Source organism: Podarcis muralis, chromosome 3 (genome assembly GCF_964188315.1).
Source record: "Podarcis muralis chromosome 3, rPodMur119.hap1.1, whole genome shotgun sequence".
In the NCBI taxonomy this organism is placed as follows: domain Eukaryota; kingdom Metazoa; phylum Chordata; class Lepidosauria; order Squamata; family Lacertidae; genus Podarcis; species Podarcis muralis.
The window spans coordinates 48,885,513-48,957,601 of NC_135657.1; the positions used below are offsets into that span (position 1 = coordinate 48,885,513).

The window sequence follows — 72,089 nt, forward strand, 5'->3', positions numbered from 1 at the left end:
GGAATGCCCTGTTGCACTAGTGAAAGTCCTTGCAAGTGGGACCTGATAGTTGCTGCCAGCTCTATATATGGAACAATAAAACAGAAAAAACAACAATAGAATGCAATACAAAACCATAAAATTTCCCCCAAGAAAAAAAAAATAGCAGTACATTTTGAAAACCATCAAGAGTAAGGGATCCCTTCTGTCTGACCTTCTTCTTCTTCTTTCTGCTTTCTTCTTCTTTCTCCTTTGGTGATCACATGTAGCCGAGTAAGATTGTCTTCCATAAACACAGTTTTAACAATGAGTCCGTAAGTGACTGTGGAGGTCAATTCTGGATCATCCTGACTCAGTTGCTCAGATTAGCACATTTAAGAGATATTGGGTAGCCATTGCGCTCTTCTAGTTGTTTGCACGAGCATTGCAGCTTGCCCGATGGAAAGATCTCCCTCCATACATTCTGTTCTAGGGGTTCTGCAGCTGCTCCCCCCCCCATGAGACGCCTGTGAATAGGGCATGATGGAAATGGACAGATAATCTAGAACGGTTCTTCCCAGTGGGCCTCCTAAAGTGAAGAAAAACCTTCTGAGAGGGAACCTGGTACTATTCCCTCCTGCCATCTCCCCCCGCTCTCTTCCTGGCTCTCTCGTCTTGTTCACACAGCCAGTCTAGGGAAGGTTTTTTCCTTATAATGACTCATTGGGTCTGGCAGGCCAGAGCTGAACTCAGATGTCAAAAAGTGGACTTTGGAGGAATATTTTTTCTTGCTCCCTCAGCTCTACCTACCTGTGAACCATAATAACTAATGGCTATTGTGAAAGCATCTTCCACGATCTAAAAGTCAAGGTCCTAAGTCTGACCCCCTAGAAGCTTGACTCAGACTTTCAGGAAAATTTCTATCAGCATCCTAGAAAGATCTTTATTAAGCCAGTCTGTCAACTATGGACCTAAAACTTTCTTCATTACATTATGCACAAGCAGGGGAAGGACTTCTGGAATCTTTTCCTTTTTTTAGGCAGGGAGAATAGCAGTAAAAATCCAGCCTGGTGCCTTGGCAAGTCACTGTTAGCTAGAACAAGCAGCACTGGGATTGGCTGGGCTCAGGGTGAAGCATTACTGTTTTGCTGTATCTCTCAGTGGTTTCCCCCCATCCTCACTGTAGTGTGTGATGTGCGCTTCAACAGGGTTGTGGAATGAGATAACCAAGTCTTTTTAAACAAATTAGGCAGGGGAAGGTAGAGTGTCTGCTGAGGAAGTGGTCCGGACAACGAGAAAATCTCAGTGATGCAGATTATATACACTAACACCGAAAAGATGCTTTTTGCTGCAGTCAGTATTGGTATGAATGTCAATGGAAAGAACAGAATGGAGGGTTTCCAAGTCTGCACAAGTGAAATAGACAGCCCTGATATATTGCACAAGATTGCTCCAAAACTTTGAGAGGTATTTGTTGGGATTATACTACATACCGATTGGGCTGAGGTAGAAAAGCAGATCCATCCAAAAATGATGTTGCTTTTTCCATGAGCCAGAGAATTATCTTCCATGAATAGTGCATCACAAAAGAAAACCTGGCCAACGGCATTTCTGTTCTTAGAACGAGCTATTTATTCTTTCTGCTTTCCATGCTTCTCTTTCTTGTAACAGATTCAATTTATAATCTGCCCAGTGCCTTGGTCTCCATTAAGAATTGCTGGTTTGGACTTCTGCTCTCAAAATTAATTTTCAAGCTACTGAAAGGCTAGAACTTCCAGAAGGTTTTGTAACGTGGATGGCATGTCAGATGGAGAGTCTTCTGAATCAGAAAAGAAAAGTAATGAACCATGAACATAAAGAATTAATTTAAATTAGTATAAATATCAAGAAACAGAATTCTGTACTCTCTGAAATAGGGCTTTGCCCCCAAAGTGGTGTGGGTGTATGTATACATACATACAGTTGTGTAGGAAAGTAGGGAAAATATTATCTCTATACCTACGGGACCGCCTCTCCTGGTATGCCCCACAGAGAAACCTACGGTCTGTAAATAAAAACATCCTCAAGGTCCCAGGCCTCAGAGAGGTTAGGCTGGCCTCAACTAGAGCCAGGGCCTTCTCGGCTGCGGCTCCAATCTGGTGGAATGCTCTGTCACAAGAGACTAGGGCCCTGCGGGACCTGACATCTTTCCGCAGGGCCTGCAAGACAGAGTTGTTCCACCAGGCCTTTGGTCAGGGCGCAGCCTGACTCCCTCCTCTGGCAACCTGCACAGTATTTTGGTTGCCATCAATTTGATTTTAATTAATTTTTATAATGAAATATTTTAGAATGTGTGATTATTCAACTATTTGGTTATTTGATTGTTGTTAGCCGCCCTGAGCCCAGCTTCGGCTGGGGAGGGCGGGATATAAATAAAATTTTTTATTATTATTATTATTATTATTATTATTATTATTATTATTATTATTATATATCTATACAACTTCTGTTCATTTCACATTATTCTCTGCCTTGGAAAGTTTGTTTAAAAACTATGAACTAGACTGGTGGGCTAGTGCTGGCAGAGGAGCCCAAAGCTTCTGCTCCACTAGAGCATAAGCAAAACTAAAATGTTTTGTTTCTCCTTGAAGAAAGCACATAGCAGTCCAGTCCTAACCATACCTTATCAGAAGTAAGTCCTTTTGAATTCAGTGAAGCTTACTCCCAGGTAAATGGGAGGATGATTTCAGTCGAAACTAGGAAAATAAACAATGTGCAATGCAAGCCTTACAATGTAGATATGATTGCAATGTATATACTTTGCTGCATAAATGCCTGCTTAACGTTATAAACAGGGCAGATCTAGTGAAATATAGTATGTATTGAACTTGTGTGTGTTGTAAACTGCGTTGTGATCCTTGGATGAAGAGCAGTATGGAAATTTAATAAACAGACAAGCTTGTAACCTTGCCACCGGTCGTGTCCCAATATCTAATATTTTTAGTCAGGAAGTGGTCAGGTTGTAATATAAATGAATGAATGAATGAATGAATGAATGAATGAATGAATGATAGCTACACACTTATATCCCAAATAAAGGTTGCCTACTGTTATATCCCAGAATGAAGTTCCTGAGATGTAAGTTCTTGCACCTTCAGTATGTGCCGTGCAGTCAGTGCTCAGAGAGTGCCGGCTCCTAGGTAACATTATCTGCAAGGAGCCAACTGTGGCTGTTACCAACATGGAGCCTCCTAAAGCCCAGGGCAGAGGTTGTTGCACTGATTCTCCCACCCCCGAGGGCTGCCTGCAGGGTGGAGCTGGGGTCAGGGCCAGTGAGGGACCTTTCTGAGCTCTTGGGCCCTTGTCCAGCGCCCTGGCTATCCCACTGCAGGAGCCGGCCCTGCAGACAGATGAAAACGCAACAGAAACCTCTGGCAGGCCTTTGTGTTGTGGAAATTCTGGAAAGCGTTTTTGGCTGTCACTGCACACTTACACACACTTCCGTAATGCAGAAGCTGGATGAGACACCGAAATCAAATTCCTCAGCAAACTGGTCTTCCAAGCAGACCAGAGGGTTGACCTTCTCCCATTAATGCCACAAATCATCAGCTGAGATATATTCCCGGCCTTGTGACTCACACATCATTCCATGACAGGGATTTCTACACGCCAAACACTTTTTCATCAAAACAATGACTTCAGATGGCATTTTGGTTGCTATATTCATTGGCAGGATTTGTCTTCCACAGTTGATAGATTGTGGACAGGGGTGGGCGGGCGGGAGGTGCTAATCCATAACAGATTGGGTAGCACCATTACTGAGGGACGAATGTTCCTAGGTTCTGTGCATGTATTTTGATTTGCTGTGCATCTGTTTATTTCACTCCCAGATTTGACTTTATTTGTGCCCAAATGGAAATATAAGCTTCGTTATACAAACAGCCAACCCAGCTCCAGTCCTAACAACTGGGGATGCCAGGATAAAGAACCCCACACATATAAGCAAGGAAAGGGAAACACACTTTCTGTAAAGGATAACTGCTGTCTTGCTCCCCTTTGTTATATGTGATTATTGGATCTATCCAGAATTTATTGTGGCATGCCACTCTAATCTCATAGCAATGTGGTTCCAGGGATTCGACGTACTTGCGTGTTGAGTCCCACAGTGCCACCCCCCAAAAATTCACACATCACACTTCAATTTTTGTTTAAGGTTTTTGGCATAATTTTTGGCCACAACTTTATTTAAATACAAAAAATGTGAGTGGTTGCTTAGGCATTGGTTTGACTATCTGTCCTTGCCCCCAAGGACAGAGCTGGCACTTCCGGACACCGGCGGAAGCCAGCGTGGGAAACAAGTATTGGGGAGAAGTGAGGCTGGGAATCAGTCCAACACTTCTCACCCTCATGTTCCGGTGGGGCTTGCACGGCCCAAGTCCGACTCCGGGGACAAGGACGAAAGAATGGCAAGCCCCTGGATTCCTTTAACGGAATTCCCTTTCCGCATCATTTGGAGGGATAGGCACTTACCCCTCCAAGAACCAATTTAACCAATGCCTAACCGCCAACCTTACAAGTTGTGACGATTTGCTACGCAGTAGGCAAAAACCAAATGGCACCAGCCAATCAGCCAAATGGCAAAATTCCTACCAGGCCCCCGCTCAAAGGCGGACGACCCCATGACAGGCATAGCAAGGTCAAGTAACCATGGAACCACCCTATAAAAGGGAGGGGGGCGGGTGATCCGATGCAAAACGGCCAAGAGATCGTCCCATCGTCTGGCTCCTGAATTTATAGTCTCTGACCCCTCCTCCGAATTGGCAACACTCAAAAATCCCCAGCAACCCAATTAACCCTTTACAGGTTTGGGTTCCATCAAATTTGCCTAGTCATGACACAGTGGCCTGTTCCCCCAACCGCAACACGTGCTCTCTGTTAGGGAGAACACACTTTATCAAGGGTTTGTGTTGCCTTTGGAATGAGGTACGGTAGAGACTGTGGTGCTGGCCTTTTGGCTAAGATCAAGTGTAGTATCTGTTCTTATCAGTTTATAAGATATGGTTTATTTACACATATATACAACCTGAGCCTACAATGGAGGGGTTTACAGCATTAACACCCCAAGAGGGTCTTGCTTCTGCCATAACAGCGGAATCCATGCTATGGATACCATATTTTTCCATCTATAAGATGCCCCCATGTATAAGAGGCTCCCTATTTTTGGGGACTCAGATTTAAGAAAATGGGGGAAGACACTACACGTGTATAAGACGCCCCCTAATTTTTGACATTATTTTTTAGGAAAAAACCCTAGTCTTATACATGGAAAAATATGGTAATTGTTGATTTATGGTTCTAACTTGCTGGACTTCATATCTATCTGTCTGTCTGTCTATCTATCATCTCTCTCTCTCTCTTTCTTGTGTTCATGCACAACTTTATTACTGTAATTTCACAGCCTGTTTAAAACACATTTGCATGTTATCAGTCGCTTTCTTGGGACAGGGAATGAATCCAATATAGGAAAGTTTATTGGAGTTTCTGGTTCCCTGAGGGAGGGTCACAATGTGAATATTTGCAGAAATTGAACAGAGGTGAACTTCTTGCCTGCCGGAGTCTCCAGCCCTTATTCCATGGCATCATCAAACCTCTGTGTTACTTTCTTTTCATTTTTTTGTAACTTTATTATCATTTATTGGACTGAATTTACAGATTACAACCTGGCACATGTCACTACTGATCTGGTTGTTTCATATATTTTGCCCTGCCAGCTAGTAAAGTAAGTGTGCGTGCGCGCGCGCACATTTTAGCATATCAGTGTTGGCTCTTGTCTTAAAAAGAAAGAGGCTGGGACAGAGGTGATGTCATCAAGGGAGTGTATCATTGGTTTCTCTCGAATGTATAGTCACAGTAGAATATTGAATAAATGGACAAGCATTGTAGTATCACCAAAATGGGTGGGTGGAATTATGTCACACATCATAAGCTTAATTTCCTTGGCATATAGTATGTGGGTAGTAACAGAAGCAATAAATTTGCTAAAAGATTTATTTTTATTTTTTGGAAGAAAGAAACCTTTGATAGACTCTTGATTGATCTGAAGCCAGTAAGAGAGTGAGTGGGGATACCATGTGAAGTCAATTTTCAGAAACCAAGAATAGACAGCAATTTGCTAGAGCTGCCATGTATGTCCTGCTCAAAGCATAGTAAAGCATAGTAAAGACCCTACAAAACAGAGATCTCATACCTGAGATCTCTGGTACTAAAATTTAGCAGGAAATGGCTGCTGTTTGGTCATGGCAACCCTGAGTGGCAGCATGGAAGCTGGACCTGTGACGTGTGAGTGAAAGTTTTTGCTTTTTTGTAAGGTCCTTGGTGAGTGAGGAAAAGCAGCAAGCAGGGGGGCCTTTTGGCAACCCAGTTCCTTTCATATGTTGTGGGTTACAATTCTCATTGGCTGAAGGCTGAAGTAGGCACCTATGGCAATTTTATCATGATAAGAGTTCCAGCACCTCATGAAGGCCTTGTGTGTCCTGCTCAAAGCACACAAGCTCAGAGCATTACATCAACAGATCAACAACAGTGAAGGAAAGCACTGGAGAGTTGGATTTCCAAAATAAAGCCAGAGACAGAACATCCCAAAATCCACAGCTTGGGCCCTTATTTTTATATACATGATGGATAGGACAAAATTTGAACCCCCCTCAGGTTTGAAAATGATGGTGCTTTAAAAAATCTGAAGCAGCTTTCCACGAAATGGGAGCAGTTATCAATTATTCTAATTGAACACAGCCTGTTGTCTTCTTAGCAGGGGGAAGAATCATGCAGCAAAGGCACCATAAGTGTATGGCCTTGGATGATGAAAGGGCCTCCAGATGAAACTTAAAATACGGCTTGGAACCCACAGCAAGAAAACAATATAGGTTCCATCCAGGATTCTCCATGCTCAAATGCAAAGCGAGCTCTCTTAGCAGGAGGCCGTTCTTCACGATTTTCTAAATGTTTTGGAATTGTTGACCTCTTCAGCAGAGCATATATGGGGATAAAATATGACAAATCCCCAAATACACTGAACAGGTGCTGAAGAAAATGTTCTAGGATTTATAATGCAAAGCGTCTTTCGTTTTTACTCCTGAGGCAAATCCAGTTCTCTCACAGAATTCTATTTAGGATTCAAAATGAGGCTTTCTCCCGGAGGGGTGAGCTCGCACTTGCAGTAATGGTCACCAACTGGTATGCTTTTAAACAAGTTTTATCAGATGCACAGAGGATAAGACTAGAAATGGCTACTGTACTCTGAATACCAGTTGCTGGAAAATGCAAGTGGAGACTGTGCTGGTGCACTCAGGAAGCTGCCGGTGCCGTGGTCTAAACCACTGAGCCTCTTGGAATTGCCAATCAGAAGGTTGGCGGTTCGAATCCCCGCAACGGGGTGAGCACCCATTGCTCTGTCTCAGTTCCTGCCAACCTAGCAGTTCAAAAGCATGCCAGTGCAAGTAGATAAATAGGTACCGCTCCGGCGGGAAGGTAAACGGCGATTCTGTGCGCTCTAGTTTCCGTCACGGTGTTCCATTGCGCCAGAAGCAGTTTAGTCATGCTGGCCACAACCCAGAAAGCTGTCTGTGGACAAACGCCATCTCCCTTGGTCTGAAAGCAAGATGAGCACTGCAACCCCATAGTTGCCCTTGACTGGGTCCTTTACCTTTTTAATATATCTTTTCTTGGGGGCTTCCTATTCATGGAGCATTAGGCTAGCAAAAGCTACTAGTCACAGTGACTATAGAGCAGGATTTCTTAAACTGTGGGTCATGATTCATCTGTGGTAGGTCATAGCTTTTATAAGTAAACCCCAAATAATTATTGCCTGCAATCTTTAAGTGGTATGATGAATGCCTCTTAACAACTTTTTGTTCTGTTGGCATGTTATAGTGCAGTGTTGTTGCTTGTAACCAAAACCCAAAAGCCCGGGGTCTTACATTTTAAATACTTAGGAATTGCTCGCTGGTGGCAAAGAAGGCCTTCAGTCCAGAATTCATGTGACGATTAATTGATGGGTCACCAAACCAAGTAAACTGGACTTGTGGGTTGCCACACCAAAACGGCGCTGGGAACCCCTCCAGCATCAGATCAGGGTCAGTGTGCCTCTGAATGCCAGTGGCTGGGAATCACATCACGGGCAGGAGAGTGCTATTATGTTCATGCTATGCATGTGTCTTGACCTCTGTGAGGAGAGACTGCTTTGTCTGATGCAGCAGGACTCTTCCTAGGCTGCAAGTTCAGGAATAATGCTACCACCATCTGCTATCCGTAAGAATTAGGAGCAGAAGACCTGAACTAGGAAACGGCAAAAAGGAACCTTGAATTCTCCAGCCGCTTTTTAAGTGTGACCCCACTTCATAAAACCAGTCTACACATCTAGAGGTGAGGCAGAGCAAGGTGGAGAATTTCCTGTCTGGAGCTCGGAGGCTGCCTGTGTAGCGTAGCGTCATGCGCTGAAGAGATTTCCCCTCTGGCTCTTGCCTTACAGCTGGATCCTGCCTGAGCGCTCTGTCAGTCTCCCTCCCTCTGGACTCCTGCTGCTCTGCAGCTTCTCCCCCTCCCCAGCATGCCAGCATCTCCAGAAGTGAAATATGCAGCTCTTCCATTCCCTCTCCATGCCTTTCCCCCAGCTCTATCCTGACACTGGAGCTGGGGAGGCAGGGGCGGGGACTGCTGCTGCTATCTGGCCTCAAGCCTTGCACCAACCCAGCTAATGAGGGCCAGGTTTATTCCACACGCTAGTGCGCCTGCCAAGGAGACAGTGTTGCTAGAAAAGGGGAGAAGGAATCCACGTCAGGCACGGCTTCCCACAACTTTTGAAGTTCAGCAATTGGAACAGTCAGTAAGTGTGGTAGGCATGTTTCTGAATCCCGCACAATTGCATTGCGCCCATCTCTTTTTTGACAGGCTTCTCCTTGAGAGAAAATGAATCCTGTGCTTTCATCTTGGTTTGTAGCAAAACATACTTTTAGGCTGCAGTCCTGTACACCAGTGGCTCCCAATAGCTAAGCACTGATAACCCCCTGTTTTTCAAAAGCCGAGCCATGGACCCCCCCCCATTTTTGAAAATGTTGATGTCTCTGTGGAAGTTTTTGATATGTGAATAGTGCCACCACACCCTTCGCGGTGTCCCAGCACAAAACTGGGGTGCACATCTTCCAGGTCACATTCCTGCATGAGTCAGGTGACCTACACAAGAGAGTACGGCACCATTTTGGGGCGCCACGAACTGGCGCAAGATGTGCACTTGGCTCACATGTTTTTGGCCACTGTGCTCTCACACAAAAGCACAGCCCCCCCCCAAAAAAAAAACAGGATGTCCCTGAAGTTGACGGGTATGTGCCATGAAGACCCTGGGTGGGTTACATAGAACCCCTGGGGTCTGTGGACCACCAATTGGGAAACACTGCTATATGCAATTGCTTGGGAGGAAGTCCCATCAAAGCATATGAGGCTGACTTCTGAGTAGGCATGCATAAAAAGATTGCACTGTCAATAACCGAAATCCTGCTCTATAGGCACAATGCACCCAGTGTTTAATGTCTAAAAAGAGGGATACTACAGTACAAGTTTATCAGGACACTTGCCTAGAAGCCTTCCCATATTACTGATAATACGTGCAAGCTGGTTGGAAAAGAAGCATCCTCTGAAGGTTCTCAAAAGAGAGTCTTCCTTTTTATCTTACATCAGACCATGCATACCACCGCGAGCCATCCTGTTCTTCAGAGTTAGAGACAAGTAGCACTCTTAGGTCTTAACAAGAAGGTCCTTGTTCCAAGAGTATGGAATGTCCCGTCAATCACATCCACCTGCCAGCATGGCGGTCTCTGCACATCTCTCTGCCGGAACAGTAGCTTTGCCAGACTTGTGTGTGTTGCTAAGAGCTTTCTGGAGGGAGAAGACTGATATTGATTGGGAATCATAGAATTGTAGAGTTGGAAGGGACCCCAAGAGCCATCTAGTCCAGCCCCCCTCTCTCTTTCCCTGCAATGGATATATAATACCTACCTCTGCACTTGCTTCTGAATCTCTCCTCCTCATGTTCAGTTGTAAATAAAAAGGTGGCTGGCTACATCATCCTGTCCAAAGGCTCCTTCGTACTTGTATGGGTGACTGGGGAAGGACCGTAGCTCAGTGATGGAACATTTGCATGGAGGTCACAGGTTCAATCCCTGGCATCTCCAGGCAATGCTAGGAATGTCTCTTGTGTCTGAAATATTGGAGAGCTGCTGCCAGTCAGTGTGGACAATTTTGTAAACAGCGTGTGGAAATGCCTGTCCATCCTGGGAACTTTATTATTATTATTATTATTATTATTATTATTATTATTATTATTATTATTTTAAAAAACATTTTTATTATTAACAAACACTACATAAAATGAGCATCAAAAGCAGAGAACAGAGAGGTAGAAGTCACTGGGCTGTATCCAGCAAAATGGTCCTGGACCTTAAACTTGGTTCAGGAGTAGATGGGCAGCCAGTACAAGTGGAAGGTCCTTGTGTGAACAGGATGAACTCACTGAATCCTACAGTAATGTCTAGCATCAATCTGATGTTCTTCCCCCATCCTGCACTCCCCCATCCTGCACCCACCAGCATCACCTTTGTACAGTTGATGAGTGCAGGGCTCAGGTAGGCAGCTGTTCTTCAAGAACAAGTACTGACCTAACTTAGTCTTTCCTATATGCAAAGAAAGGACTTAGAAAGATGACCAGTCTGTCTTGCCAGAATGGCACATGCATTGGTTTTCTCCCGCTTGGACAACTGCAATGCACTCCACGTGGGGCTACCTTTGAAGGTGACTTGGAAACTACAACTAATCCAGAATGCGGCAGCTAGACTGGTGACTGGGAGCAGACACGGGACCATATAACACCGGTCCTCAAGGATCTTCACTGGTTCCCAGTACATTTCCGAGCACAATTCAAAGTGTTGGTGCTGACCTTTTAAACCAGGCATAGGCAAACTTGGCCCTCCAGATGTTTTGGGACTATAGCTCCCTTCATCCCTGACCACTGGTCCTGTTAGCTAGGGATGATGGGAGCTGTAGTCCCAAAACATCTGGAGGACCGAGTTTGCCTATGCCTGTTTTAAGCCCTAAACGGCTTTGGCCCAGTATACCTCAAGGAGCATCTCCACCTCCATCATTCAACCCAGACACTGAGGTCCTCCTCCCTCACTGTGAGAAGTGAGGTTACAGGGAATCAGGCAGAGGGCCTTCTTGGTAGTGGCACCTGCCCTGTGGAACACCCTCCCTTCAGATGTTAAGGAGATAAAGAATTACACAACTTTTAGAAGACATCTGAAGACAGCCCTGTATTGGGAGGTTATTGTCTGATATTTTTATTATGTTTTAAAAATATGCTATAAGCTGCCCAGAGTGACTGGGGAAACCCAGCCAGATGTGCGGGCTACAAATATAACAACAACAACAACAACAATATCCTGAGACTCTCTCTCTCCTCCTGGGGTGGGAGTGGAGGTAAGGAAGCTGTGCTTGGTCATGTGCCATACCCTTGGAGGATTTCTTCCCACTTCCTGTGTGCAGCTGTGTGGCAGAAGAATGTAAAGCTCTTCCTCGCTGGAGATCTTCCAGCAAAGGCTGGGCAGCCATCTGTAAGGATTGGGGAATGCTCAATCCATCTGTGCCAACCTGGTGCCCTCCAGAGTTTTTAGACTACAACTCCCACTAGCCCCATCTTGAGGGCACTACGTTGGCACAAGCTGCTGTAGTTTCTGTGTGGAGAGCCAGTAAATTGCAGTGGTTAGTGTGCTGGAATGAGACCTGGAAGACTAGGGTTCAAATCCCCACCCAGCCATGAAACTCGCTGACCTATCTCACAGGTTTAACTGAGGAGAACCACGTATGCCAACTGGAGCAACGTGAAGGGGAAAAAGGTGGGATTAAAAATGCAATAAATGCACAAAATTTTCTACACCAAGAAGTAGGGATGGGGAGTTGGCCTGCAATGCACTTCTTCAGCTTTGGGTGAAGAGTAGCTGGGGAAACCCAGCCAAATGGGCGGAGTATAAATAATAAAATTATTATTATTATTACTTTGTAACGCTCTGTTCCTCAGCATTCATCCTTTGCTTCTTCTCCAAGCGGCCATCCAGAATCTGGACCCGTTTTGTCCCACCAGGAAATCCAACGGGATCATCAAATCGCTGGGTGAAAACAAAGGCAAAAAACCCCAAACACCCAAATTCCTCCCAAGTGTTTAGGAATGGGGAGGAGGTGTGACCATGCCTCATTCCTTTCTCCCTCTCGCTCCTCCCCTTCCCCAGACGAAGAGCTGCCAAATTGGGGGGGGGGGAGGGAGGGGGGATTCTTGTGGTTCAGGATGTGGCTGGATGTGGGATCGCCTTCCAGGTAGGCGAGCGAGCAAATTGTCCGCTCGGAATGGGGAATTATGTCATTGCCGCGGAGGGACGCCTTCCAAGAGCGTTTCCTCCGCTGGCTGATTGACAGGCCTCGCATGCGAGAGGAGCCTATATAAAGCAGGCGAGCCGAGCGCCGCTTTGAAAGGCAGCCCGGCTAAGAGGCGAAGCGGGTTTTTTTGCGCGCCCCTCCCCGGCCGAGGACTTGCCCTTGCAGGGAGCTGAGTTGGCTTCGCGCTCTCGCCACGGGACTTTGGGAACTCGCCGCCTGCTTGGAGTTGCATTGGGAAGCGGCAGCTCTCAAGAGCATCGCGGGGGACTTGCATGCCAGGTAACGACCCAAGGACCAGTGGGGACAGGTTGGAGCCGGATTGTGGGTGGATGGGTGGGGGTCAACACAGGGACGCCCCCGAAAGACCCCGGCAGCACCACCTCCAAGGAGTGAAAGGAGACTTGCTCCCTAGGGTCGTCTTAATAATGAAGAAAAGGGGCTGGAGCCAAATCAAGGGGGCGCGATCGCAGGATCTAAGTCCCGTTGATTTCAAAGGAGATTAAGTGCAAGCATCCTATGTATGCAGTTTTCCAACCTAAAAGGGTGCCTAGGACCGAAGCCTAAGGTTGCAATCCTAACTCCGTTTACCTGGGAGTAAGGGCCATTGAATTCAGCGGGTGGTATGCAACTAAATTTTACTCAGCGTAGGCTCGTTGAAATGAATGGACCTAACTCAAACATGTGAATTTCAGTGCGTCTGTTCTGAGTAAATCGTATGGGAATGCCATTCAATAGAATGGGACGATTAAGATTGCACTGGACCCAATTCCTGTCTTTTCAACCGCTTTCCTTGGGCAGTTTCTCCGATTTTTTCCCCATTCATTCCCTAATTCTTCCTTGTAAAGAAAGCTTTTTTTTTTTACTGGGCTCAAAAAGGGACTAGATCTTTAGGATGAAGAAAGGGCACCATCCACCACTGGGAAGTTTTCCTGTGCAAGCCCCGTTGTCAGGAATGGCAGCTGGGAACACACACACAAAAGTAAATGCTCACAGCAGCTTGACAGGACAGGGTTCAATGCATAGTCTGATCAATATCTAGTGCATTGTATGGTGCAACCCTAGATAGCTTCCAGAAAAAATGTTCAAGGCTAAGATGCAGCAACTCCTTTGGGGCAGTTCTCATGTACAAACCCCTGTGAGAGTGATGGGAACTCTTTCTTTTCACTGGAGTTCAAGCAGGACAGCAGAGCTTCCTAAGGGGAAACTGGCCTTTGTCACTCTATATAGCATCATTGTAGACTTTCTGTGTCTAGGGATGGCACTGATTTTCTTATGATAAGGGCATGGGTTGATAAGGTGACTTCAAAGTATGGTGCGATCCTTGTAGCCTGTAGCCCATACAATCCAACCATAATTAAGCAGAGGAATTAATTATGTGCACAACCCCACTTCTAGAAATATTCACCTTGCACAAAAATACCCAGTTTTGGTGTCTTCTTTGGGAAAGTGCAACAAATACCGGTAATGATGCAAGCTGTGGATGGGGAAGATTTACCCAGAAACAAATTCCACCTAGTTCAATGGGACACCTAGTGAATCTACTCTGGATTGCAGCTGCAAACCTATAATTTTGGCTAGGGCAGGTCGTGAGATTTAAATTTGCATCTCTTCAAGAAGTTTGGGTTATAGAAATCGTCAAGAAATGTATCTGGCAGAGGGCTAGGTCTACTCTCCTGAGTCCATTCAGACACAGGACAGATGTGTAGCCCATTCCTGTGCTTGTTTACTCAGAAGTAAATCCCACTGACTTTTCTAAGACCTGGGCTGCAGTTCTAATAGTGTCTACTCAGAAGTAAATGCTGCCAAATACAATGAGGTTTACTCCCAGGTAACTGGAGTTTGGAGTGCAGATTGGATTGGAGATGCACCATCGTTTCATCCTGATGTAACACAATTGGTATAGAGAAGCAGGCTGTCTCTGTCTTTCCAGCAGTAAGAGAGTATGTATGTGTGAATGAGTGTGACTGAGACAGGGAGAGACTGGAATTTGCTATTGTAGCTTAATATATAAGTTAAATTACATGTGAAATGCTGCTGGAAATGCCATTATCTTTCAAGAATGTAGCTCTACGGCTTGCCAAAAGTGGATTTAAGAGATGCAATAACTAGTAGACTATCTGAGAGCCCAGACGTCTCATGGAAAACTTTTGAAGACAATTCTGGTTGTATCATATATATTTCCTTGAATTTATTAGGAAGGATATTAAACACTTGAGCCTCCCCCCTTCCCCTCCCTGTGCATTTAAAGCGTGTGCTTTCACTAATGTTATCATAATCAAGTCAGGATCAAGCATCTGGGTTCTCACACATGTAGAGGCATTGTCAGAAGTAATAAATGTCCTGTTTGCAGGGTATACCAGGATTCATAAAAAATGCCCCAATGATGGGTTGATTTTTAATCTTTGTCTGCCACACAACAGTGAAAGCTTTCTGAGTGGTTTGCAAGTAAAAAAATACAACAGCGAAACATAAATATGGAATGGCAATTAATTGATGAAGGACGATTTAGAAATAGGTGACATAAACAATACAATAGCATCTGACAGAACCAACATTTGCTTTCAAAATAGTTGTTTCTGTTGTAAGCTTGTGGGAGACATGGGGAAATTTAAAAACAGACAAAAGTATCAACAATGTGCACATCTTGCTTTGTTCATAGGCATTATGGAGGACAGGAGCTGGCTGTTGTGGCTGACGATCTTGCTAGCTTTGTGGATTTCCTCAGAGGCTCAAGGTAGGTCTTTAAATATCTGTAGCATTGAGGCCAAGTATTTCCAGAGTGGACTAAAGCTCTGGCAACCGTAGCCTGATGCTTAAAAGGAGCTTGGCTTCTGCTCGCTCACTTGGCTTGGTCTTGAGAATAATTGCTCAATTATTTCTTTCCATGGCATGCCTGAAATATGAAACTAGCCTGCATAGATAATATACCTTACTATAAATGCATCAAGGAAAGTGGAGGGATATGTATGTAGATCAAATTGAGGGTTGGCAGCAATTGGTCGAATTAATTTGTGGTGTAAAGACCTCTCCCTTTTAGAGCACCAACTACTCAGTTGGCTAAAACGTATTTATATTTTGGTTCTCCTTGTTGGAAATTAGGATTCAGCTAGCAAGCTGAAAAACTACAAAAAAATGCTTTGTTATTATTGTTTGTTGCATTGATACCCTACTATTCCCTAATAAAATTCAGAGCAGCTTATATATGGCATCCAGGTTCTCACTTTGGATATTTGCAGACAGTTTGATTTGAAATTTTGTTGGACTGGATCCAGAGAAGAATTCTACACAGCCAGTGGGGTTTCCTGGCTCCCTTCCACCTACAGTAGGGGTTCCTGCACCCCTCTCGCCCACTCTATTGTATCACCTCTGCCCCCCATAATCAATCCTGAGAGTTGAGGCACACGATGGGGTCTGGGAGTGTGCAACAACACATCGAAATTAGGAGAATTTGTTGGGGCAGTCATGCACAAGTAGAAATGTATATTTCAACTTGAGCAAGGCATCTCTGGATCTAAGCCATTCAGTTTCATGAAGGATATTTCCCACACATTTTCCAAGAAGCAGTACCAAGTAGATGGAGTCACTGAATTTGGTGTTTTGTGCCAAATGAACAGCCATTATTCACATCCCATTAGAAGAAGTAATAGGCAAAGACACATAAGAGCCACCATTTTCAGATTGCCAGCATCCCAATTGGATGGGGGCTTCAATGGTAGGACTCGTAAGATTGCCTATATGTGGTCCATGGTTCAATCTCCTAGGAGAGAATCTTCTACAAGTCCCTTAAGAGGACTGTCAGGCTAGGTGGACTGCCAAGTTTGACTGATCACTCAATTGCATGGACTGCTACTACTGTTTCTCTATAATGTTTGATGGTTCCCTGAGCATGCACCCACCCTAAGCGTCAGATCATTTTCTTCATCATTTAAGTCAGTGTGGCTCATTGGAAGTGTGTTGGATTTTGATCAGGGAGACTCGAGTGTCCATTTCCATTTAGCTGGCTGGCCTTGAACAAATTAAATTTACTCCATCTGTGAAAACTGGAGTATCTGTGGCGTGCCTCATAAAGTGAAGGTGAATGAGATAACCCCATGCCTTACATTTCTTTGTTAATCACGTTCCTTCATGTTGTTGCCTTTGCAGATGACGGCCAAGAGGACGAGTCCACTTTTGACTTGCTGCAAATAAGCAACATAAACAGGAAGACAATTGGAGCAAAAGTATTTCGGGGCAACCATTCCAGTCTCCCAGCATACCGCTTCATCCGGTTTGATCACATACCTCCGGTTAACTCGGAGAAATTAAAGCAGATTATTAAACTGATCCAGCGAAATGAGGGCTTCCTTCTTGTAGCCACCTTCAGGCAGGACAGGCTGGCCAGGGGCACCCTCTTGGCACTGGAAGGCCCTGGCACCACTCAGCGGCAGTTTGAGATTGTTTCCAATGGCCGAGAAAATTCACTCGAACTTTCCTATTGGGTAGATGGCTTTCGGAAGAAGTATCTTTTGGAAGACGTGGACCTAGCCGATTCACTATGGAAGAACATCACAGTACAAGTAGCCGGGGAAAACTACAGTCTCTATGTTGGTTGCGACCTCATTGACAGTGTGAGCCTGGAGGAGCCTTTCTATGAAAACCTGAAAGCAGAGAAAAGTAGAATGTATGTGACAAAAGGATCTGCCAGAGAAACTCACTTTCGGGTAGGTAACCTACAACACCCGTGAGGTCAATGACGTGCAGTTCAATCCCTATGCATATCTACCCAGGGGTTGTAATGAAGTTAGTGAGGCTTCCTCCGAGGTTGGTGTGAATAAGACTGCAGCCTTATAATGAGATCCTGACAGAAGGCAGCCCACATAGTAGCCCCACTGAGACTTTTGTCTTGGACTGTGCAATGGGAAGGGTGGCAAATTTGCGCAGCAGAGGGATAAATCTGTGGGCACGGGAAGAATGTGGTGAAATGGTGGCTGCTCTGCCTCAGACAGCAGAATGTCTTGTGCTGGTCCTGGATCCTGTTTAGTTTGCCTTATGTATGCTTAACAATGTAAACTCTTAGGCCAGAATTAGAGGGGATTCAATTGGCACTTTTGGAGAACCAGCTTCTCCCTTGACTTTGGTGCAATGACAGTTCTGTTCTCTTTCTGACAACTCTTCACACATACTTAGTCTAATTGTAAATGGATGCAGGAATATTTGCCCCAAGTGAGGAAGGGGTATCTCTGTTTGATTCATCTTCGCTCTGTGCCAAGGTCACAGAAGTGAAAATGGAGATGTTTTCCATAAAGGTGGGTGAGCACTATGCAACAAGTCTCTTCAGCTGTTTGTCCAGAAGCCACTCCAAGATGGGAGAAGGAGCTGTCTAAAACCCTGATGCCTTTTGGCCCACTTGCTATATCCAAACCTCTGAATGTCTACCAAGAGTTGTAGATTGGCAGCATGGAGGCCATATAGGCTTCAGTCCTCTACACACTTACCAGGGAATAAGCTCCATTAAAGTCAGTGAGGCTTGCTGCTGAGGAGAAACGTATAGAATTGCACTGGCAGCTTCTGTCAAGATTTGCTGCTCTAACATCTACACCACACTGGCTGTCATGTCTGGGGTAGGATGGGGGAATGACTCAACAATATCAGCCACACATTTTGTTTGCTACACTTATGAGGAGAGGAGGGAGACATGGGGTTGCTGTTTTTGGTAGGAAACCATTGTTCTGCACTGCATCTTGTTCTGGCCTCAATGGCAAATGTCATGGTCAGGTAAAAATAAACCTGACCATGGGCACTCTATCTCTTGGCTATTAGAATGCTACCTTTGCTTTTCCTTCAACTGGATGATTCCTCAGAGAATGAGCCAAGAGCTCCACTTTCTGATGGCTAAAGAATTAACTTAATCACATGCAGTAGAGGCTAGTGTTCATTGGGATGGCAAGGTGGAACCAATGACAGATGGAGCCAGCAAATTCTGGTTGTGTTCCTCTCCTTTGCTTTTTCCCTGAAGAAATTTTCCAAGGCCAACACTGAGGGGCAGTGGGAGGAGGCTGACAGGCAGTGCCATCCCATGGCCTGGATGTAAGGAAGGAAGCAAACAGGTGAGGGCTGGCTGAAGTTGATGGGGCAGTGGCTACTTTGTCCTAACATGCCAACCTCCACTGCTCACCTGAATTAACCAGAGTTCAGCTGGATGGTTTGGAGTGCTTTTACTGAAAGCTCTGTGGTGGCTCATTGGCTGCTGAACGCTGGGATTTGGTTTGCATGTGACACTAAGCCAATCCATATGGATTCCCACAGCAAAAGTCATGACTGTTGCACTCCTCCAGTTCTACTGCTGCTGTGTTACTCAGGACTAAGTCAAAGTTTGGCATAGCATTGCATTCAAATCTGGGCTCATGGTTTGTCTCACTTCAGGCAAATCATGAGTTGTAAACAAGGTTTGTTCTTCATTTATTGCCTTTGGTTTGACTGGAGCAAAGGTGTCATCTTCTTAAGAGGATTGAGGAGGCCCATGTCTGGTGTTTTTCAATTTTTTATGTGTTGTAAGCTGCCCAGAGTGGCTGTGGAAACTGACAATTAGAACTTCTGGCAGTGCATTAGCAAGAGAGCTGGTGGAATATTTTCTCCCATGCTGAGAAATTACTGCCCTGAACCAACATATTAGCTACAAACAATAGTATTTATTCTTGCAATTCGGATATGTGGTCACTGTGCCCCTATGGAGAGATGGAGGGCCTATTTGGATTGTCTGTGCTTGAAGACTGGAGGAATCTGATGGAATCCGGAATGCTCTGGGGGATTGTGCCCTCGAGTACTGTCCAGCAGAGCTTTTCTGGGTGGTGGAGCTTTTGGAGCCCTTGTAAACCTACCTTGAAAAGTTGCAAAGCACTTTGAGGGCAAAGTCACACATATTTGGTCTGACCTTGACACCACTGCTAATGCAATCTGGTGGAGGCATCTAGAGCACTGTCTTGGCTGGTTTGGGATCAGGTTCAGTTATTGAGACATGGGAATATGGATAAGGAATTTGAGTGCTTGGCCAATACATCCCCTTTCCAAAAGACCCCCCTTGGATCCTAAAGACACAACTGTCACCTAGTAGCAACTATCCTGATTTTGGACAAGTTGCTGGAGAGGGTGGAGGCTTAGCAACTGCAGGTGTGCTTGGAGGAAGCCGCTTATCTTAACCCAATTCCATTATGCTTCAGGCTTTGTTTTAGCAGTGAAGTAGCTTTTGGCCACCTTGATTGATGACGTGTCAGGACAAGGGGAGTACAACCATATTGATGCTCCTCAAATCTCACAATGGCTTGTGACCATAGTATCCTCCTGAACTGACTCTGTGAGTTGGGAGTAGGAGGTAGGGTTTTTTAGTGGTTTCTCTGGTTTCAGATATTACTATTAGCATTAGGGATCTATACAAAACTTTTCAAAGCAGTCATTAGAAGATTTGAGGGAAAGTGTCATCACTATGCAGATGACAGGTTTCTCCTTGACATTGGTCTCAGAAGAAGCTGTGAAGATGCTTGACCAGTGTCTGAAGACAGCACTAGGTTGGATGAGGGCCAACAAACTAAAGCTGAATTCTGACAAGACAGAAAACTCCCAGGTTCAGCAATTAGGAAGGTGGCCTGTTCTGTAGGGGGTTGCATTCACTCTGAAGGACCAGGTGCAAAGTCTGAGGGAACTATTGGATTCAACTCTGAAACTTGAGTTCCAGGTGATCACAGTGACAAGGAATGCTTTTTTCCAGCTACGACTACTTCACCAGCTATGGCTCTTCCTGGACAGGGATTTCCTGGCCATAGGGACCCATGCTCTAGTAACCTCCTGTTTGGATTCCTGTAATTCACTGTATGGTGGGACGCGGGTGGCGCTGTGGGTTAAAGCCTCAGCACCTAGGACTTGCCGATCGAAAGGTTGGCGGTTCGAATCCCCGCGGCGGGGTGCGCTCCCATCGTTCGGTCCGAGCGCCTGCCAACCTAGCAGTTCGAAAGCACCTTCGGGTGCAAGTAGATAAATAGGGACCGCTTACCAGTGGGAAGGTAAACGGCGTTTCCGTGTGCGGCTCTGGCTCGCCAGATGCAGCTTGTCACGCTGGCCATGTGACCCGGAAGTGTCTGCGGACAGCGCTGGCTCCCGGCCTATAGAGTGAGATGAGCGCACAACCCTAGAGTCTGGCAAGACTGGCCCGTATGGGCAGGGGTACCTTTACCTTTACCTTTTAATTCACTGTATGTTGGGCTGCCCTTGAAGATGTTCCAAATACTGAAACTAGTTGAAAACGCTGCAGCCAGATTGTTGAGATGTCTGTGTGAGTTCATGTTACAGTTGTTCTTAAACACTTGCACTGGTTGCTGATTAGACACTGGGACAAATTCATGGTTTTAGACTTGATGTAAAAATCCCTAACTGACTTTGGACACATCTACCTGAAAAAAAATGCAAGGTTTAAGGTTGTCTGTGGCAGCCCTGTTCGTAGAATTATATTTAAGGGAGGTTCATAGTCTTTTCAGCAAAGAGGGTCTTTTCGGCAAAGGCATCCTGACTTTGGAACGTGTGGCTGGCACCATGGTTTTCATTGCCAGCTAGAATCCTTTTTCTTCTGCCAGGCCTGTGGGTAATATGATATCTGACCTGTTTTGATGACAGCATTTGATTGGTTGTTGTGCAGGACTTTTTCTTCTTCATTTCTCTATTTAATTATGTGGTGATAAGCCCTGAGGTCTGTTGAAGAAAGGTGAAATATATGGTATTTAAATGAATAAAATAAACGAACAATTTATGCAGGATTCAATTCAGTCAAGGTTGAAGAAGTTCTGAAGGAGGCAGGAAGTAGACTAATGATCTGCTGTTACCTTAAATGATACAAACATTTTTTTTGTGTGTGTCTTCTTTGCAGGGTCTCCTCCAAAATATTCATCTAGTTTTTGGAACATCAATAGAGGATGTCTTGCGCAGTAAAGGATGCCAGAAGAGCCAGTCAGGTAAGAAGGGGGAAAAAAAAAGTCTCGTTCTTATTGCTCACAGTAATTTGAGGGAGTGGCCACACATACCATCAGTTTTTATTGGCTCCTTCCAATATTAGGCGGAATGAAGAAACCAATTAAAATCTGTATTGACAGAGAGTTCTGCAAAGGCTCAGTTTCATGCTGCTGTCAGATGAGCTTCACCAACTGGGGGGACAACCAGTCACGTCTACAGATGACCTCCATGATGGAGTTTAGGATGGGTTTAGGCCAGGCCCCAGACACCCCCAAACTTGGCCCTCCAGATGTTTTGGGACTACAGTTCCCATCATCCCTGACCACTGGTCCTGTTAGCTAGGAATGATGGGAGTTGTAGTCCGCAAACATCTGGAGGGCCGAGTTTGGGGGTGTCTGGTTTAGGCTGTCCCTAAGGTACCCTGGACCTAAATTGTTCAGGGCTTTGTATCTCCTTGGTAAGTACTCTTTTGTATGAATGGTGATCTTTAAAGAAGCATCATTTATCCTTGACACACATATACAAGAGAGGATTTGAGGTCCAAACATCTCTCCAAGACATGTTATTTATTACTTATTTTAAAAGGCTAAAGCTCCCCCCCTTTTTTGCCTCTCTCTTAAGACACAAAGGCTGAGACAAGTGAATGCCAACATTTGTGATCAAATGTGAAGTATTTGGTGAGCTGCATTGAAAGGCCGGGTTCTACTTTTCAAGATGAATAAATAAAATTGCCCATTAGTAGTAGCATTTCCACTTGAAACCATTTTGACTTTCAGAGTAAATCGTGTTTACTACCAGGGGAAAAAAACCAGAAAGTGGAAAGATGCAAGACTCCCATCATAGGCTGGTCCCAGATGTTGCCTTTCACTTCCATAGGCTGTCTACCCTTATTGCTTCTGCCATAGCTTGTGCCAACAAAGCTACTGCACTGACTTTAGTAATCTTAAAAACATGCAGTTCAAAACCTGAAATTAATGATCTCAAAAGTGTCACATGTGGGACTTACCGTACATAAATTTTCATGGCAAGAATACATCTTTTCATTGAGTCAAGATGACACTCAAACAAGTGACATTTCATGATAAATTACTTTATTGTGCTGTGTTGCATTTTTAGGGTTTCCGGTCTACAGCCAAGATATTTAAAGTTCTTAGCTCTGGAAACAATTCATTATAAACTTTTGGAAAATGTTTACTTAACTGTTGTCACCATGTTTAGATTGATTAGCTCCATTAGCAGCAATTAATCATTTCCCTGCCCCAAGTTTTTTGTTGATTCTTTAGCTGTATTTCTATGTCTTTGTTTATTTTCAGACCTAATATGCAGTTCTGCCCTTAGAATGCTTTATAATATTATTTGCTGTCCTGGAATCATTCCTGATTTACATTAATACATCTAAGTCAGATCATGACCTGCTTCGATTATTTTTGTTACCGTGCCATTGATAGTACAAGCAAAGGAATAGAGTGACAGATTTATGAGCAAATTTTAAGGGCCACCCTCGAGTGGGTTCCTCCCTTTGTTGTCATACTGAAAAACAGAATGGTTTGCATGAATGGTTTGCATCTTATTGAGGCCACATGAATGTGTAGGCTCCTCAAGACGAGCTCTCGGCTGCTTTGCTCCTTCCTGGTCTTTTTTGTTCCTCATCCCACACTGTGATGAACTAAGCCGTGGTATGGCATCCTGTGTTGTCTGAACCAGGACTTATGGTTAAGCTCTCTCCTCACTAAGCCTAAGGTACCGTCAAGGTTTATTCTTAGCTGCAGCTCATGGGTCGCAAGGAGAGAGCTAAACTATGAGCCTGGGTTTGCCCAACATGCGAAGCCAAACCTTGTTTTAGCTCAGCAAAGTACAGGAGTAAAAAAGACCAGGGATCAGCAAGGTAGCTATGAGCTTTTCTCTGGGAGACCACATGTTTGTGTGGTCCTGGTAATCCTTACTGCGAACGAGGCCTTTATCATGCAATGGCGTTTGGTAAATAAGTTTATATTCTGTTCACCACCACTAAACATGGGGCTGCTTTAGTGTTTCTTGAGGGTACCTAAGGAACATCAGTTTTAGTGAAAATATGTGAGGTATGATGTGCAGATCAAGCCTACATGCTTACTCAGAAGTAGGTCCCAGTGGGTGGAAGCCAATGTAGTGCTAAGTCTCTCTTTCTGTCAGTGCAAAGATTTCTCCTGGAAAAGTGGGATGTTTCCTGCTTTCCTCCCCTGTTTCCCCCTAAATCTGTCCTAGGGGTTCCCCTCTGGAGCAGATTTGGGGAAAGCATGGGAAGCACTGGGGAGAGAATGGGGAAAGTCCTGTTACACAAATGGAGATTCTTGCACTGCTGGGACACAGCAGTTATATACCACACACCAATTTCAGTAGGACGTCCTCCCTGGCATAGCATCTACCTGACATCATAGAATGGGGATGGCCATGCTTGCCTGTGGCCTATGAAGTGTTCAATGCCCTCAACCTGATGAGTGGTAGGAGCGCAGCTTGCTCCAATAGCATAGCAGGGGTGGCTTGCCAGATGTGGTTGGACTCCAGGTCCCATAATCTCTGATCATTGGTCATGTTGCCTGGAGCTGATGGAAGTTGGAGTCCAGCAACACCTGGAAGTCCAGCAACATCTGGAGGTCCACAAGTTTCCGATCCCTGATGTACAGGAATACAGCATTTATTTCTGCTTGTGATTTAGTATATAGTATGCTGTACCTGATGATGTGCACTCCATTTACAGCCAAATTGTGCCAGTTTTATTGTAGGGTCTCTCCACTCATGAGGGGGGGAGTTTGTGCAGCAAAATAAACTTTTAGCCCCCCAACTGCTCTCTGAATATTGCAGTGGCTCCCAAGAATGTGGGAAGTGACCACCTCAGCAATAAAAGATGAGTTCCTATAGGTCATACTGATAGTTGCCCCAAATCATAATGATGTAAAGGTATCAGAGTATCCTCTTGCATATCTACAATGAGATGCATGTCATCTGAATTTGCACTATTTTTAAATACGTGGCTGAGACTCCAAGAGGATGACAGTAACACAGCTCCGTGCGTGCAAGGGAAATGCTTGCTACTCTTTCCCCGTTCAGTGATCTGGTTTTGGCCAAGAAACATAACAACTAGGGGAGGAAGTGTCCCTGAGTTTACAGTCTGGTTATGTTGTCAGTACATGCTCTTTTGGCATAAGCACTGTGCCAGCAGCAAGTATGCTTTGATTGACGTATATTGCTGCCTGCAAAAGCATCTGCTGCAAATGCGTCTGCTTTGAAGAAGCTATGCTGCTTGTGCTTCTTCATTCCCTTCAGACACACATTTAAAATAAATTGTGCTGGGTAGGGCTACGCTGAACCTTTACTTCCTTAATTTTGGAAGCCAGAAAGTAGTGCTCGGAGAGAATAACATCCCCTGAAAAAAGAACCTTGCAAGTAAAAGCCTATGCACATTTACTCAGAATTAAGTTGCACTTTGTTTAATGGGCCCTACTCCCAACTAAAGGTGCATAGGGTTGCAGTCTTAATTCATCCTTTTTTGTGGCTTCTTGCCACTGCTTATACCTATAGCTATTGCTTTCAATTACCGGTAATCAAGCCAAAATGTTCATCTTATCAGCACTGTGTTCTTATAATTCTTTGGGACTAAAATGTCAACAAGCATTAAACCCATTCTTGCCCCCCTGCCAGAGTGATCATGAAACCCTGGGAACATGTGATACTTCATCATCATCATCATCACCACCACCACCACCACCATATTTGTACCACCCTTTATCCGTAGATCTCAGGGTGGTTCACAGCATAAAATTACAATATAAAAACCACAAAATACGTAATAAAAATCAAAAGCAAACCAATAACCCCCCTTCCCACAACGCATTTAAAAGGGCATCAGATGTCAATCAGCCATACTTAAGCTTTTAAGTGGATAGTATTTAACATTGCATATGTTCAATTGCCCTGTCCTGTGTTCCTAAAAGACTTCTCCATTGCCTCTAAACCTGCAGACCTCTTTGAGAGCTGGAATCTAAACTGTGAAAAGGAATGACTATAATTGGAAGGGACTGACATCCAATCCTTCTGTTATACCCTTGAGTATAATTTGGCATCAAACTTGCTCCAAGAGAGATACAGTTACAATCCACCTTTAGTACCAATGTATAATTTGAGCCAAAAGTTGTAATCAGGGAAAAGCTGTTGCATATACGTAATGGGTTTTATTTTACTTCCTCCCTTCCAGCTGAAGTGAACACAATCAACGAGAGCACTGAGATCCTTCACCTTCCTTCTGTCATGACAGAGTATGTTGGTGAAAACACAGAGAAAAAGGCAGAATTCTGTGATCGCTCTTGTGAAGAGCTAGGGTCTATGTTTACGGAACTCACTGGACTGCGTATTGTTGTCAACAGCTTAACAGAAAAGTTAGAAAAAGTGGTAGGTATCACCAGTGTGTTCTGCTCTAGATGTCTGGTCACTCATTTGCAGCGATTGCTCCTCAAGATTAGCAGCAACAAATTGAACAGTCAAGTTACTGGCACTACAATAAACCCTTTGTTTGGGTATCTACCAGACACTGATAAAGAGAACACTTATACATGTTGGAAACATACCAAAGTATGAAAATTGTCTGAGAATAGTGGGATGGTGCATTAGTTCTGATGTCACCTCAGGAGCTTCCCATGTTATGGGAGGACACACTAGGTAGAACATTCTGAGTGCTGTGAAAGGGTGGGGTGGCTTCTGTTCTAGGTTCCAGCCATCCAGCCATGCCCTTCTTCAGGATGTTCCATTCCATTCTCCCCCCACCCAACAATCAGTTAGCAATCTTCAGCCAGATAGCCTGTTGGGGCTTTGAATGTGTTTGTGTGCTGCCCAACACACAAGTTGAAAGACATTGCAAGGTGCTATATGTGTGCACATGAGTACTGTAGATCTCAGCCATGCAAGGAGGGGGACCTTCATTGGGCAGGGTCCCTGCTCACGAAAAAGAGCTATACCAGCTTACATCTGTAGGTGGGGAGAACTCCTGTCATCTGTTGAACAAGCAGACATCCGTAGAGCATGACAATGATGGGCTAGACTGCCGGGCTCTGCACCCGGCTTCCATATGCTTTTTCAGTACATGGAATGATTCGTGTGAACCACATTAAGGGCAGCATTGATGCTGCTAAGACAATACTTTGTCGTGGGAGACAGCTGGGTGATATTTTTTTCCAGTTGTCTGAGAAAGGATGAACACACAGGCCCCAGGGTTTGGGGGAAAGGGAGAGAAAGGGTGGAGAGAGACGGTGACAATTGATAGGACTAGATTTGCCTCCATGCTCAAATGGTGTGGTTAGGTTAGTGCCAGGTGATTTGGCACCATCTAGATACCTGTGTGACACTGGCAAAACTGCCCTCTCCACCACATGTGGGGTACTATTGCACTTGCTGGTGCAAATATTGCATTCCAGCAACTGCATTTAGGAGTCTACTGGGACGCAGGGGCTTGCTGGTAGGTAGCTGTGCCTTCTGGGACAACGTCACAGGGGCAGATGAGGGAAGGATAAATGACCCCCTACCCAGTTCCATGCCTACCCATCTCCTGGAAAACCGTAGTCCCTGGAAAGGCTCTTGGTGGCTAATCCTTAAAGTATTTGTGTGCTGCACATACTACCACTGCCAGGGGTGGCATGTCCCAGTTTGCCACTTGAGGTGACATGGAAAGTGCCTGCTGCACTGTGCCACTGCAGAGAAGCAGCATTGACATCAGCATCAATATCCAGCGAGATCTCATGAGAGTTCACTGAAAATCACCAAATCTCTTGTACTCTGTGAGATCTCGCAAGATTTTGGCTCCCACCTTCTGAGGTGGCTGCTTCACCCCACCTCATGAAGTCATCAGGCCAGCCCTGATCATTGCACAGTGTTAATGCATATGCAGGCACCTTGATAAATCATATAGAAAATACATGAATGTGCCTTGTTTGTCATTGCCTGGCTTTTGTTCCATTGTCTGCTTCAGTCTGTGTTATGAATCAACTTCACATATTTGAAATAGACCTGAAGTAGTCTAGCACATGTCTCAAGAGTGAAATCATCTTCCATTTTAAGGAAGATGAGTGATACTGGAAGACAATCTCTTCAGTAGAATTTATGGAGATCTGTGTAAGCACTGCAAGCCCAGATTGTAACATTAGCTGGGACGTTTGCGCCCAGAGGAATAGTGCACTCACTGAATTGTTTGCTTCTTTTCTGGCTCAGTTTAGCTGGGTGAAAGAAGGAATCTGTTCTGAGCAGCCTAGCTTTCTATGCTGAGGGTTAGTGAGAGTTTCACGCTTCTCTGACTATGGTGCATTGCAAAACGGCCAATTCATCACTACCTGTTTCATTGTACAGTCTGAGGTGAATGAGAAAATTGTGTCGGAACTGCTTGGCCCCAACAAAACACTCAAGAACCAGTCGGCTTGCTGGCAAGATGGCCGTGAGTTTATGAATAATTCGCATTGGGTTGTGGACAGCTGCACGAAATGTCACTGCCAGGTAAGGCATCAATGAATCATTTACTCTTCCCCACCCAATCACAAGGAGTTTCTTTTCAGCTCTGCATCCAATCAGGAGTACATTGGTACCTTGGTTCTCAAAATCAATCCATTCTGGAAGTCTGTTTGACTTCCAAAACGTTCGCAAACCAAGGCACGGCTTCTGATTGGCTGATTGGCCCCGGAAACAATGTCGACAGCTGAAACGGACATTTGGCTTCCAAAAAACTTTTGCAAGCTGGAACACTTACTTCTGGGTTTGCGACATTCGGGAGCCAATTTGTTCAGGAGCCAAGCCATTCGGGAACCAAGGTACCACTGTAATGGGCTATTTTAATAGGCACCAATCTCTTTCTGTTGGGCTTTGCACTGCCCTGTAATTTCAATTTATTATTATTATGTATTTGGCAGGGTGCCTTTGATAAACTGTTATGATGGATGGCCACATATTCTTGGGGTTGAATCAATACATCAGTGGAGCAGACTGCCACTCATGCAATGGGATTTCCCCTTCCTCTTCCATAACCCTCCAGAGCAGATTTTGGAGGAATGTAAGGAGCTGCAGAGTGGCGAAGAAAGGCAATCTGCTCACCTCACCCCATGTTGAATTCCTTGGCCTTTAGTAGCCAGAACCCTTGTCCCTCCCTCATGCTGCACCACTAACTAAATCTGGCGTCATCAGCCCTAATGGGGATGCAGCTGTACAGTTTGGCCCACCTGCTGTCACTGATGCAAAACTACAAGCTTTATTACTGATCGACTAGAGGGTGTTATAGCCCGTTCTTCTGTGTGGCATCTCATATTGCCAGTTGCATAAGTCTCTGATGGAAAATAGCATGGTGCCAGTTGCACTTTTTGATGTGCATCTTTTGTCAATAAGGCAAACTTAGGTACTCAAGCATAATCCCTGCAATGAACATTTTGCATTTCAGAGGGTTGGCCTGGAGGACCCTTGGATCCTGCCCAACTCTGCAATTCTATGATTATATTACTTTTTCCTTCATTTGAAGAATGTCCTGCCAAGAGATAGGGTATTTAGATTGACTGATATTGGAGTAATGGTTCCATGTGTTTTCCCCCCCTTTGCACATACAGAACTCTAAAACGATATGCAATAAAATCACATGCCCAGCTGTTCACTGTGTCAGCCCCACTTTTATTGATGGCGAGTGCTGCCCTGTCTGCTCTCACTGTAAGTATGGCATGCAAGGATAGCTTCTTGTTAAAAGCTTGCATAGTAGAGAAGTCTCAGCTTGAATACCTCTTGCTGGGTCTTCAAAGAGCAAGGCTGCAGATGATTCCAGCTAGACTTCCTATGTCAGTGTTGCACACTTAACTAGCTATACACTATGTGCTGTTACTGCTTGGCTGATCCCTGAATGTCTTGCCACCTGCATCATTTTCTTCATTTGATGAAAGTACCGCAGGGAATAACATATGACAGAAGGAGGAGCAGGAGAGGTGCAAGGTTTCTGACTTCTGGGATGATTGCCATTATGCTAAGGCAGGGATAGGGAACCTGTGACCCTCCAGTTATTGCTGAACTGTAACTCCCACCAGCCTCAGCCAGCATGGCCAGGAGTCAGGGCTGATGGGAGCTGTAGTCCATATTGAAGTGATCATCTTCATACAGGGATTTCCCACTTCAGTTTTTACAAGGGGAAGAGGTTGCCGGTTTACTCCTGTGTGATACTCACGTTCCATGTGAACAAACCAAGTATATCAGTGAGAAGCCTTGAGAAACTACCTTTCTCTCAGAGAGGAGAGATATTTGCATGTGGAGAGCAAATTCTCAAATGGGACACTTAAAAAGAAGATGTTATTGAAGTAAATCAAACAAAAATAACAGAGGAACAAAAAAGCAACACAGTATATCTGGGAGAGACTTAATATTAAGTTGGTACAGTACTTAAGACCATTAGGAAATCTACATATCACATTGCACTGTGCAGAGGGAGTCCTTTGTGTCATAAGATAAATTCCCACCAAACCGCATAGAATTTTTCCAGGGTCCATCAAGCTTTGGCAACATGTAATTTATGAGTTCTTTTTTTCAGTTAAAATCCACATATTATTATACTAAAGTGAATGTCACAAGTCCTGTAAGGTTTTCCATTTGGGGGCAACTGAGGTTTTGGCAGCCACTAGTAGCCACGTCAAGAGGTCCTGAGAGCTGAAACCTTTCAAATTGTTTGTCCCATAGATTTTGTAAACAAAGTGGCAGTGAGGTTGGAATGTGATGTTTGAGTATTTTGGTCATTTCTTGACAATTGTCCAGAATTTGAATACTTGTGAGCAGCCCCAGCACAGAACACTATTGGAGCACATAGCTTTACAGACCAAATGGACAATATGCTTTGAGAGTGATGTGTAAGACAAACAATGCCAACAATAATAATGTGTAGCTGGTTGGGCTGTGTCTATTCAGTGCTTCAGGCTGTATATGGGCTTAAGCTTTGAAGAGCTAACCCAACAGATGCATTGGTTCACCTGTTTATTTTGGCTTATTTTTTGGCTCCCTAATGTATCTGCAAATTCCAGCAGGCTTTTACATGTGAACAAGACAGTTCAGGGCACCTCTATGATTCTTCTGATTTGCAGCTGACGACAGTGAAGAAGGCTGGTCACCCTGGTCTGAATGGACAGAATGCTCTGTCACTTGTGGATCTGGAACCCAGCAACGAGGAAGGTCATGCGATGTCACCAGCAATACTTGCCGAGGGCCCTCCATTCAAACAAGAACATGTTCCCTCGGGAAATGCGACAATCGCAGTGAGTGTTTGTAATGTCAAGCTTTTATCTTTGTAACTTCTCCTTTGCTTCTCAAATGCTACTAACCTGGAATCAATCCTGTATGCAAAAGAAACACATCCACGCATGAAAAAGCTCATGTGACATTTTTTTTTAGATTCATCAGATGTTAAGATGTGACCTGAACTACTCCCCTTACCCACAAGGCAAAGAGGTAGATAATAGATAATTGATAGGTGAGAGCACTGCTCTTTGTGGCCCACATAGGACTATCCAGCTAAGGTTAACACATGGGGGCGGTAAACATATGGCCACTTTGACACTGATAGACATGGCTGAAAGTTGGTGTGGACTGTCAGTTAATCACAGCTGCCATTGGTATTTGTACTGCAGATACAGTTTTCCTTATGTTGCTAGCCATTAAAGGGGAATTTCCATTAGAGCCTTTGAGGATTTAGGGACAGGGCCTTGAACTGTGATTCTTTTTCTCTCCTTGATCAGTACGGCAAGATGGCGGCTGGAGCCACTGGTCCCCTTGGTCTTCCTGTTCTGTGACCTGCGGGGTAGGCAACATAACTCGCATACGTCTCTGCAATTCCCCCATCCCACAGATGGGTGGGAAAGGCTGCAAAGGAAGCGGAAGGGAAACAAAAGAATGTGAAGGAGTCCCATGTCCGAGTAAGTGTTTTGGTTTGAATTCTCAGCCTCTGATAAGGCTGTAGTCTAGATGTCAACATTACTCAAGCTGAAAGAACCTATCCTATACATTTGGGATCAGCAACTGGGGCTCTATTAGACTGAATCCACATCTACTCGGTCCAGTATACCTGAAGGAGCGTCTCCACCCCCATCATTCTGCCCGGATGCTGAGGTCCAGCGCCGAGGGCCTTCTGGCGGTTCCCTCATTGCGAGAAGCAAAGCTACAGGGAACCAGGCAGAGGGCCTTCTCGGTAGTGGCGCCCGCCCTGTGGAACGCCCTTCCAGCAGATGTCAAAGCGATAAACAACTACCTGACATTCAGAAGACATCTTAAGGCAGCCCTGTTCAGGGAAGTTTTTAACGTGTGATATTTTACTGTATTTGTGGTTTTTATGGAAGCCGCCCAGAGTGGCTGGGGAGGCCCAGCCAGATGGGCGGGGTATAAATAATAAATTATTATTATTATTATTATACTTGGCCCTTCAGATAAAGTGATAAAAAGTATGCATGCCATAAAGGAATCTATGGCAGTAGAACTTTCCGGCACACTATTTTAGAGGGTCTGCCTTGAATGGGCAACTTTTTACTCACTTTTCAAAGTACCCCTTCTGGAAAGCTAGTTACTGTGCAAGGCAATAAATAGATTATGTAACAGGTGGTGTGGTGGCATCATTCATCTGACCTCTGGTCTATCAGGAGGTAGAGGGGGGAAGCATGAGTTGGCATGGTGGAAATGCACCAGTGAGAACACCAGACCAACTCACTCTACTGCCTCCCATTCCTGGTAAGAGGTAGCGATGCAGAAGTCAGGTGACTGATGGTGCCCCACCACATGGTCCACTACTGAATAGAATATCATAACATTCTACTAGACTTAGGCTGCATTTCTGTGCACATTTACGAGACAGTAAGACCCACTGAAATTAATGGAACTCACCTATGTAGGTGTCCACTATTTGCTCAGAGGTTTCCTAGGTTTATATTGGATAGTGTAGATGTTCTACAATTGATGTTCTATAGTGAAAGCCTAACATTATTCTCATTATTTGAGTTTAACAACATCTACATGAAAAGCATGTTCTAGCAGGAGAGTGAAATCTACAGTTCCATATTTAACCAGTAATGAAATTCAAATAGAAGAACCTCAGTCTCTGTCATGAAATTTGCATCTTTCTATTATCTTTACTTCAATGAAAATGGGCTGAAACTGCTATAGCCTGAGGATGTGCAATATTTTGAAAAACTGATATCTACTTTTCAACTACTAATTGCTTCTTCACAACCTATTTGTTGATCATTCTTCCTGATTTGTTCGCCTACAGTTTGCAGGGAGGTTAGACAATGTCAGCTTTATAGTGAGCATTCATTCTGATTTATAACTTTATAACAACATCTTCCAGATCTTTCCTCCATCAATTTCTGTACTGCAAAATGTATTGGGTTTTTTGGGGTGGTGGTGGTGGAGGGTGTGAGGGTAAAGCAGATTTGTTGTGCAAGAGCACCAAATCTACTTTGATTGTGCAATTTGAATTTGCCAGGGTGCATCTGAATCCCACTTGCAAAATCACACCCAGGGTCTTTTCTATGAAAACGACATAATTCGGATTTGTTGCATGTATTTGTATATATGCATGGGCAAAGTCATGTGGAGAGAAAGCTGGGATAGATTACTATGTGAGCAAAAATATGCATTCCTTCCAGACTGCCACTTGTCTTATTGGATCCAGGGGACTGAAGAGGCTGCCATCTATAACCCTTTTGTTTTAGTTGCCCCATTGAAGTGAATGGGGTACTTCTGAGTAGGAGGATTGTGGATAATGGCCAAAACAGAGTTTGCAATTTGAGCAGATTTTCAATTTGAGCAGATTCTTTTCAGGTTCTTTGACTAGACCAGAAAGACAATTTGTATTCATTGTACTAGTGAAGTGGCCAGGTGAAATAACTTCTTGAATCACTGAATGACACCACTCTGTGTGGTCAGTGTTTTGTTTTCTTTTCTTGACTGTACTGTGTTTGCCCATGCTAATTTTTTCTGTTGTCTGTCCTACTCCAGTCAATGGTCGATGGAGCCCTTGGTCTCCTTGGTCTGCATGCACTGTTACCTGTGGCGGAGGCATTCGGGAAAGATCTCGTCTCTGCAACAGCCCAGAGCCTCAGTATGGTGGAAAGGCATGTATGGGAGATGTCATTCAGCATGATATGTGCAACAAACAGGATTGTCCAATAGGTGAGTGTGGAATGTGCTGGATTAAACAAAGATACCCAAGTATACTTCATGCCTCACATGGGATCTGGTTCTCCAAACCATTCTGCTAGATCAGCCTAAGATTTTTGGAGCAGCAACTGCACAGTGGCAGAACATAGGATTTGTATGCAGCAGACTTTGGGCTGGGTTCAACTAATGGGTCTTGCTTGTGGAAGCTCACACAAGGACTTTTGCCAGCACAATGGGGCTTTCTCCCCACTCCCGCTGATTGGCTTGGGATGTGTGTGTCAGAAGAACACCAAGAACAGTGCATGGGGGAAGGAGAGGAGAGATTGCTACTCTAGCACAAGCCTGACAGAACAATTTCCTTAATGCTATATTGAATTCCTTCTCTGAGATTCAGTCACTGCCATCTCCAGTTAAAAGGATCTTGGCTGAGAGTGCTAAGAAAGGCACCTGCCTGAAACTGGAGAGTAGCTTCTGGTCTGGAGTAGACATTTTGAGCTAGGCAGTTTCAGACATACTCCATCCTTACTGCTGTGCCTTCATATACAACTTGTCCTTTTGGCATCGTCTATCTGGGACTGGTATAAAATATATTTGTAGTAAATTTTAATACAGTTGCTTTGAAGTGTGTGGGGAGATTTCATATAGAAATGATGTAAAGCTGTTTTTCTTCCTCTGTATTCAGATAAGGAGATTGGCTTAGTACGGACACAATTAATGCTCTTTCCCTTTGCTTTGGCAGATGGATGTTTGTCAAACCCTTGCTTTCCCGGAGCAGAATGCAACAGCTTCCCGGATGGTTCTTGGTCATGTGGTGCATGCCCTGCTGGTTACCTTGGAAACGGAACAGTCTGTGAAGACCTTGATGAGGTAGACACAGTTTTGGTTCATACAGAAATGCCGCTTTGACCCCACCCAATGGAAACACTTAGCCAACTTCGTTGGAGGTTCCTCAGTGATATAACTCAATACTTCTTTCTGGTTGTGTGTGTGTCTTTGTTTTTTGCAGTGTGCAGTAGTGCCAGACGTTTGCTTTAAGTTAAATCAGAACCACCGTTGTGTAAACACCAATCCTGGATTCCATTGCTTGCCATGCCCTCCTCGCTACAAAGGAAGTCAGCCTTATGGGGTGGGCCTAGAGGCTGCCAAGAAAGAAAAACAAGTAAGTGCTGTTGAAAGAAGGCCAGTAACGGGGTGGAAAATGTGATACATCTGCTATGAAAGTATGGCACAAAGAGGGTGATGAAGTATCAGTCCTAAAGACTTCATTGTCTTGGAGCATCTCGAAATGAGCAAGAGTGCAGCTTGCATGTTTATAATGTACCCCTTAGATTGGAAACCTGGCATTCAAAACCACTCCAAACTTTTTAATAAATAGATCTCAAAAGTCATTTCTTTATATTAAAAAAAGGGGAAAAGATTAGGGCCAATTGAAAAGGGCCAAGAAGGTGTAACAGTACATAAGCGGAGAGGGATTAATTCTTCATATAGCACAGGATGTAATGATGGCCGCTAACTTGGATTAATTTTAAATGGGATTAGAGAAATCTATGGAAAGGCTACTAGTTGTGATAGCTATATATTACCCTCAGTAACAAAGGCAATATGCCTCTCTGACTGAACACAAACAGGGAGAGTGCTCTCGCGCTCATGTTCTGTTTCTGGGCTTCCCATGCTCATCTTGTGAGAACAAAATGCTGGAGCAGATGGGTCTGATCCAGAAAGCCTGTTCTTATGTTAGCCCTTCAGCCACAGGTTCTTCACTAACATATTCTTAATGCATTGCACTTGAGAACCAGCACAATTAATATAAGGGATTGTTTGACACACTCTGTATGAAATAGGTCACTTTGGGGAGATCTTTATTCAGTGAACACGAAAAAATGCAACTAAATTAGATTTGATAAAAAGACATTCCCCACCCTCATTTTAAAATAGTTTCATTGTGTTTTACTCAGTCCCTTCATAGTTCTCCGTGTTCTGGCTGACACGGTTTGTGAAGTCTAAATGTGAAACATCCGTTAATGTTAAACTACTCTAGCAAAGCTGTCAATCAAGACAATAGCAATACAGAAGTACCAGTCAGGACTTGTGGAAAAGAAATCACAGTCCATTAGGCTGTCTCTCTATGTAAAAACAAAAACAAAAACCCAAAGGCAGCTAAATAGCTGGTTTGGTGCTACATCCTGAAACTGCTGCAAAGGAAATGGGTGGGGTTGATTTACGTTAGTTAATGACATCCAGAATCAGCAGATGTAAGAGAATTTTGTGAAGTAATGTAAAATTCTGCTTAAGGCGACCCTTTAGTTAAATAAAGCATTATTCATAATTACTGCATTGACAAACGTGTGCAGCTAATTAGCTCAGTCAGCAAGGAAATGTTCCTTGAGGCTCTGCCCAGGATTTTAATAAAAGGTTGTTAAATCTGAGCCCAGCTAAAGGATGTGTGGCTCAAAGCTCAACAATATTATGGGAAACTAAAACCGCTGTTTATCTACTCTTCTGAATAATCAGATATTTTGGATGCTTCATGTGTCATTTGAGTGTGTTGCCTGCTTGACTATCGGTACTGAAAACTGTTTAAAATGAGGCATTTGAAAAACAGACATTTATGGCCAACTTAGTTGAATTCAAATTTGGCTTTGAATGGCTTTTCCAGCACTATGTGGAACTGAGTAGGTCTTGCCAGCCAAAGCATCTCTTCTCTTGTGTTGTTATCACAATTCTCACCCACAGATACTGTTGTGGTCCCAGCCATTCCAGGCAGGTTTTCCTGGTCCCAGCCACCATATATTGTTCTGTTCCTAAAGTCACCTGTACTGCAAAAAGCATCCTGCAAATTCTTTTCAAGTATTGTAACTTGCTACGATGAGGATGACACCAAAGCAAATATATAATAAACAAGCGCATGTCCCTGTAGCTCATAATACATTTATTTAGAGAAAATAAAATGGGATACCTTGCATCAAAGCATCACTGTCTCCTCCTCCAATTTAGCTGGGGTCTGGTGCTGCAGTTGACTTAGCTTAATTTAGCCCCAGACCTGCAGTACCCTTATGCCCCTACAGAAGCATGGTCTGAATGATTATGATTTGCTTTTTCAGGTATGTGAACCTGCCAATCCTTGCAAAGACAAGACACACAACTGTCACAGGTCAGCTGAGTGCATCTACCTTGGGCATTTCAGTGACCCCATGTACAAGTGTGAATGTAGGACAGGCTATGCTGGTGATGGATTCATTTGTGGTGAAGATTCTGATCTGGATGGATGGCCCAATCATAACTTGGTCTGTGCTGCCAATGCAACTTATCACTGCATAAAAGTAAGTAAGAAGCAATGGAAATGCCATAAATGTCTCACTGAAGGGCAGTGAATGAAGGGCAAGTCTAGTGATAGCCTCCAGTGACCATCATTTTCTGAACCATTTGTTAGGCCACTGTTGAAATAAATATTTTTCCAAGGTTGGTAGGTCTCTCAGTTTAGAGAATCTGTCCATTTTGGGCTCCTAGTCTACCAAAATTATATTCCTCTTATGATCCACCAAAAAGATATGACTGGATAGACATTCCACTGAAATAGTTGAATGCACAATGTGTTGTTGTTAAAATTTATATACTGCCCTATACCTGGAGGTCTCGGGGCAGCTCATTGCTTCATGCAAGGGCAGTGCTTCTGTCACCTTGCTACAACATCCTTTCATCACAAAATATGGCTTAGTCAGGTTACTGATAACATACCCTCTCAACAGGTTAACCAAATAAACCAGTGAAAAGCAGATGAGTAAGTGCTGAAGACACCCTTTATCAAACCAATACAGTCAAAAACAATACAGCACCAAAGTATATCACACCCCAACAGCAACTGAATTGAAACAAACCAGAATTTTGTGCCTTAATTTAAACTTACTTTAAACTGCAAGAAATGCTTGTAACTTGAATCTGAATGTGACTTTATAAGACTGGGGGATGGATCTAGGAATGGATTTCTCTTTTCCTGCTTTTCCATGAACAGGGAGGGAGTATTAAATGTTCCTTGAGCATACAATTGAGATGTCAAATTCTTTCAGCCCTGGCTAATGTCTGCTCATTTGTTAATGTGACCAACTCAGCATATATGGTTCATTCTTTCTTTCTTTTTGGTTCCTGTCACCAGGACGTACTTCATTTGATTCAAGAAGAATCAAGAACTGCTTTCATTAAAAGACAAAAAGCAAAACTCAAACATGCGGAATTCATTTAGGGGAGGTTCTTCCCAAAAGCCAAACCCATTATTTTTGTAGTACATATGTTGATTTAATAAAGGTTAAATGCTTTCCTTTAAAGCAATCTAGCAAAAATATAAGGTGGTAACCATCATCGGATATCATTCCACTTTAGCAATATAATCCAACACAAACCAAAGGCTGCCTAAAAGTGTGTGAAAATTAATTGGATACATATGCATGTTGACTTTAGAAAAGACTTCAAAATTCCCATTTTGAATTCGCCCAGTGCTGTATTTTGGTCTCCGGAGGGGCATACAAACATTTAGTCAGAGTTTGGCATTATTATCAATTTGTGAAATAGAAGCATGTGCCAATCTGGGGTTGTCTGTTTTTACAGGATAACTGTCCTCTTCTGCCTAATTCTGGACAAGAAGACTTCGATAAAGATGGAAAGGGAGACGCCTGTGACGAGGATGATGATAACGATGGTGTTGAGGATGATAAAGTAAGCTTGTTTTCATTAACCCATCTTCTCCTTTCAGAAGAAATAAATATGGACACCATTAAGAAGTTGTTGGTATATTTGCTGCATTCTCATTTCTCTACGTCTGTTGTCAGCTATCAGAATTTAAACTGTACCATTTGGGATACCACTATTGCTTACAGATGTCGCTGATCATTACATGTTCCACATTTCAGACCAACAGAAATTCTCAAAGAATGGTGCACTCTATGGGATTTTTACAGCTGTTTTGTTGGCTTGTCGTATTCATATGGGGAAAGGTTGAAAGACATTGACTCAAGCAGAGTGTGTGAGAGAGTGATAGTCTTACATATGCCTCATTTGATGCTAATTTACTATTATTAGCTGTATTTACATGAAACCCTTGGGAACCCCAGTAGGTATATGCTATTGGATTTACAGAAAGGGAAAAGGTTGATTGGAAATATAATGGTCTCTGAGCTATGCTTACACCTCTTTTCTTTAATCTTTTTTCCTTTTTTAGGACAACTGCCCCCTGATTTTTAACCCTCGTCAATTTGATTATGACAAGGATGAAGTTGGTGACCGCTGCGATAATTGCCCCTACGTGCACAATCCTGCTCAAATTGACACCGATAATAATGGAGAGGGCGATGCATGTGCAGTGGATATTGATGGCGATGGTAAATTCTTATTCATTCTCATATATTTTTTTTCTGTTCAACATTGGAGAAACTGGTTCAAAATAAGCTATTGCTCTCACCCTTGTGAACAACTCTATCAAATCAATCCATGCATTGAAGGCAAAGGATAGGGTTGCCTCATTTTGAAGAGCAAAAAAGAGGACACTATGACGATTCTCATTTTAAATGCCCCTCCTATATGTAGGCTATAGAAGCTGTGATATATTGCTGAGGGGGGCAGGAGAAGAGAAGAGGAAAGCAAGCATTTTCAACCACCAGTTATGTCTATTATTATTATTATTATTATTATTATTATTATTATTATTATTATTACTACTACTACTACTACTATGTCTCATCCAGAAAGTATAGCCGGAGACATTTTGGCAAATTAAAAAAATCTACCCCTGAAAGAGGACGTGTCCTGGAAAAAAAGGACACATTGTAACCCTAGCAGAAGTTAGATACATTTATATGCCATTGATTTCCATATGATACAACCAACCCAGGTATGTTATTTATGCCCACTGTTTCCAAACTCATTTGCAACCTTAAGAGTTGCTGTCACAATAATAAGTGAATGCTTGGGATGGAACTGACATCATAACTAATGACATTGGCTTCCATGAACAGAAGGGGGGGGGCAATTTTTGCCAACTTCCCTTTCCCCCTGCATGGAACATAACTATTTTTAATTTTTTTGTGTGGGGAGGGGCACATAATCCTCTTCCCACTTCAGTCCATGGGAGACTCCACTAAATCAAAGAGCCTTTTATGAATGGAAGGACTCCTTTCATGAAGAGAAGGGCACCATTAGATGACAACGTATTGTATACTTTTGCAAGTATAATGTGCTTTTTCAGGATGCAGGTGATAAAGGGCATTTATGTGCTCCTTGGGCCACATGGATATCAGCTCTGATCCAGCTGTAGTCACATGCAAACAAGCGGTTAATGTGTGACTAATGACACAAGAATGTGAATTCGGATTTGGACTTGCATCCTCATCCAATGCTGATTTGGATGCATGGCTGGGTGGGCAATGATTTCTGAGGGCCACGTTCCCTTAGGGGTAATCTATCAGGGGTCTTATGCCAGTGGTTGATGTCACTAGAGCCAAAACGGGGAGAGAACATGCCTTTCCTTCTCTCTTTCTGCCACCTGCTCTCCTTTCTGACACTTGTTCTCTTTCTGTAATCCTCCTTACTCAGTGGGTTGTTGGGGACAGATCATTCTCATAAGAGGTCTGAACTGATTGCTTGCAGAAGACTGGTGTCACAGGTTGCCCACTCCCGAGGCATTTGATTTATGTTCATAGTTTTTAGTCCAGAAGTGCTACATGCACATAAACCTCATAAGTGAGATTAGATCAATAGCTTGCAACTGGAAAGGATGGCCTGTTCATTTCCGGGTCTTTGCAAAGAGCACTGATAAGTGCCGCCCATTGCTATGTCTGAATATTTCATCACATGTATGGAAGTCTCCTAAGACACAATTGCCAAATTTATACACCTTGAAGATGCAAGAAACTCAATGGGAGATTTAAGCATGTGCTTAAATAATGTTCATAACAATAAATGGGATGTAAAAGTGGGGCTATGCCCTTCTTTTTGTTTCATTTATTTGTATTAAATCAGGTATCTAGAGACTATTTCTTTCTTTAAAACTGTTCCAACAGATTTTTATATTGCTTTTTATACTATAAATATTATACATATCTATATAATTATGTATATATATAAACACACACACACACACACACACACACACACACGGTAAAGTGGAACTCCAAAATGCAAACATCATTAAAATGATAACATCTTATTGGCAAATAGTCCTTAGAATATACTAAACTCAAACCCTTTTAACCATAAAACCAGCCGGCTGACCATATAACCTCAAAAGGAAAAAATGTGAAGGGAACATTTTACATAATCATATAAAAGCATGCAGATTAATTTGTTTATTTAAGAAATTTTATAAACTTCTTAATCAAAAGAAATCTTAGTGGTGTACCTAAAAACTTATGGTTTGGTGGGGTTTACTGGGCAAATAATTTCATGGTAAAGGTTTTGCCATTTCCTCAAACCAGTTCTGGAACAGAATGGACTATTTGCATAGTCTCTCTGACAAGTCTTTAATGATCTTATAATGGGAGAGGTACTCTTTAAGAACCCATGTCCCATTTTAAAGAAAATAACATTCACTTGATATAATAATTTCAGAAGTAATGAAAATTATGGCCCAGCAATACCCATATTTTTTCTAATTATTTATGCTGTCAAATATGCTCGCATGAAGAGCCACACTTGAAGTGCCAGCCAAATCAAATGTCTTCACCCAATGTGTTTGCCAAAACGCCTTGGGAGAAAAAAGGAAATTTCTTTTGGATGCTAGAATAATAAGGATCCCAAGTTACATTTTTGGCTCAGGAAGGAGGAAAAAACCAACAGTGACATTTCAGGTTATTAAACTGGCAAACCTGACCTGAACAGTAGCCCAGTACTGAAAAAACCTACCAACCTAAATATCTTTGGTGTTTTTGGAATGCCTCTAGGCTTGTGGTTTTTGGCATGACTTGGAAGCAGAAGCTTCAGTGTCCTTAGAGGGACGTTGCTGCTGCATTTCCTGGCAGATGAATCCCGGCACTGGAGAAAAACCCCCTGTTAAGCCTCAGATTTGATTCAATAAATGTGTAAAGTGTTGGATGTGTGTATCAGTAGATATCTAAAACCCTTGAAGGCTTTCCATAGTTTGGAGTTTCCATTAACACTCATGGTTATTTATTTAGACATATCTAAATATCCAAGGCAGCTTACAATCAAAATATATATCATTGCAAAAAGAATTAAAAATACATAAACCAGTATTCCTGGAAAGGGTTTTCTTCTCGTCTCCTGCAAATATTGTAAGAATCAGCAAAAACTTTTATTACTAAAAAATAAATGAAATCTGCACAAACCTCAGGTCAGCTCAGGGGATACATTTCATAGTAAATTTTATAGTATTCATTTAGGACATTTGTTGACCGCCTAATCAACAGATTCCTCTGGACTGTTTACACAGAGTTCAAACAATAAAAATATACTAGGGGACTGCACAAACCACAAGATTTGGATCAGACCTCATTTTGCTGCTTCAGGAAACTGTTTGTCTTGGTCCAAGTTATTTCATAAGCTGCCCATCAGAGTCTTACTCTCTCCCATTCACTATTGTCTATATAGCTGTTTTCCCCTCTTTTTCATATAGGTGAATGGAATTTGCAGGCATACTAGCTCCTCTAGGAGGTAATGCTTCCTAAATTACAGGAAAATGGGTCTAGAGGCTTTCGTGTTAGACACTTTATAAAGGTTTTTTTTACTCATGGAACTATAACTTTTTTAAAACTTTGGGGCAGAATTGGATAAAATCTGAAAAGTTGGACTGCCCTATCTTGAAAGGTCTGGATGAATTGACTACCTTCAATTGAGAATGGAAGGTGATAGGTCATCAATTCATTTGTCACAAAACAGGATGGTTTTGTTCTTACCTTCTCACCAGAAAATGTGTCAGGCAAAGCTTTTATGTGACCAAGAGTTGGGCAGAGAGGGGTCAGCACAGAGCTGAATTAGGGAAAGATCCATCCTAAAAGTATTTCACCAACCATGGGACCAGCTAGTACAACCCTACAGACTTTATAGTATTTGTAGCCTTGTATAAAAGGGGTTGTAATTTAGGGAAGGCACAGCAAGACACCCCAGGTAACAAGCAAAGGACAAAGCAGTGGTGCTATCAGTTCAATATATAATGTGTGCCACCTAGCATGGAGAGACCAGGCTTAAATACAAAAGCTCACTGGGTGACCATGGTCCCATCATTGTCTCTTGGACACACTTAGTTTTCAATGAGAAAAAAATGGGGGAAATTCTCATTCATGGTTGTGCTAGTTTCTTGGAAACCAATGCATGTTGCTTTATGCAAGTGGAATCTGAACATAACCCTTTTGTTTGAATTGCTTTTCCCCCATCCTGGCAGATGTTTTCAATGAACGCGATAACTGCCCATATGTCTACAACACAGACCAGAGAGATACAGATGGAGACGGAGTTGGTGATCACTGCGATAACTGCCCACTGGTGCACAATCCTGATCAGGTAAGTAGCACATACATGGGGGGACTGAATGGATGTGAAGAACCCCTGCCTTCACCCTTGTAGAGGTACCACTACACTGTACTGTGTACTATTAACGCAGGCTGCCTTTTGCCTGCTTTGAAGGATATTTCAGCAAGGCTGGTTGTTCCTTTCTCCCCTTTTCAAGATCTAAATTCGTACCTGGTTGGATTTAGGGGTAAAGAAGGTTTTTGTTATTGCAGAGATACTCAGTGTTCCAATTATATGCTTTTGGGGGTAGATTGTTTCAAGATGCAGGAAAGCAAGAATAAAGGAGAGCTTTTGTTCATGAATAGTCTTTCATCCCTCTTCCTAACAGGGAGTCTTCTAGTTTGAGTGCAGGTTCATACATGCATCCAGCAACAACCCTGTGAGGTGATGGCTTGTATGTGTGACACCATACATCCAACACCACTCCCAGCCTGCAATATTTTCAGTGGAGGCAGCTCACACATTCAGTTCCAAGTCATGCACCACCAGAATCCTGTGCATGTCAACTCAGAAAATCTGACTCCCAGTTTCACCCCAGGAACATCTCCTGCTATTTTCTCAATTAAAGGTAAAAAAAAAGGTAAAGGACCCCTGGACGGTTAAGTCCAGTCAAACTTGACTATGGGCTATGGTGCTCATCTCGCTTCAGGCTGAGGGAGCCAGCATTTGTCCACAGACAGCTTTCAGGGTCATGTGGCCAGCATGACTAAACCACTTCTGGTGCAATGGAACACTGCGACGGAAACCAGAGCACACAGAAACGCCGTTTACTTTCCTGCCACAGTGGTACCGATTTATGTACTTGACGTAGTGTGCTTTCGAAGTGCTAGGTTGGCAGGAGCTGAGACAGAGCAACGGGAGCTTACCCTGTCACGGGGATTCGAACTGTCAACCTTCTAATCAGCAAGCCCAAGAGGTTCAGTGGTTTAGACCACAGTGTCACCCGTTTCCCTTTCCCAATTAAGCCCCAATATATACACTAGTTTCTCGCCAGGTTGGTTCTGATGAAGGAGAAGCTGGGGAGCACATGAGATTTATGTGTGAAACAAACTGTGTGCCTCTGAGAGAGATTATGTATATGTATGTGCTTTTTTATTTGGCCCACCAGGCACTTTAAAATTGGTAACACAATTCCCAGACCACAATGGGCTTTCCAGCTCTGCATTTCAGAAATGCTACGTTCTAGACTTACTTGTAATTCTATTCGGGAAGTGGGAGGGGAAACCACCCAGTTTACGTAGAATTAATATGGTTCTGTTCAGTCACAGGGCACATGTTTATATTAAAGGCAAATGTTGGTGGCAAGCGGCATGGTTTGAGGTAAATTGAATGCCCAGGTTATTTTAAAAAAGAAAGAGTGCAGCTTTTCAAGTTTTCAAAGCTCTGACACAACAGCTTTGCCTTTGATTTGGATGAATGGTCTGGAATTTCTAATTGCGCAAAGTTATTGCCGTTGGCTTCTCGGGGCATATATATACATAAAAACCCTGAAAGCAGCTGAGGTCAATAGCAGTCACTCATAACATAAGAATGCTGCCTAGGCAAGAGAAGTTTCTCACGAGAGCAGCGCCACTTTTCTCATCTGCAAAATCTTACAAAGGGGCCTAAGGCTAGAACTGAGATCTGTTGAGGACGTCAAAGGTCTTCCTGTGTGTTGGCACCAATTTCATTCATTAAAATGCCTGCATTGCATTTTCATCTTGCACTCTTCTTAACAGATACTTTGGGGGCAGATGCCAAATGCTTACAGTATGAAAACAGATGCAAAAAAGAGAGAAAAGACCACGATTCTGGAAGAATTAATGTTATGTTGGAAAAAATTGTATGAGTTAAAGATCGGTTAGAAAACATCCCTTCAAGCATATCACCACCTACCCTGATAATCCACTTCTTCAGCTTAGCCAGCCTCTGTTCTATGCAAGAAATCACGTAGAAACCATGCTTCCCAAACTTCTGATAAATGACACATTTCCTCCTTCCATTAAAATTGCAGGGATGCTATGGGCTTGCATCTGTTTGCTTTTAGGGCTATAGGTGGGATATAAATACAACGGATAAATAAAAGTAAGTAATTAAGGGTATCTGCTTAAGAGTCAGTAGATTTAAATGAGGAATTTGAAATAAGAATCTATTTTGCAAGTCTGGGATATCTCAGTATGTTTATAGAATATTACTTTTCAGATTGCCTTCATTATACATTAACATTTCTGAAGGGAACCATTAACAGTGTGATCATTTTGTAAAAATTCAAATCTTGTTTCCTGTCCCCACCTTTAGACTGATGTGGACAATGACCTGGTTGGTGATCAGTGTGACAACAATCAAGACATAGATGAAGATGGCCACCAGAATAACAAAGACAATTGTCCATACATTTCCAATGCCAATCAGGCTGACCATGACAAAGATGGTAAAGGAGATGCTTGTGATTCTGATGATGACAACGATGGCATCCCAGACGACCGGGACAACTGCCGACTCACATACAACCCTGACCAGAAGGATTCCGATGGTAAGACTATGGGTACTTTAAAGACATATACGGTGGCATATCATTTTGTGGGCTACAGTCACCTTCAGGCATATGATGGTGTGTTCCAGGGATGGAGAACCTATTCCCCTCCAGATGTTGCTAGACTACAACTCACATCATCTCTACCATGCTGGCTGAGGTTGTTGGGAATTGGAAGCTGACAACATCTAGAGGGCCAGAAGCCCACCTTCCCTGCTGCAGTCCACGAAAGCTTATGCCATAGTAGATTTGTTAGTACCATAGACTTAGGGGTTTCTTCAGTGAAGACTAAAGATGGTCCTCTAAATCCAAGCTGAGCCCAGCAGTAGATGATGTGGTGCCCTTGATCTCTCTCCAGCTGAATCATTGCTGTGTACTTGGACTGAAAGCAGGACAGGGGAGGTGGCGGCGAGGTTGGCCTAGTGAAAACATGCCAGCAGAAATGCCGGGTTGGCTCAGCCAGTGTTCTCCATCCATCTTGGTCTGCAGCAGTGACTCATCCACAGGGAGTGGAGGTCAGCAGTGCAGCCCTACCATAGCATCTGCTACTGGTTCATATGTGTTGGAAAGCTGATCAAAGTTTGACTTGTTTCTATCACAGTTGAGCCTGTTCAGGTGTGTTCGCACCCAGCTGCAGGCATGCCTGTAGTGTTGCATGCAGTTCTGAAAGTATTCCTAGGTCTGGAGAATTCACAGGTGGTCTCCTTTTAATGGTGTACTTCTTTTAAGTGCAATGGCATTAGCAAGTTGATTTTGTAGGTGATCAAGCAGGAGGGCCATGACTGCTTTGTGATGCTCAGAGCATCCCTTTGTAGTAGAATCTGACAATACTGTAATGAAAAACATCCGTACAGGTTGTTTATGAGACATCTTCATAAAATATTCTTTGAGAAGCTAAGAAAGAAAACTGGGATTAATAACTTCTGCAAAGAATTATAGCTTGAACAGAGTACTGAAGTGAGATGACTAATAAAAGCATCATCATCATCATCATCATTATTATTACTATTATTAGCCACCCATCTGACTGGGTTGCCTCAGCCACTCTGGGCGGCTCCCAACAAAATATTAAAAACACAATAAAACAACAACCATTAAAAACTTCCCTGAACAGGACTGCCTTCAGATGTCTTCTAAAAGTCAAATAGTTATGCAAGAATATGTTTAGCATCCCTTAGCTCATCAAAGGTACACCCAAACACATCCTTTTGCTGAAATCTTTATGAGGGTTTTCTGCCTGGAGTAATCTTACTAAATAGTTTTAATATATTTGAAAGTAGTGCTTTGAAAACGAGTGAGCCAATCCATAAGCCAGCTGCCTCAAGGTCATCCAGTGACCTCATAGCTGAGTGGGGAATTTGAATCTGGCTCTTCCTGCTCCTTAGCAGACAGTACACAACACTGGCTCTGGGGTTAACACCACAGCAGATCCTGCCCACTTACGTATTCTGCCCAGTTACGTCTCTAATCACACAGAGCAGGTGGAGCTTAGATTTCTCACCAGTTAGCTGTTCTGTGATGGATACCCCACAGTGCCATTTGAATCTAGGGTCAAGAAATAAGGCAGAATTTTACTGTGTCCTGAACAACCATCTTTCACAGAGCAGACCTCCAAGGAGCCTGTGGTCATGGCTGGTGGGGCAGATGCTTTCTAAACTTTTTGATGAAAAAAACAGCCTTGTCAGCAATCAGCACCACAGGGAACGTAAGAAACATATGTGGTGAAAAATTAAAACCTCATTTGGACAAAGAAATTGCTTCTTTGATGTTGGCAAGAGAATAAAACTGAGAACATACACTTTCCCCCTTAAGTGTAAAGATAAACACGTTCAGGAGCATACAGCTGGTCAGAATTTGGAGTTCAACTTGGCAACCAGCCAGCCAGTCAGTCCGTGGAATGTGGAGCCATTTTCTCACAGAGATGAACTACAAAAAGCATCTGAGATGCTTGACTCCATATTTTTTTTAAAAGAACTTTTTTGGCAGTTCCATAACAAAGTCTGTCCTTGAGGATTAGAATAGAAGATTGGAGTAGAGAGACAGTGTTCTAATGAAACATGCCTGCGAAACATGTGGTAGGAGTCTCTACTGATAAGAGAAATGAATGCAGAAAACAATAAGTGAATCTGCAAAAACATAATTGGCTGAGATTCTCATCATTCTCTCCCCCCCCCCCAAGTTTAGTGTCCTCATGATTGGACAGAAACACAGGAATTGTATTTCCTTATCAAAGAAAAAAGTTTGGGGGAAATGTAGAATTTTTACGCTCGCCTTTCAAAAGGACTTGTGGAACAGGATTTGCATGTTGTCTGTGAACACAGAAAACATATTTGTGACATTTCAGTTTTGTTGTTTTGACATTTATTTGAATGTCTACTGTTCTTCAACCCAAATAACTCTTTAACCCAAACCAGTATAAATATTACATTCTAGGACACACAGCTTGCAAAGTATTTACCACACTGCCAACAGCAGGGCTTCCTTATAACAGATCTGGTGGTTGCAGTCTCTGTTCACTTGAATGGCTCTGTCTTAAATACCACATTAATCACTCAAGATTTCATTATAGCCACATTCCAAGTTTTAGGGGGGGGGGGAATGATTATTTATCCCATAGCTTATCACTGCTCTCCCTCCTTCCCTCCCTCACACAGTCTCTCATAAATAAAGAGTAGCCAAGAGCTGTTTTAATATGATTTACTGTAATGCCTTCTTCACTCGTTTGCTACAGATGTGACAAAAGTACATGGTCACAGTCTTAAGTATTCATGACAGAACAATGCTGAAGGCATCTGATGACATGGAGATAATATGGAGTTTTAAAATTCCAAAGCTCCTTTTTAATATTGTGGTTCTCCTGGCTTGTTTGGGTATAAGGGAGTCATTTGTTTTTGTCAGCAACTGATTTCCCAGATGGCCTGGGCCCATCCCCAGATTTGCACAGTCCTGTCTGCACTGCAGATCCCATCTTGCACAGAAGGTTGGAGTAGTCGCCCACTAAGGTCCCTTGCAACTCACCCACTGCCCTATCCATTCCATTCCCCTGGAATGGAAGATGGTAGCCCCTCTTCTCTTAAATTTGATTCTGTTGTCTAGAGAAGGTGGGATGGCTGCTTCCTTCCTTCCTGTTGAACATGGCTTCTTCCTACAGAAAGAGAGATGTGTGAATATAACGTGAAAACCGTTCAATGTTTTGTGTGCATTTTAGGTGATGGCCGAGGTGACATCTGCAAAGATGACTTTGACAATGACAAAGTCCCAGATATTTTTGATGTTTGTCCTGAAAATGATGCCATTAGTGAAACTGATTTCAGAAAGTTCCAGATGGTCCCATTGGATCCTAAAGGAACAGCTCAGATTGACCCAAATTGGGTTATTCGACATCAGGGCAAAGAACTGGTACAGACGGCTAACTCAGATCCTGGCATAGCTGTAGGTGAGTATGATTCAAATTAATCAATTGATAAATTGATGATATGAACAGAATTACACCAAGAGGACAGAGTTTAGTGTTTCACAAGGGCTTCCATGAACCCAGTAGCTTTTTGGACTTTGTTTTCTTGAAACAGACACCCCATGACATATTATAAACTGCTTTTGAAACACATCTGCCTTGTGTGATGTTGGGGCCGTAGGTTAAACAGTGCAAATTCAGAACCTGACAGAATGCATGGAATTAGCCACATGGTTCTCCAAATTGTGCACAACTATTAGCTAGAAATTAGATTGCCCGGGCTACTGATCAGAAGAAGCTGAAATATTTGAGGCAGTTTATATGTTCAGTTTAAGAACCTCTTTCTAAACTTAACATTCTGAAATGGATTTGGAAAAGTTGGAAGCACAGATAACTTCTGAGGAATGTTTGGCAATAATAAAAAGCTGCCTAATAACGAGTCAGCATTCATAGATGATTTACATTGATATAGATATATATATATATGACTGGATGGAATGTATTAATCTTTCTGCATCAGGCTGTGGGACACAAACCATAATATTGCTCTTGCATGTGGTATACAAGCATTTCAAAAGCATTCTGTAATTGTCACTTTTTTCTTTTTAAATATTTTGAAGTTTTGTTTTTCATGGCTGTAGAACTGAACTGAAAAATGTGAAGGTCCTTCCTATATCAAGGTCCACGTGTGCATCAATAAATATGCCTATTTAAAAATGATTTCATTATAAAGCAAGTATGAAGTAACAGAAAAGGTAGTGATTGATGAAGCCTAGAAACAAAAGAACTGATAATATGATTGGAGAAAGAAGGGGGGAACCAAATCAAATAGCATCATAACAGAAAGTAATGGCAAGTGCCTGAGACTAAATGGATAATCTAGCTTCTTTCTGCCCAAATTCTCAGCAAGCTGCAATCCCTTTGGGAACTGAATGCCTACATTTTCTACCCTCCTCCAGGTTATGATGAGTTCAGTTCTGTTGACTTCAGTGGTACGTTCTATGTCAATACAGACCGGGATGATGACTATGCTGGGTTTGTCTTTGGCTACCAGTCCAGCAGTCGCTTCTATGTCCTGATGTGGAAACAAATTTCTCAGACATATTGGGAGGACAAGCCCACCAGAGCTTATGGTTACTCAGGGGTATCACTTAAAGTAGTGAACTCTACAACTGGCACTGGCGAACATTTGAGAAATGCCCTTTGGCATACAGGAAACACACCTGGACAGGTAAGAGATGTATGAGTCACATTCAGCGAAGTGTTCTTCGAATTGTCCCCTTCTCATATACCATCATGACATAGCATTGGCAACCATTGTTTTGGTCCTATCTTTCATTATAATGATCAACCAATGGCCAAGTTTTTATTTCATTCTATTTCTTTTTAATTGGATATTGTCTTGGAAACATTTGGCCGGGATTAAACCTGCCCCAGCCAAGAAGCCTCCACCTCCAGGTTTGACTTCAATAGTGACCCTGTGTCCAATTATTTTCTCCTGTATTAGTGAATTGTTGTTCCTTGCTCCTTGCAGGAGAAAGTACAGTTGTACCTTGGATCCCGAATGCCTTGCAAGTCTAATATTTTGGGTCCCAAACACCACAAACCTGGAAATGAGTGTTCCGGTTTACGAACGTTTTTTGGAACCCAAATGTCCCATGTGGCTTCTGTGGCTTCTTATTGGCTGCAGGAGTTTCCTGCAGCCAATCAGAAGCTGTGCTTTGGTTTCCAAATGTTTTGGAAGCCGAACGGATTACCAGAATGGATTCCGTTCGACTTTTGTGCTTGGGAATACTTTTGCCAAATGGGTTTTTCACATCCAACCCTGAGCAGCCCAGGGATCCCTTTGTACAGAAAGACAGTGCAGCCTTTACAGGTACCCAAAATATGCAACACTCCCTCTGCTCCCTGTCTAATCACAACAGCATTTAGCTGGGAAAGCTGCAGAATGAACATCTCATATTAACTGACCAAACTGGAGGGGGACGTAGAAACTATGGCAGCGCATTTAAAATGTGGGTTGTGGTTTCTGTCTAAAAGACAGAGTTTATAGGAATTGGATTTGCCCCACTTGTTAATGCAAATCACTCACTGAACTGTTGTTGTTTTTTAACTTCTTCCACAGGTGCGCACCTTGTGGCACGACCCCAAGAATATCGGCTGGAAAGATTACACTGCTTACAGGTGGCATTTGGTCCACAGGCCTAAGACGGGATTAATAAAGTATGACATTTCTTGTAATACACTATATTACTTTTCCATCTGATCATAAATGAGGTTTTATTTAGTGGTTTGTAACCAAATTCCAGCACTGTCACTTCATTCATGGCAGACTTTCGGCACTGGAAGATTTGGGAGTGTTCCCCAGCTTTCCACGCCATCAGATGTGTTCAATTTCCTTTGAATGGCTCATATAAACACAGCCATTATTAGATAAAAAAAATGATACCTCCAAATTTTTGGACTGTTTTTCTGTACTAATCTGAATTTTGAAAGAAAAAAAAAGAGAAAAATGTCAAAACAAAGCTAAAATGAAAATTGGAAGAACTGATTCCCCCCTTCTTAGAACTAAATGGAATTGAGATTAAGACAACTCTAAATATTTTTGTAGACAAAATATTTTTGTAGATGTTAGCTCTGATTTGTCCATCTGAAGCCAGTCTTAACTTAAATGCCAACATGCAGCCATTTATTCACACAAATTATTTCAGTGAAATACTCCCATTTTTTCATGATAAAATGCGTGCAATGTCAGGACTCCCATGCACATGTGACATTGTGTGAGAATGGTGCAGGCAATATGCTTATTCAGTAAATAAAACAGCCATTCTTGTCATTGGTTAAGCTCAGTCGCATGGGTCCTTTAGGCAAATTCAAGTTTTTAAGAAATAGTATATAGTTTGGGCATTTGTGGTTTACAATATAAAAGCACAAAAATATATAATATAGTAACAAACAACCACTATAGCACCCCAACGCAGTTTAAAAGGCCATGTATTGTTTAATTAGCCAAAGGACTGGGAGAAGAGGAATGTTTTGCCTGGCATCTGTACATGTCGGGAGCTTTTTACATGGAGGGCATTCAAACAGGTAATTTTCTCATTTCCCACTAGAGAGCCCTTAAGGAGGGCTTTCTTATGCTATATACCCCGTTCTGTGCCCAATAAGCACATTTGCCCGGCAGCGCTGTAACCCATAGATTGCAGCAAAATACTGGGCAAATCTTCTCTCTGTGATGGTCTCATCATAGGAAAAAGCTGCCCCATGAGCCCTTGCTGCAGAGAGTAGGGGAAGCCTATATAATGCTGCTTCCCCTGGAGAACAGAGCCATTTTGCTTTGAGAGCTTCCTGCCCGCACACCCTTGTGTTAGAGCCTTCACTGAGCAATTCTGGGTTGACAGGGCTGGATATGAATTCCTCCCACCCCTCTCAACCTGATTGGCACTTGGTTGGGTTTTTCCCCGCTTTTCCCTCAGTGAAATTATGGCTTCCTTGTTAGGTGGAAGAACTTTGTTTGAGTGCGGAAATGGCATTGGTCAGGATCAACATAGTATGGGGGGGGCATAAGGAGCCTATGGGGAGGATTGACCGCAGCAAACCTAATTGTGGGTTTGGTATCTGCCTGGTTGGAATCTGCACCCTGGTTCCCCAGTGAGAACTTGCTTGCTTGACTTGCAACATGGCAAGGTTCAACCCTGGCCAACTCCCATGGTACAGGTTTGGAGCGATCCAAACCCAGTGGATCCGTTCCATCAACATGGGGCTTGTGGAATGATGAAGGGGTCGTGGGACCCAATGCCATGCCAACCCTTTGCCCTGCCTGCTGTTGCCAATTAAAGATTTGGCCTGATTTTATCCCATTGCCATTGCACAGTCCTGTTGTTTTGCTGCTCTCATGGGTCACATAATGTGCCCACCTGGGCAACCACATAAAAGAAAATTACGGCTCTGGTTAAATATCTTGGCACCTTAAAAGAACCTATGGGGCACATATGGCTGGCTGTTAGCTATTGCGGTCTGTGGTTGAAGATGGGAACCTAGGTAGATTGGTCTAGCCCCGTACAGTGGTACTTCGGGTTAAGTACTTAATTCGTTCTGGAGGTCCGTTCTTAACCTGAAACTGTTCTTAACCTGAAGCCCCACTTTAGCTAGTGGGGCCTCCTGCTGCTGCCGCGCCACTGGAGCACGATTTCTGTTCTCACCCCAAAGCAAAGTTCTTAACCCGAGGTACTATTTCTGGGTTAGCGGAGTCTGTAACCTGAAGCGTATATAACCTGAAGCGTATGTAACCCGAGGTACCACTGTACAGCTGTTGTAGTTCTGGATGAATATGTAGCCATACAGCACACCAGCCTACTTCCTGGATTTAGCTATATTGTTTGAGGATATAAGAGAAGATTTCTCAACTGGTTGTAAGATATAACTTATTGGGCATATTACCGCATAAGGATACAGCAGAAACTCAACTTCTCCAGGTTATAGCTGGATCATCATTCACACATAGCCAGATGTAAGGCTTCCATCTGTTCTTGGCACCGCTGAACAGTTGCTTATCCAGAACCTTTAAACTTGTAACATTTGTTAATTCATGTAGGTTTTTGCACTCTAATTTGACTCTTAAGAATAATTGAGCATTTTTCAGAAGTCAGATGCACACCAGATGCGTTCTGATGTGCATCCAATCTCCATGAGTCACACAGCACCCAGAATACACAAGTATGGACAACCAGTTCCCAAGAAAATTTGTCATCCCTTTGACCTTTTGGAGTTAGTGAAACTTAAATTAATCATGGCTGACTTTTAATGTGGCTTAAGCATGGTAACATTCTCTGGGTTGGTGTTAAAGTCTGTCGTGTTGTAACCATTCTCTGGTGGGAATATATATATATATATATTTCTATGAGTTTCTCTCACATTCAATTAGCCCTTCTTTGACAGCTATATTTTCCCATGCTCCCACATCTAGAAAGCAGTGCCACAAACAAATCCTAATAATTATGTTCTCAGAAAAACCTAGGGCTTTGAAATAGAACGCGTATACCACTTATTTCATTGCATAAGCCAACCATTAACTGTCTGAGGTTAGCGGGAATGTTTCTTTATGAAAACAGGCTAATGTATTATGGAATATTTAGCAATTTCAGCTGAAATGCACAATAACATCAGCTGTCAGAGATCACACAGCGCACAACGTGACCTCAAGACTATGGAGTTGTTTCTTCAACTTGTGTTCATGACAACAACAACAACAACAACAACAACAACAACAACAATGTTGGAAGCCACTCTGAGCAGCTTCCAATAGAATATGCATCTTACCCCTCCTCAGTATAGATTCGCCTCATTGGACTTAGCTGGCCTAAATCAGAACTGGGAAATCTTTTTCAGATATGTCCATAAAACTACTTCTGTGAGGAGTGTTTGAGCAGACTGTGTGTTAGATAGGTAGAAGCTGTATACTCTAGAAACCTGGGTGTGAATCTGATGTCACTTTGTTTTTCTTATAAGAGCTTTTACTGCCGCTAGAAAGAAAGTGTATCATTTCAAGAATGGTGTTTAATCTAGACTTTGTTCCCCTTTCAAAGGGTTTTAGTGTACGAAGGAAAGCAGGTCATGGCAGACTCTGGACCAATCTATGACAAAACCTATGCTGGTGGGCGATTAGGTCTTTTTGTCTTTTCACAAGAGATGGTATACTTCTCTGACCTCAAGTATGAATGCAAAGGTAAGTTAATGCATTCATCCTCATAATAGGAATAACTACTTTAGTGTTTGCAGGGGGGTTGCAGACTTTTTCAATGGGAGGGACCTGATCCAGCAGGGTCTTACGTTTTTGTGGCTCATTCAAACTTGCAGGTCATCCGATTTTGCAGTATCAAGTGTTGGCCATGTATTTGTGAAGCAACCCTCTGAGTGCCTTTGATTCCTTCTCTTAAACAATCGTATATATATGTATCTACATTATGAATAAAAATGGATTCAGTGGGACCGCTTTCTTAATAGCAAATGTGTATAGCAATTAATAGCGATTGTGTGTATCCAGCTTGAGGCTAGAGCAAGCATAATCAGTGCTTTTTTTCCTTTTAAAAATGTTTAGGGGTACTATCATTTTCCTACTCATATTGAAATACTGCCCCTCAATGAGGCCAAACTTAGATTAAAAAAAGTTTAGGGGTATGCGTACCCCTGCGTCCCCCACCCCGAAAAAAGCATTGAGCATAATTAATTGTCATAATCAGAGCCAGATTCTATGCAACAGGCAACCTGACTGTGCCACTCCTCATATGTGAGGTCCCCCCCCCCCCAAGCAAATATGACCTATGACATAAGGCTAAGCATTTTTCCTGACCATCAATTAACTTAAGCATCCTCAGCCTTTTCAGACCCAGGACCCACCTTTAACCCAAATATGCATTTGGGGACCAATTTCTGAATCGTTTACCATATACTTGCATGATGGTAGTGCTCTTGTCGTGGATCACCTTGGGTCCGTCTGCGACCCGAGACCAGAGAATCAACCATATAATCTGTAGCTAGCAATATGGTCCAAAGGACTGGACCAGTAACACAAGCAGCAAGAGACAATGTAGTGGTGCAGAGTAGAGTCTCAGACTTGGGAGACCCGGGTTCAAATTTGAGTACGGTCATTAATTTGGATGACCCTGGGGCAAGTCACTATCTCTTAGCTCAACTTACATCACAGTATTGTTGTAAGAATAACGAGACAATGCTGTGCAGGCTGCTCTGCATTCCTTGACAGAAGGGCAAGATGCAAATGGGATAAATAACAGCTCATTGGAACCCATTGGTTTTTACCTGATTTTTACTGTGCATATTTGTTGCATTATAATAGTTTGCTTTTCGAAAGATGGGATAAAAGCTTTAAATGTCCGGACACAAGTAACTCCCCCCCCCCCCATGTTTACTGCAATGCAATCCAAGTGTGGGAATTGTATTTAGCAATTGCTTCTTTCTGTTGCAGATGTCTGAGGTAGAGCTGCTGCAAAACCAGCAAAGTACTGTAGATGCCGTTCAACTAGACACCTCTGTTCATCCTGGTACTCCAAATCCCTCACTTATTTTTCAACTCTGGCATGTTCCCCAGACCTTGTGCCTCCCTGCAGCCAGGAGAGATCCCTCCGATTCTACACCCCAGTGCCTTCTAAGAGCTTGGACTGACAGGGCCTAAATGTGACCATCAAACCCACCATGGAAGCAAAAACTGATTGACGTATAGAGCGAAAACTTGGCAGACACATTTATTCAGTCATTTGTTTAGGGTTTTTGTTGTTGTTTTTAAAATGACGTTTACATATAAAGTGTAAAAGTGTAATTACTTAATGTATTTATATGGATATAGATCTGGAAGAATGTGAGGGGTGCATTATTACATCAAGAGGGAGGAAGTGGTTGTAAGTAAGACCACTTTTTCAGGCCACATTACTTGCTTGGATCAGGGCTGGGCCTTGGTGACACAAAATCTGGGAGATATAGTTCATCAAAACTGAGAAGGACCAAACCCTAAATATCCTACTCATTTAAGAAGCCATGGAAAACTAAGGCAACGGCCGCCCAAGAAGATGGCTCCACAAACTTCAAATGTTACTATATCTTCTAACAGCTTTTTAGGTAAGCCACATGCTTGAAGTTTAAAATAATGCTTCTCTTCTAATGACAAATACTAGCACGTGAGCAGGCTGCAGAGAGAACGATGACAGCTTAACATCCAACAGGGCTCTTGAGATCTTGAATCCAATTCTGTTTTAAAGAAGTGAATTTGGAATTATTCTCCTGGGGGCATACAAATTAAAATGCCAGTTATTTCAGGGTTGTCCATTCAAAGTATGTTGATATCAGGGAATCTTGATACCTCATGAGCAGGAGCTGGCAGGCATCTAGTATCCTACTCACATATAATTTTGTGGGGAGTGGAGCAGGGAAGCTGCATCAACAACCCAACATTATTAAATGTTTATTTTGCATATGTCTCCAAAGTAATACTTCTAGTGGAAGTGCTGCAGCTCAGAGGTAAAGCATGTGTGTTACATGCAAAAGATCCCAGGTTCATGCCCCAGAATCTCTGGGTAGGACATCTGAGTCACTGGTGAGCAACCTACCAGTGTAGACAATACGGATGTTGATGGACCAATGGTCTGATTTAGTACTAGGCATCTTCATATGCTACACTCTGAAGGAAACTGGCATCATATGAAGCTCAGCATCCTATACTCTGGAGCTGTTCTTGTGACTTTAGGACTGCCCTGTAATAAATTGGGGAGGGGGGTTGTGAATGTCAGCCAAAACTTGTAGATGCTCCTTTTTATAAAATGGGTTCAACTACTTGATGGCCCCTTTTCCATATGAATTCACCCTTTGCCTCAAAGACACACTCAGCATATCATTGTATACCATGCAGTGTACTATGAAAGGTTGTATGGGGGGATGCCTGGTGCTTGGCCATTGCGTTTAGAGACATTTTATCCATGAGTGAGCATTGGGAGCCATGGAGATGCATGCTAGTAGTCACAGTCAGAGCAGACATTCTGAAATTAATAGACGGGCATGACTAATTCATTGTAGTGGGTCTACTCTGAGTAAAACTTGGTTGCTTATAACCCAGAGGGTGGGGAAGTAGAAAATGTGGCTGTCATATAAAGCGTATAATCAGCCCTTTGAATTTTGTCTAGGAAGATAAGCAGTGGTGAGAACTTAAATGTGCACTAATTGACCTGATGAACAGCAGCGTGCTTAAGGTGTCCCATGAAAATGGTTCCTGGCCAGGTGAAACCTTTTTCCTGACGCTGTCGCAGCAAGCACTTTGAAACCCCAAACTTTGACCCGGGTTTCTGATAAGGTGGCAATGCTACCATTAACAAAATCTGGTAACATATTACGGTTCCAGTTATAAGGACGTCGGTGCTATTTATTTATTGCGATGCGCGGCTACGTTCTCCAGTAATTTATTTGAAAGCATGCCATAGAGCACATTAGCCATGGAAGAACTCACAGAAGAGATGACTACATAATGCCTTAAATGGTCCAACCGGTGAATATATGTTATATATGTAATTATATGTCACAATAATCTTAAATTGCTCTGAAAATTGCCAAATAATTAAGTAGCCCTCGAGACCTTCTAAGTGGAACCTTGATATTTACTATTGCCCGCCATTTTTGTATTATTATTTTTTACGTATGTCTGCTGTATATAGGACTTTTAAAGAAAAGAATGCTGAAGGTATGTCAGCCTTTATCCTAACCAGATACAACAGTTATTCCATTATACAATAGTATGCACATATTTAACACTCTTTTTTGTTATTTTAAGTTGAATGAACTTTGCCCATGAGGTAAACTTGCTGGTGTGGTTTTGTTCGTGGATGAGCATTACTAAGAGAAGAGAACCATGGCCTTGTTGCTGAGTCCTCTGTGCACTCTGCTGCATGCGTCTCTCTGGATTGCAAAAGAGGGTTGTGCATGCGCAGCTGTGTAAAAGAATCTAGAAACCTGCCAATCAGCTGTTGGGCTGGAGTCAGGAGGGGGCAGAATCCATTCTCTGTCACAAACAGCTGCCATGTGGGAATCCACATTGAGATATGTATTAAAGCCCTGGCTGCTTGGTGAGGCTGGGGAATTATGTGCAAGCTTTTGCAGCCAGACAGAGATATGCATGTGGATGTCTCAAGAAGGACCGTGGCAAAAGAATTCAGCCACAGATGAGTACTTCCAGTCACATAATTGTCAAAGCGTCTTCATGGATGCAAAAGGATGCAATTCAAGCTCAGGGCTGTCCCTACTGCTGCATCAGAATGAATGTGACAGCTTCTGTAGCTGAGGCTTCTACCTTAGCATCTCAGCTGCTGCACTCTCAGCTAGGTTTGGGCTTGGGATAACAATCTCCCGCCTTGTTTGAGAATACAGTGAGCAAATGTCAGCTGTTTTCAAACCAATTTCTAAATAGATTTTGATGTTATATACCTTTATCAAGAATCCAGTGCTTCTGGCTTTATTGCACATTCTTAGTTTTGTCATATTAACAACCTTTTTAAAAGGCCTCTTAATGAGAGGTGTTTTTTTTTTTTTAAAAAAAAACTTGTTCAGAGTGTTTTTTTTTGCAATTCATATTTTTAGTATTTCTAAAAGTGTAGCCCCAAGTCCCAGTGAGAAGTGAGGGAAATTTCATTCATGTAATAATGCTTATTGTATCCTTCAAATAAAAAGAAGACATCAGCGATGGGACTAAGATGTTAATATTTTGATTGTACCATATTTGCCTATACTATGTAAATTATTTATGACTGTTTCCTTTTTCCTTTGTATGTGTGAATATGTGTGTGTGTGTGTTTGTGTGTGTGTGTGTGTGTGTGTGTGTGTGTGAGAGAGAGAGAGAGAGAGAGAGAGAGAGAGTTAGAGAGAGATGGTGGGGAGGGGAGAAAGAATATATGTGGATAAGCACAAGATGCCAACAAGACTTAACATTCTGTTTTGCCAAAGACTGTAAATAACTATTTATTTGTTTGCACGGATAGAATTTCACCATTTAATGTCCCTCAGTTATTCAAATCTTCATTTTTATACATTTTAATAATAGACAATAAACTGTAAAAAGGTTTTATTCAAAGTGTTCTCTTTACTTTTACATAGCTTAATATATATACCACAACCAACCAAACCCAAGAAACCTCTCTTTTGGAATTCATTGTTGAAACCAAACATATGATCTTAAGCAGCCAGAATTGGTAGCAATGGAATTCAGTTTGATCCTATTATATATCCTGTGAGGATTGACCAATGTCACAATTATCCTCCTGTGGAACCCCAGTCATTTAGAAGCAACTTGTGCCGGAGACATTCGTGGTGGACGGTATTTCCTTTATTTATTTTTCAGTGCTCAGAAGATTAAGAGCTTTAGTTGTTTTTATCAGCATCTGCACAATGGATGGATATCTTCCCTAGGCTCATCTTTTCTGAACAGATACCCAGAAGCTGGCATGGTGCCCTTCTGACACAGGCCTTGCTGCCGCTAGCTGGGTTTGTAGTAAGGTTCAGGCTGCATGGGTGTACTGGCAGAACCAGGATAGCACCTTTGCTGGTATATTCACGTAGTCTGACCGTGGTAAGCAGCACTGATACTGGCGTCAGAATGGCAGCCCCACCCCACCACCCTCTCCTCTCTATGACTAAGGTTTGTTGTTCACAGTATGAAAACTACTCTCATTTGTGCACATTTATCAGAATCCATTTAGCCAGACCTAGAATCATAGAATTGTAGAGTTGGAAGGGATCTGGAGGATCATCTGAATAGCTGTCAATGTTTTCCTTTTTTTAAGGGAAACTCCCTTATTCCGAATAGGATCCCTCGCAAGAAAAGGGAAAATCGACAGCTATGATCATCTGGGCCAACCCCCTGCCAGGCAGTAATAGGCAGTTGTCCCTAAATGGGGACCAAACCTGCGACCTTGTGGTTTTCAGCACCATGCTCCAACCAACTGTGCTAACCTCACAATCTACTACAGCAGGCATCCCCAAACTTGGCCCTCCTGCTGTTTTGGGACTACAACTCCCATCATCCCTAGCTAACAGGACCAGTGGTCAGGGATGATGGGAATTGTAGTCTCAAAACAGCTGGAGGGCCGAGGATGCCTGCACGACACTAAAGTCGATGCATTATCAGAAACTAATCTCAGCCCGACAAAGAAAAATCTTATGCTTTCAAAACATATACAGTGGTACCTCGGGTTAAGTACTTAATTCGTTCTGGAGGTCCGTTCTTAACCTGAAACTGTTCTTAACCTGAAGCACCACTTCAGCTAATGGGGCCTCCCGCTGCCACCGCGCCGCTGGAGCACGATTTCTGTTCTCATCCTGAAGCAAAGTTCTTAACCTGAGGTACTATTTCTGGGTTAGCGGAGTCTGTAACCTGAAGCGTATGTAATCTGAAGCGTATGCAACCCGAGGTACCACTGTATTGGTTAGCCAGGAGTATGCAACCCGAGGTACCACTGTATTGGTTAGCCAGGAGTTGGCTGCCACCCTGCAAAAACCCACAAATCCAGATAAAGCAAAACAATTTCTCCATTAGCATAGGATAGGGAAATGCATGATTCTTGCCCCACTAAGCTGAGTTGAGTTATACCAAAGACTGCCTGGGCCTCACTGGGCTTGGCCTCCCAGCAATCTCTGCACATGGGAGTGGAAAGAGCTGGGAGGTAGACTTGTCCACAGGATTCCTTGTACCACAAAGCAAGTTGTTTTCTTTCAGAAACTTTGTTTCTGGCTCTACCGTAGAACCAATACTGCCATAGACCTGATCCTGAAAAGACTCAGCAGCCAATCTCACAGCTACTTCTACCTGCACAGTCACACTTATAAGTTCAATTCTAGGAGAGCACAAACGGCTAACAGGTAGTCTCCCATCCATCCTGTTCTAGAGCTAGTCTTGTTCAGCTTCAACAATAAAAATGAAAACCCTGTTACTCTAGGCAGATCACCTGAAAAGAGCTAGAAGTGGTCACATATCCAGCTATCTGCTTTTTTTAAATGAACGAGTATTCTACATAGTATTCTACTATGAGCAATCTTCTTCTATCCATTGGAACTCGCTCTGCAGATGTTCCAGATGTGACCAAGAATAGCTTACATGTTCAACAGCTGAAGCAGCACTGTTACCTAAAACCTAAACAAACAATAATTAAGTATGTTGTGTTTGAGAATATATTTGTTAAAATATATTATAATGTTAAAAATCTTGGCACACAGAGAGGGAGCCTGAAAAAAATCAGGACAATGTGTAGACCTATCATCATTGGAAATCATTAATATGCTTTTCTTTGCTGTGCTCTTAATTATCCCTCATGACATTAAAGAAATCCAAATGCGGATAGGAACTGATAATGCAAGCATACTATTCTTAAAGTACAACATACTGAATACAGTAATGCTGTTTCTTGGCACTGGAAATACTTGCCAAATTGGTTAGTGTACAAATGTTTGGCCCGCATAATTTTGGATATATGACAAGTATTAGTCATTATCACATACTCTCAGATTGTAGAGTACTAACCACCATCATTCTTAATGGTCATTTGGGACAACAAATTCAGTGTAGTGTAATCCTTGTTAAAAAATATGAAACTTTGGAGAGTGCTAACACAGAATTATAGAAGAAACAACTTTCTCAGAGCACCTATGCCCCCCTTTTGCCAATACACAGTCATTACATATATATTTTTGAAGGTCACTGTTCAGAAACTTGAGTGATGGAATTCCCCCCCCCCCACATCTGTTTTCATTTCACTGTATGAAAGTTTACATTATGAAACAAATGCAGAGGAGCTAGCCAAATTGGCGTACTGTATATAAAGAGGCTTGTCAACTCATAGTTTGTCTCTGAGACATTGTCAATATATCACACAAAAAGAGAAAGGTTGAGTTAACCATTTTTATCAGCTTCGAGTATCACAAGAAACCTTTGAAATAGGTTGCTACTACCATTTTCATTTTGTATTCATGGGAAGCTGAGGTTGCATCAATTAGAGTCACATATGTTGCTCCACTACCTGAATCTGAAGTGGGCAATTAACATGCAAACATTACAGTTTTGCCACGTGGATTCTTGATGCATGAGTTACTGTGAGCTACATTCAGAATGGGATAAAGTTCAGCTCCTCCCACGCACCTTTTTCTATTTGGTTTGTACATAGGCAGCCTATATGTCAGGAAGAAACGATTTACATTGGTACCTCGAGTTACAAACGCCTCAGGTTACAAATGCTTCAGGTTACAAACTCCGCTAACCTGGAAGAGTTACCTCGAGTTGAGAACTTTGCCCCAGGATGAGAACAGATATCGTGTGCCAGCAGCGCAGCAGCAAGAGGCCCCATGAGTGAAAGCATCCCTCTAGTTAAGAACAGTTTCAGGTTAAGAATGGACCTTTGAAACAAATTAAGTTCGTAACTAGAGGTACCACTGTATTTTCAGTGTATTTGGGTGTCCTACATAAGGTGGGACATTCCTTCCGCTGCTCAGCAGAAAATACATACAGGAAATTCTGGACATCTCTTAAAATTCAAAATTTCCCCCAGGATGACATTTTAGGCATCCAATTTCCTGGCATGTCTAGAATTTTCCGGACGTGTGGCAAGCCTATCTATGATAGATTACTGCAACATGTTATACATGAGAGATGATTCTGAAGATGGTTCACAAACATCTGCTGGTGCAAAATTCAGTAGCCAGGATGCTCACAGGAGCAAGATGGTTTTGAGCACATTAAACCAATCCTGGCCCAACTACCCAGCTGCACTGGCTGCCAATGAGTTTCTGGGCCAAATTCAAAGTGCTGGTTTTGACCTATAAAGTCTTTAACAGCTCAGGAATGTAATACCTCAAGACTGTCTCTCCTCATATGAACCAACCCAGACCCTGCACTCATGAGAGGTCTTTTCTGCAGTGGCTCCTTGTTTGTGGAATACTCTCTCCTGGCACCTAAAGATATGTAAGGATATGCCAGGTGAAAACATAGCTTGTAAATGTGTTTCTTTTTTGGGGGGTATTGTTTATGGTTTCATTATTATATTCTGCAGTGCTTTTTTTCCTTAAAAAATGTTTAAGGGTACTCTCATTTTCCTACTCATATTGAAATACTGCCCCTCATTGAGACCAAACTTAGATTCACAAAATGTTTAGGGGTATGCATACCCCTGCATCCCTCCAGAAAATCCTCCCACTGATATTATGTATCTTGTGTTTTCATTTTGTATTTTTATGCTATAAATCACCCTGTGATTTTTGGGTGAAGGGCAGTATATAAATTTAAATAAAAACTATTGTTTCGCATCCAGCCTGCCACCACTTTCAAGAACTAGGCTAGCACCTGAACCACTTTGCCCAATTCAGATGAAACAGAGTGATTGAACTGGGAATTTTCCAGATTCTACCCCCTCAGCTCCTAAAACACAGAAGTTAATACAGGGTCCCTTTACCTTTACCTTTTTTACCTCGGTTTTCAAGCATCTCGGAAGCTGAACGTTTTGGTTTTCAAATGCTGAAAACTCAGAAGTAATTGCTTCCGTTTTTGAACGTGCCTCGGAAGTCAAACAGCTTCCTCTGCATTTCCCCCCAATTTTCTCCACTGACTTTGCAGCCAACCCTTTGTGCCACGGTTGTTGAACGTTTCAGAAGTTGAACTGTCTTCCAGAATGGATTACGTTTGACAACCGAGGTACCACTGTACTGATGAAGCAGGGAGAATATCAGTAGGCATATACTTTGCAAACTGGTTTGGTAGAAGAGTAGCTTCAGAGTAGCACCAAATGGTGGGACAGATCTGGCAACAGTACATTAGCATTCAGTGCAAGCATATAAATGTCCTTGTTTCCTATTTCTGAGTGACCACCTTGCAGGTGTCCCTTGTCTTCAGTGGAAAAGGACAGAAATGCTGAAGTTCTTCATGGACTTAAGTCTCACCCACAGGAAGCAACAAAGGCTCTGTTGCCAGGAGAAGTACAGTAGCCCATCAAATTCCTGCTTGCCTTGGTTTCCACTCCATCTGTCAAGACAGGAGTCCTGCAAGCTGCCATATGGGCCCCTCACACATGGTGGCCTTATTTCAGAAGTAGCTGCAAACCAGAGCTCCCTTTAATAATTTAAAAGCACACTGTAATTCAAAAGCAAACCCACAGGAAAAGAACCCGATTGCAGCATATAACCAAATGTAGCACATATTCCATCTCAACAATAAACGCAACCACTGAGGAACATTCCTGAAAAATTCTAGGAAAACAGGCAGGTCTTCAATAGAAAAACTGACAGTTTTATAAGAGCAGAGATGTGAAGCTACCAGGAGGAATGAGCACAAGCATACCTTCCACAGATGAATTGTATATGCACATATACACGGCAGCCTGTATCCCAATAAATACTATTTCCAGTTTCCAAAGTGGAACTTTTAAAACAGCCAACAGAAGGCTGTAAACAATGTTACTAACTGCATTATTTCACACAGAGATGTACTAGAGGTTCTTCTTAGGCATGTGAAAGGACTGTCCACCATTATTATGATACAAGCTCACAAGCTGAAAACAGCGAACCAATATTTCAGGAGTGGTATTCAGTCAGTGCTTGAAATAACATGCTAATACCTGGGCTGAAGATTAGCTCCAGCTATTTAATTTAAAGCATTGGCTGCTTTAATGGTTTATACATATTTTTTTCCTTAATGGAATAGAAATACAACAAATTAATGTAAAAATTATTGTTAATGTTGGCGGCATTCGCCCATTCCAGGGCCTGGCACACAAATGCCTTCCATGGACTCTGATACTGTTCATTCTTGTATCTTAAACTCTGCTCTGCCACTGGCTTTTTGCATCCATTTCAGGTCCCCAAAATTGATAAAATAAGAAGTCAAATGTAGGTTAACTTTTCAGTTCCATGCTATCAAGGGCTGAACTTGCTTTGGGTTTTGTTTTGGATTTTTCATCTGCATCCTCGCCCAAAAAACCATGTTGTGCATGAATTGAGATGATGGAAACACATACTTGGCACAGATTTTAATAATAATAATAATAGTAATAGTAATAATAATAGAAAATGTTGTTAGTTTGCCTTTGCAAATTCTGCTAAAATGTAAATTATAGAACACTTCAAAATTGCCAATCATAAATATTTTTTATTGAACAGCTGTGCTTTTTCCTTTTGTGAGAGCTTTTTAAAATAATTGTTGAGCACTTTTTCAATTATTCTCAAAGCCAAGCCATGGGGGAAAAAGTCTGCTATGGGCTTATAAAACAAAATTTCCAATATCAGATATCATTGACTTGATCTTGCAAGTCTTCCACATGTCAAACACTTTATTAGAGTCAGTTGGACTCCTGTGTGGAACTCCGTACAAGTTATTTAAGATCTGCTGAGTGTGGATATCTGACATTTGATCTATATAGAATGGATTTCTATGCCAAATGGACACGTGTGGTCCAGTAGCAAGTGTGCTTCCTTTTGAAGTAAAAGGCATTTAGTTCAAGCCCAGCTTCTCCAAGGGCTCAACATGGTCATGACAAGATCTGGGAACACAAGCTATGCACACAAAATGGCGACACTTTGGGGGACAAATTCTGTGCTCATTTAGTTGAAAGCTAAAAGGTGTTTTTTAAATGAAAGCATGTCTACTGAAATGTTGATATAGGTTGGAATGGGGAAAAACATTTATTTTGCTTAAGGGGGGAGGGAAACTTGTGGAAGCACTAGGATTAATTTGAAGTGAGAATTTACTGAGGCCGATGAAGAAAGAAGGGACTAGTAAGCAGAACACAAAACCTGCAATCATTTAATTCTGCAAATTTATACAAACTTGCTCAGAGAACATCTGAGGTATTTACATATAACAGCTCCTGTTCTTTTTCATCCTTTCCCTCATCCCTTCTCTCTGTTGTGATTCTGGGAAGGTATGAAGAATGTTTATTCCCAAAGTGGGCTTCTCTGAAAATGTCTTCTTGCAGTGCCTTTTCCCCCCAGATCATTTTTCAGGTTTTAGGTTCCAGCTTTTTCTGCTTGAGTCTGTTTCTTTTTGTGGTCTAAGCTTGCTTTGAATAGCCATGTAGCTTCTTCGGTCTGCTGAAGATATTACTGTTTTGATGCTGCTGTTTTGTACGAAGCACCTTTGTCTTTTTTGTATGTTATAAACTATTAAACCCAAATTAAATATGCAGTCGGGTCTCTCTTACATCTAGTTGCATCCTCAAGCATCACAGGATCCCAACACACCATCCCTTGTCGGAAGAAAAGTATGTTCTGATTAGGGACAGATATATATAGGCACAAAATGTCCCTATTTTCCAGGGACAGTCCTGGATTTACAGAAGCTGTCCCAGTTTCTGATTTGAAATGTCCCACTCCCTCCATTCCTTAGGATATCCCTATTTTCATTGGAGAAATGTTGGAGGTTATGGATGAACCCAGCAGCTGCTGGTTCCTACTGCCAGTCATGGCTTTTAACAGCAGCTGCCACTCCCTAGTGCCCTACATTCCAAGATGCATTCATAGGAAAATATTCCAACCAGTGCCTTGGTCTGGTTTGGTGCAAAGAGGCAAATGTGGGTTGCTTCCTTTTAATCATAGAATCATAGACTTGAAGAGTTGGAAGGGACCTCGGGGGCCTTCTAGTCCAACCCCCTGCAAGGCAGGAATCTTTTGCTCATTGTGGGCCTTGCACTCACAATCTTAAGATTAAGAGGATCATGCTCTACCAACTGAGCTATTTGAGCAGGTAGGAAGTTGCCTTGTACTAGGTCAGAATCCATCTACAGTGGTGCCTCGCAAGACGAAAAGAATCCGTTCCTCGATTCTCTTCGTCTAGCGGTTTTTTCGTCTTGCGAAGCAACCCCATTAGCGGCTAAGCGGATTAGCGCTATTAGCGATTTAGCGCTATTAGCGGCTTAGCGGGCTTAGCGGCTAAGCTGTTAAAAGGCTATTAACGGCTTAGCGGCTGTGAAAAAAGGGGGGGAAAGCGGGGGGGAAATGGCGAGACTCGCAAAACGTTTTCGTCTTGCGAAGCAAGCCCATAGGGAAATTCGTCTTGCGAAGCGCCTCCGAAACGGAAAACCCTTTCGTCTTGCGGGTTTTTCGTCTTGCGAGGCATTCATCTTGCGGGGCACCACTGTACTCCAGTGTTGTCTATTCTGACTGGAGGCAGGTTTCTGGAGTCTCTATCAGAGGTATTTCAAATCACCTCCTTCCTTCCTTCCTTCCTTCCTTCCTTCCTTCCTTCCTTCCTTCCTTCCTTCCTTCCTAAAAATTCAAGATACAGTAGTACCTCCGGTTACAAACGTAATTCATTCCGGAGGTCTATTCTTAAGCTGAAACCATTCTTAACATGAGGCGCTTTCGCTAATGTAGCTTCCTGCTGCCACCGCGCCGCCAGTGCGCCACTTCCGCTCGCATCCCGGGGCAAAGTTCGCTACCAGTTCGCTACTTCTGGGTTAGCGGAGCTCATTACCTGAAGCATTTGTAAGGAGGATGGTACGTAACCCGAGGTTCCACTGTACTGGGGATTGAACAAAGACCTTTTGCCTCTCCCCAGTCTGTGCATATGCAATCTTACTAAAGTTCTAAAGAGCCTCACTGCTAGCCCATTCTATAAGCTTTCAAATAAATACTGTATATAAATGGTAAGAATGTGCCATCTCAAGTACAGTGGTACCTCGGGTTACATACACTTCAGGTTACAGACTCTGCTAACCAAGAAATAGTGCTTCAGGTTAAGAACTTTGCTTCAGGATAAGAACAGAAATCGTGCTCTGGTGGTGCGGTGGCATTGGGAGGCCCCATTAGCTAAAGTGGTGCTTCAGGTTAAGAACAGTTTCAGGTTAAGTACGGACCTCCGGAACGAATTAAGTACTTAACCTGAGGTACCACTGTAAGGGGAATAAATGACTATGAGATCTAGGATGGCTCCTTAGAGGATTTAGATATTTCTTGTTGCCTTGGCTGGTACCTGGCTCCCCATCTCACTGGCAGCACCTTCTTCACTAGAATCTCATCTATTATCTGCTTCTTCTCTCCACTGCTGCTTCTCTGATCTCAGCGGTCCCTCCCCAAATGACGTTTCCAGTTTTAAAGGGGCCTTCGAGCTAGCTTACATGTATAATTCAGCCACATGAAAACCCTTGACCGCCTGAAAACGGGGGAAAGGGAGGAAAAGGTTGCTAAAGATAAATTTAGCTGTTACTGGAAAATTCCTCTGTGAAGGAAAACGTAATTATAAAATGGATCGTTTCACAGCTTGCTTAAAAATATTTGTGAACAGATTTATTTTTTACTCATTTTGTCACCTTCAAGCTATGAAACTCCGGCCACAAACATCCTTGTCAAAATTGTTGAGATAACCACAGAGGGTCCCAAATGTGCAGAGAACCTCAGAGAAAGGGAGGGATGTGCCAAAAAAGGGAACCTCATTGCTTCCGCTTCTATAGCCCTGCAGGCATGTGGTCAAGGATGAGGAGAAGGGCATTCTTAATTAGTGTGGATCGGAATACATGCTGCAGAACATAAATTAATAGGTTTTCAGTTACACTGTGGGACTGGGAAGAGAAGATGTGGAACAACTTGCAGAGACATAAAACAGATTCTCTCCCTCTGTCTCTGTCTCTCTCCCTGGGTCCCTTAGGATGTGGTTGGGCAGATGGATAGATACATATGCACAGAAAGCCTCTGCAATACAAGGAAAAGAGCAAAAAGGAAAGTATGTTATGTAAGAGAAACGTAAAGCTATTCTAATGAGAAGGCCAGCATATGCATGCAAATTAACTAGACTATATAGCATACTTGATTTAATTGTATTTGGAAGCAAAGAAGCAAAATAGAAGTTTTTGGTTTGGCACTCAGTGTTTACATAGAAACACTTTCCTTTAAAAAAAATGAAAGAAATGGAGACTGTTTCAGATGGAGAACAGCACTAATTAAATGTACCACAACTATGTTTCCAATTAAAGCATTTGGCACAAATGCTATTCACCATCATTTTTGTGTCTGTGTGCTTGAAGGAAACTCGGCAGAATAGTGGAGAGATGCAACTTTAGCGATGTTTACATTCCGAGACAGATCAGAATCTTCCTTGCTTGGAATGCAGATTCAGTTTTTCTTCTGCATTATCTCCCACACTGACAATATTAATATGTGAAAGAAGAATCTTGGGGGAAGGAGGGAGATGGAGAGATTTCAGACGTGCCTTAATTTTAAAATGGAACATATATGAGAGATTTGCAGGCTGAAAATCAAAAAGGTGCTCTTGTTGCTTGCAAATGTTAGCACGTATGCATTCACTCTTTTTGGCAGCTTCTAAAGCACAGGCCACTTATAATTGTGATTTAAAATGTAGTAAACTGAAGAAGTTGCTGAACTTGTGTGTGAAGACCCCCAAACCTCCTCCAAAATAAATCACACAGGAAACAGAAGATTTGTTTAGGATTTTTAGCATTAATTTGGCCACAACTTTATCGTTTACAGCATGTGAATGGTTGCTTAGGCATTGGTTCGGACTACCTGAACCTGCGCCGGCAGGAACAGGACTGACAACTGGAACCTCCAGAGGTCAGTAAGGGAAAACATATTGGGGGAGCACAGAGGTGGATTTCTGCCTCTTAATTCACCCCAGATGTTCCCAGGAACTCTGGCGTGGCCCTACCCCTGAGAGGGGATCAGACAGAGCAAATCAAGCCCCTGGATTCCTTTAAGGGAATTCCCTAGCAGCAGCAACCAAATTGAGGGGCAGGCACAGCCAATCCATAATCCCCTCCACCAAAAAATGAACCAATGCCTAACTGCCAACCTTACAAAGTTGTGACGATTTGCTACACGGTAGGCAAAAACCAAATGGCACCAGCCAATCAGCCAAGTGGCAAAATTCCTACCGGGCCCCTGCTCCAAAAACAGATGACCCCTAGACAGGGATACAAGGTCAAAAACACAACCTAAAATTATAGGGAGGGAGGGCGGGAGATCCGCTGCCCGATGCGAAAGAGGAAGTACTTCGCCGCGTGCAGCCCCTTAAATAGCCACTTATGTGCCAATCAAACCCCAACTGACAGAAATCTGCCCCAGTAACACAGGGGCGAACAGTGAGGTCATCCAAATGAGCCCACCCCAGCAACAAGAAGGCAGTTTGGTGATCTCACCGCAACACGTGGCTCTTCATGATTTGGAGGACACAATTGGAACTGTCACATGCTAAGGCAGGCTATCTAAAGGATGTAACTCAGCAGCCTCTTATAGCCCTGTTACCTGGAGATAGAGCTGTCAGCTATGCCTGAGACTTCATAACATGTACACTACTGCTTGATCTATGGCTTCTTCCCCAAGAGTCCTTCCCCCTCAAAGGGACATTGTTCTCCCCATAGGACTTGAGCCCTTCTCTTGGAGTTGGACACAGCTGAATATCAATAGCCAAATACCTAATGTGAATTCTGCTGAAAGACAATAGATTTTCCCTGAAACTTCTTGTAAAATATTAGCCTTTTAGCTGAGGTTTAAAAAGAGATCAGGTGCTTCAGAATCTCCTGGCCGTTATGGAAACGTGTGCAATTGAAAACAGCTCCAAGAAGACGACAAAAGACCATTTCGTTCTCACCCAAGGCAAAATAGAAGGCAAATAATGAGAACCAGAAAAAAAGAATAAACAATCCACTTTGTCAGTATTTGGAGTGGATAAGGTTCTAATCCAATATGTTTAAAGGAGATTGTTAAAGAATTGGCCATGGGCACATTTCTAAATACGGAGAATGGAAAAATAGACATTATTAAAAGCTCTTCATTGTGCAGAGTTCCAACCGGCAAGATTGTGCTCACCAGACAGAAACCTCACCCCAAAACTGTTGGAGTCAACAATTTCTGCAGTGAATTAGCTGTGAATTAATTAACAGATGATCCAGATTCACATTCTGAGCCCTGAGGCAGCCAAACACTTTGCATAACCACAAAATGAACGATATGGAAAGTCTTCAACCACAGTTACACCAAAATGGCTCTTCAGGGTTATAGCCTGTGCTGAGGCAGGTCTGCCATATCAAGGGGCTTTTGGGTTTTTTAATCCTTAGAATATATGTAAAGCAACAACGTGAGTCCACAATGATGGTGAGTTATCTGTGTTCCTCCTCTTCTGTCCAATGAGAAAAATCAATTCCACCTTGTAGATTCAGAAGGAGGGATGAGACCAGAGCCATTGTCCACATGCAGTGAATGTGGGATCATGCCAATGGGCTCTGCTGGCCCCACCACAAATGACAATATCTGAAAATTAGAACTCACGATCATTTTGTAGTCCAGTCACAGGCTCCCTTTACAGATGCTGTGCTGAACAGCTGGATTGTAGGGGTAGGACCAGAAAAGTGTGCATCATCAGTCTCCCTGTGCATGTATAAAGAGATTATGGCAAACACACCCACACCCACACACACCCTATTGGCTCAGGTAGGACAAACTATCATTTGGAGTCTTTCCTCTCAAAACAGTTGCCAGAAGGCACCAGCTTGCCTCCATTTTGTTCTGACTACCCTTTGGAGT

At 42.8% G+C, this 72,089-nt stretch overlaps 1 protein-coding gene, 1 long non-coding RNA gene and 1 pseudogene across 2 annotated transcripts; 2 read left to right on the plus strand and 1 right to left on the minus strand.

Moving 5' to 3' along the window:
* Nucleotides 1-4,931: 4,931 nt before the first annotated feature.
* Nucleotides 4,932-5,101, plus strand: LOC114595070 (U2 spliceosomal RNA; annotated as a pseudogene).
* Nucleotides 5,102-9,495: 4,394 nt separating this feature from the next.
* Nucleotides 9,496-12,265, minus strand: LOC144327249 (uncharacterized). The gene is made up of 3 exons (XR_013392199.1): nucleotides 12,037-12,265; nucleotides 9,985-10,186; nucleotides 9,496-9,878 (listed from the first exon to the last, which is right to left on the minus strand). It is a non-coding gene; the product is annotated as an uncharacterized LOC144327249 (long non-coding RNA).
* A 120-nt stretch (nucleotides 12,266-12,385) lies between these two features.
* Nucleotides 12,386-59,649, plus strand: THBS2 (thrombospondin 2). The gene is made up of 22 exons (XM_028723936.2): nucleotides 12,386-12,690; nucleotides 15,071-15,145; nucleotides 16,555-17,111; nucleotides 21,302-21,386; nucleotides 25,613-25,806; nucleotides 27,751-27,894; nucleotides 28,989-29,085; nucleotides 30,495-30,665; nucleotides 31,146-31,322; nucleotides 33,397-33,570; nucleotides 34,298-34,425; nucleotides 34,565-34,717; nucleotides 36,660-36,878; nucleotides 38,158-38,265; nucleotides 38,768-38,927; nucleotides 42,941-43,059; nucleotides 45,346-45,580; nucleotides 48,789-49,016; nucleotides 49,994-50,265; nucleotides 51,160-51,257; nucleotides 54,620-54,759; nucleotides 56,017-59,649. The coding sequence occupies exons 1-22, from the start codon at nucleotides 12,684-12,686 to the stop codon at nucleotides 56,022-56,024; spliced, it is 3,549 nt and encodes a 1,182-aa protein (XP_028579769.2). The 5' UTR covers nucleotides 12,386-12,683; the 3' UTR covers nucleotides 56,025-59,649.
* The last annotated feature ends 12,440 nt before the right edge of the window (nucleotides 59,650-72,089 follow it).

Bases quoted from the DNA above. Each gene is read 5' to 3' on its own strand.
- THBS2 (XM_028723936.2), top strand. The intron at 25,807-27,750 runs GTAGGTATCACC...TTCATTGTACAG, and splicing joins CAGAAAAGTTAGAAAAAGTG to TCTGAGGTGAATGAGAAAAT. The intron at 34,718-36,659 runs GTAAGTGCTGTT...TTGCTTTTTCAG, and splicing joins CTGCCAAGAAAGAAAAACAA to GTATGTGAACCTGCCAATCC.